The sequence below is a fragment of the Nuphar pumila genome, chromosome 13 (assembly GCF_984573655.1).
Source record: "Nuphar pumila chromosome 13, dmNupPumi1.hap1.1, whole genome shotgun sequence".
In the NCBI taxonomy this organism is placed as follows: Eukaryota; Viridiplantae; Streptophyta; class Magnoliopsida; order Nymphaeales; family Nymphaeaceae; genus Nuphar; species Nuphar pumila.
In genome coordinates this window covers 87,731,077-87,792,024 of record NC_143261.1, presented here as the reverse complement: position 1 = coordinate 87,792,024, position 60,948 = coordinate 87,731,077, and the positions used below count along the sequence as shown (strand labels likewise).

The 60,948-nt window shown below is 37.0% G+C and overlaps 1 protein-coding gene across 1 annotated transcript; it reads left to right on the top strand.

Annotated features, from left to right (window-relative positions):
* Window positions 1-4,694: 4,694 nt before the first annotated feature.
* On the top strand, window positions 4,695-42,802 carry LOC149819026 (serine carboxypeptidase-like). Its single transcript, XM_089984427.1, has 9 exons — window positions 4,695-5,119; window positions 5,475-5,643; window positions 6,350-6,469; window positions 30,211-30,354; window positions 30,430-30,580; window positions 41,650-41,738; window positions 41,841-42,099; window positions 42,228-42,361; window positions 42,465-42,802. Exons 1-9 carry the CDS (start codon window positions 4,755-4,757, stop codon window positions 42,588-42,590), a joined length of 1,557 nt encoding a protein of 518 aa, XP_089840553.1. The 5' UTR covers window positions 4,695-4,754; the 3' UTR covers window positions 42,591-42,802.
* Window positions 42,803-60,948: the final 18,146 nt, after the last annotated feature.

Sequence of the window (60,948 nt, the reverse complement as noted above, 5' to 3'; positions counted from 1 at the left end):
ATCCCAAATACATCGATTTGGGAGGTTTGGCCGCTACCTCTGCTTTACAAGCTATACATCTTGAAAATAGGTTTGCACCTAAGACGATGTCTTTGGAGAACCGAAGTGCACAAGTGTGTGTCGTGACCTGTAAGACAAGTGAAACGATATACACTATACACTCGAAGCTACACTCAAGGAGTGCAAGCTGACAAAGGACAAACCCGTGCACAAACCAATACAAAGGCAAGTCGAGGGGCAAAACTCAATGGGCGAAGCCGCACCACGAGGGTAGAACGCTAAAGCTCCACACGAGGTATGAGATCATACCTCGATCATCGTAACGCACAAGCAGGCAACTACGTAAGCAACTCGTGAGGTAAGAGATCCTATACTGACCACGCGAGTGTAAAGGATGACTCACGAGGCATGGGGTTGCACCTCGATAGATCAATAAGCGCAAGCAGGAAAAGGAGCATGCGACAGAGATAGGATACATGCACGAACAAGGCATATGCACGAAGCGCAGCAACAAGGAAAAGATGAATACATACAAAAGGTAAGTGCAAGAGCAAGCACGATAGCACAGGAAGGTAAAGTACGAAAAGTAAAGCAGAAGCAAGGTCATGGCGCAAAGCGCAGAGCAACAAGTAAATGCAAGAAAGTAAAGTGCAAGAACGTAAAGGAGGACCAGGATTACATCCTGGAGAACAAGGCAGACATAAGCAAGTAAACGCCAGGGCGCAAAGCGCGGGGCAGCAGGAAAGTAAAGTGCGAGAAAGTAAATAGGACAAGGATCGCGAAACCGCATCCTTGAGTAAAAAAATAAGAAATGTAAAGACAGGAATGAAAATCCTAGGCACATATAGCGCGGCGGCGACAGAAAGGAAAGTGCGAGAAAGTAAATAGGACAAGGATCGCGAAACCACGTCCTTAAAGGTAAAGACATACGTATATATAGTATACATATACATATATCATCCCCTTTTAGTTATCTTTTCTTATTTTAGCATTTATCAGTTCATTGTCCTTTCACGCAAGAATCCCCTACCTTAAGGGGTTGTGGGTCCTCGTACGCATGCAGCGTAGGCAAACAAGGGCTCGAGCCACAGAGGGCGAGCAAGATCCACCGTTCAACCTGGAGATCTTAGAACGTTAGTATATGCCATATAAGAAAAGAGAAGCAAACACAGCAAGGTCTCCTGCCTGCAGAAGGCAGAGGCAGGAGCTCTGCATCTTGCAGACAAGGGTGCCAGAGGCAGGGGCCTCAGCCCTGCTTGGCAACAGCAGCAGAGGCAGGGAGTAGGAGCTCCCTGTCTGCTAGCACAAGGAAAGGCAGGGGAGGGAGCAGAAGCTCCCTACCACACCTGCCACAACAAGGCAAGGGGGAACACCCCCTGTCAGAACACGAGACAGGGGCGCAGCCCCCTGCCGGCAGCAAGAACAAGGCAAGGGGGCAAAGCCCCTTGCCGAAGAACAACGAAATGCAGGGGGCAAGCCCCTGCTCGAAAACAGGAAAGCAGGGGGCTTCGCCCCCTGCCGGCAAAATGCAGGAGGCAGGGTGACAGAACCCCCTGCCGAGAAGGAACAAGAGAGCAGGGGGCTCCGCCCCCTGCTGGGTCACAAATGCAGGGGGAACTCCATCCCTTGCAGGCAGGCACAAGGACAGGGGGACAGAGCCCCCTGCCGAGGAGCAACAAGCGAGCAGGGGGGCTCCGCCCCCTGTCGAGAGAACAACATAAGGCAGGGGGCGAAGCCCCCTGCCGAAAAAACAGGGGGGCCTCGCCCCCTGCCGGCAGGCACAACAGAGGGCAGGGGGACGAAGGCCCCCTACCAAAACAACAAGAAGGGCATGGGGGGGGGGGTGAACCCCCTGCCGGCAAAGCAAAATGGTAGGGGAGGCGAGCCCTCTGCCGGCAAAGCAACGACGACAGGGGGCTCAATCCCCCTGTCGACCGATACAAAGAGGAAGGCAGGGGGTTTAACCCCCTGCCAACAGGGGCTCATCCCCCCCCCCCCCCATCAGGCTGCTCCTCACGAACAACAAGGAAGGGAGGGTCACAGGGCTCGATCGAGCCTTGCCGAAAAACCTGCTAGAGGCAGGGGAGCGGAGCCCCCTTGCCAGAAAGCTAAGCCGACACAGGGAGCGAGGTTCCCTGTCGGCGCTAGGAAAGTAGAAAAAAAAAAGAAGGGGAGAAGGGTTTATACCTCCGAAATCAGGGGAGTCGTCAGGCCGAAAGGTCGAGGGCTACCGTCGACTGAGCTGCCTCGACAAGGGTGGCGACGTCGCTGGCCGGCAGGGCTCGAAGGTCACCGGCGCACGAGGTTGGTTGTCGCCGGAGCCGGTCGTCGAAAAAGGGGGTGGCCAATAGCGAGATGCTGGCGGCTAGTCGCCGGCGCTCGACGACTGCAGGGAGGAAGAAAGGATGGCCGACTGCGAGCCGCCGACATCGGCAACACAGGAGACAGCGAAGGGGGGAAGAGGTCGGCAGCGAGGATCGTCGGTCATCGGGGAGGCTGCCGGACGGAACCGCTCGCCGGCGGCAGCGTGAGGGGGGAGATCGAAGCAGAGGAGAGAGAGAAGGGGCGAGGGTTTTGAACCTTCGCCCGAGACGCCTGCGTCTTTTTAAAAGACGCAGGTTCTCGAGAGTTCGAGAACCCGGGTTCAGGTTCGGGCTCGGGTCCAGCTCGGATCCGGGCCCGACACGGGGGGTCAGACGCTGACTCGTGTCCGACATGTGCCGGGCACGTGTCTGACACGATTTTTTTTCACGGGCTTTACAAGAGGCACGAAAATTTTACATATAAAAATGCATTTTTGAAAGAGAAGGAAAAAAATACTATGGCTCTCTTGGATGAATTCAGCAATTGAATCTCCGTGCCTAGAAATAAAACTAACAAGAATTGGAAGAAAATACAAGTGCACACTGCACACCTGTACTATGTAACACTGGGAAATTGATGAGAGCCTCAATCTTTTTTTTTTATAGGCAATCTGGGGTTAAGCAGACCCCCACCAGTTCTACAACTCGTATCATTAGGTTTTGAACTTGCAACATCCCAATACAATGTGACGTGCACTAACAGCTCCTACCAAACAAGCAGAGCCCCCGTCGGTGAGGTGATGCGAGCCTTCAATCTTGATTGTGCGTGTGGCTGACCCAAATTTGGCGCCCTAAGCTCATGCTGACATTTAGGATAGCTCCTACTAAATCAGATCTGTTAATACTTGTTATTGGCATGGAATCTAACCTGTTTATGCCACTACTATCAACTAGGGTTAGAAATTGGGACCAGCTACTCGTGACATGGCTCATAAATTGAAATCATGAAATAGGCTTGGCAGGCCAAACATGAACAATGAATGTTCAACTCAGCTCGGCCCTTACTGTTAGACAGTAATAGTTATATATTACGTATGCATAGATATCATGCAATGTAGATGGTTGAAGTCAGCACAAGTTTAGATTTCAAATGATATTGCTTACAACTTTGAAGCAATGTATAAATAAATCTAACTCAATAGTTCTAGAGTCCATTTTTTATACTTTATTTATATATTTATTATATCATAGAGTGTACGTGGTTTAAGCTTGCAAGCAACAAATTTAAATTTCAAACACTGCTGCTTACAATTTTGAAACAATGTATATATTTCGAATTTTATTACTGACAAAAACGTACATGGCACTAGTTTTTTGGCATAATACCGAGATTGACTGCTCATTAGAATATAACAAATCTAGCACATTGAATTTTAACTTTTAATCGTTTGAAAATTTAGGTGCTTAATTTCTAAGTTGTCTGCAAAAATCAAGCGCCATGATAAGGGCAGAACTGTAGAGAGAAAAAGTAAATTGGACATGCTTTACATATTGTCTAGAAAAATTAACTATGTTTGCTATATTTCTTAGTTTACTGCCATATTATTTGTACTTTTAGGAGTTATTATTATTATTTAATCAACAAACCAACTTAAACTCGAACGATAAATTCAAGGACTGATGAACTTGTCAAACGAATTGTTGTGCTCGTTTATCGGCTCTACCACCAACTAGGGGTGGCAAAATCTGACACTACCTGCTTCTTAGATGGGTTTGGCTTAAATGGGTTTGTGTCGTAAATGGGTCGACCCGTCTAACCCATTTATTAAATGGGTTGGGTTCATGTTAGGGGTATGCCAACCCGCTAACCTGGCCGACCCGTTTAATAAACGGGTTAGGCGGGTGGGTCAACCTGTTTACCCGAACCTGACCCGTCAACCCATCCGCTAACATGAACCCGACCCACCAACCCACCCGCTAACTCATTTACTCGATCAATCGTGTCATGTCGGGTTACCCGTTTAATAAATGAGTCGGGTTCATGTTTGCCACAATCGACTCATTTAATAAACAGGTCAGGTTCATGTTGAGGTATGCTGACCCGTCAACTCGTCGACACGACCCGCCAACCCGACTCGATTGCCACCCCTACCACCAATCACTCTTGCTCCCCTTTCCTTTTCTCATGTCATGGAAAGGGAACGTTAGGTGGTCTCTCTCTCTCTCTCTATATCTATCTATATATAATATCGCGTAATTTTGAAGCGTGTACACAGCACATGAGATGGAGGGCTGAGGTGGCTCGCTTGCACGCATCAGTTTCAGTCTGACAAAAAAAAAAGCAAAAGTTCCAAACCGCACTCCGCAACCGCTTTTTGACAAACCCAACCCTCCCCCTCTTTGGTGTTCTCTTTCTCTGTGAGGAGGAAGAAGAGAAAGGAGAACAAGAAAATGGCCGGTGCAGGCCTCTTCCCTTTCTTCTTGTGTTCGTGCTTGCTTCTTGTCTCTGTTTTTTCTTATTCTTCGTCGTCGCCGTTTTCTCGCGGTGATGTTGATGGTGGTGGTGACCGTCTTTCTCTGAGATCGGGATTTCCCTACGGGCAGGCGGAGAAGCTCATCCGCCAACTCAACCTTTTACCGGGTACCCATCTGGAACAGCAGCAGCAGCGGGAGCCGGAGGGCGAGGGCGGCCTCAAACATACCCTTCTCGTCGAGAGGAGGTTCAGGTTCCCCAACATTTCCGGCTCCGACCCCTCCGCGGAGGATTTGGGTCACCACGCTGGATACTACAGTTTGCCACATACTCATGGCGCCAGGTTAGCTCCCTCTGTTTCATTCCCTTCTCTCTGTTTCCCCTAAACGATCGTCTAATCAGAGATTAAGATGAGAGGTTCTCGTTTGGTTTGTCAAGTACACCGGATCGTATATCGTATTACGTTGCTCCACCATGGCCGGATGGTCGGAATAGAATCTGCATTATCTCCTTCGCAAAGAGAAGTTTTACCATTCATCGATATTCGCATTCTCTTCGTTCTTGACGCACATATCTAAATGTAGTTAGATCATGTTTGTGCAGAACCAGATACTATGTTCGAGAAAATTCTGATTATTTTTCATTCAATTATTTCGGGGAGTTGCTTTTGATTGCCTCGAATTGCTTTTCTCGTGTAGAATGTTCTATTTCTTCTTTGAATCTCGTGGAAGCAAGGACGATCCTGTTGTCATCTGGTTGACGGGAGGCCCTGGATGCAGCAGTGAATTGGCGCTTTTTTATGAGAATGGGCCGTTTACCATAGCCGATAACATGTCTCTGGTGTGGAATGAGTACGGCTGGGATAAGGTAAAGCTTTTGGTTCTACCTCTTAAGCCATTTGAATGCCCTTTCCCCACGCATGGTGGTTAGCCTTGATTGCTGCCATTTATTTGTACTATATGCGTGCATGTTTTAATTCAATAACTTGGGTGGAAGCTTTCAAACTCGAGTAGCAGCATCTTCTCCTGCTTAAAGAAAAGAATTCCCGTCAGGCTGTCGGTCTGCGAGATATCATCCTTTCCAGCTCTTTGGTTTATTTGTCAAAGTCCTAGTTTCTGCTAGTTCTTTCTTGCCGATCAAATGCAACAGCTGAACTAGGCATTGGGGAAAGCCCTCTAGCATTTGGAATTGGCCGCTAGTATTTGCCAATTTTGCTTTGTTCAAATACAATGGGGTAAATGTTTTACTACCTTCTCAACTCCACAAATCCCTCCTCAATGTTTTTGTCCGAAACTACCGTTGCTAATTGATTTTGACCCAACTCCAATGCCAACACAATGCATAGTGAGAATAAAGGATTCTTTCCCTAATTTTTGCTCAATTTCCTACTTGGGTTTCTACTAGTTTAGAATATATGAGTTTTCTTCCACTAAAATTCTTGTTCCTACTTGGTGTGCTTGCTTAACTGTTCAGGCTTTAATTTCAAGTGATAATGCTCATCATGCACAACGGGAACTCATAATCTTTTACTATGTTAAATATCTTATCATGGTTTATTAATGTGCTGTTGCAGGTATCCAACCTTATATATGTTGACCAGCCTACAGGAACCGGTTTTAGCTACACTACAGACAGAAGAGACATTCGTCACAATGAGAAAGGTGTCAGCGATGATCTGTACGACTTCTTGCAGGTGGAAATTCTGTTCTTTTTTTTTAATCTAAATATATTTATGCACTTGACGCGAATAGTATTAGATGATTCTATGAGACATTGTTGTCACGAAATAGCATGAAACCCAAGACATTCCAAAACGTAGTCCAAATGCCAATCGAAATGTATTTGAATACTCACAATATACAAACTTAATTCAAGTATGAATAAATGATTTCATTCATAATGAATAATAAAATACATAAAAGAAATAAATACATAAGGACCTCACTACAATACAACACTCCAGAAACACACAAAAAACTATAAGCTACCCATCACTGTCTCAACTCTCACTCACACACACTACAATTTATAGAAAGAAGAGAGGAAAAAAAAGAAAAAAAGGGAGGAGCCCTTCTAGCCGTTGGACTAGCCTCCAATAGCTAGCCTTAGTCAACCCAGGATGACTAAGATATATAAATAAATATATATATACATAGAAAAGTGTAAACCAGCGGATCTTCTAACACAATACAGCTATAAATCTGTATCTCACTCAAGACAAAGGAAATAAGTGCACTAAGGCACTGTGTATTATTATTAACAAAAAATAGAAAAGCTTCAAAGAAGCAATGATATACAAGAAGGCCAAGAGGCCTTTAAATAAGAACAACATGAGATAGCTGTTGAAGTCCCCGACAGTTAGAAAACTAGCCGTTGGGGAGTCCAACAGAGACACAGTCAACAAAGGAAATACAAAAAAAAATAAAAAATACAAAAAAAGAAATACAAAAATACAGGACAACAACAACACACACACACACACACATATATATATATATATATATATATATATATATATATATATATATATATATATATATATATATTAACACCCCCCCTCAAACTCACGGGCGAAGGACCAAAAGTTTGCTGGGAAGGAAATTAAAGCGAGGAGCCGCAAGGGGTTTGGTGAAGAAGTCAGCCAACTGATGCTCAGATGTAACAAATGGCAGCTCAATGGACTTCTTAAAAAATTCTTCCCGAGCATAATGACAATCCATCTCTATATGCTTGGTTCTTTCATGAAAAATGTGATTGCTGACAATGTAAGTAGCACTCTTGTTGTCGCAGCATAATTTTGATGAAGAATTCAGGCCTACACCCATATCTTTTAGGAGACTTTTTATCCAAATAAGTTTAGAAGTTGTAGTAGCCATCACTCGATATTCTGCTTCGCTTGACGATAAAGATATTTTTTGTTGTTTCTTGCACCTCCATGATATCAATGAGCTTCCCAAAAAGATACAGAAGCCAGTAGTAGAATGACGATTATTAGGATCTCCTCCCCAGTCTGCATCAGTATATGCAGTGAGTTCGAGCGATGATGAAGAAGACAAAAAAAGCCCCTTTGTTAGAGTATTCTTGATATATCTGACAATGCGAAGGACAACTCCCATATGAACTGTAGTTGGAACATGTTGAAACTGACTTGACCGTATGCACAACATGAGAGATATCTGGACGAATGATAGTAAGATATGAAAGTGCTCCGATGAGTTGTCTGTAAGGGGTGGGATTGGTGAAATGAAATGGGGATCTTCGAAACACGAGCTTAGATTCTCAAGGGCAAGTGTCAAGAATGACACTAAAGCATAACCCTTAAAAAGGGCATAACTGGAAACAAAATAAAAATAAAAATGTATTCTTTATTGATATGAAAAACCAATTGCTTAAGAAGCATTGGGATAAAATACAAGAGGGGCTGCACCCCTTTATATACACAGCTGAAAGACAACTCAATAGAGCTGTTGTCAGTCCAACAACTCTATTGCTAGTCAAGTCTGGACAGGACTTGACTAGCAACTGTCATTCTAGTTCAAACTGAACTAGATGACATAAAGACAAAAAATAAAAATAAAGGAAAAAAGGTTATAGAAAAGAAAGAAATGAAAAATATATTTTTATATATATATATATATATATATATATATATATATGTACAGTTTTACATTTTAACACTCCCCCTCAAACTTACGGTACAATGAGCGAAAGTTTGTCTAAGAGAAAGTGAAATCGAAGAGCATCGAGAGGCTTTGTAAAGAAGTATGCTAACTGATATTCTGAAGTGACATATGACAGATCAATTATCCTGTGTAGATATTCCTCTCTGACGTAGTGACAATCCATTTCGATGTGTTTGGTGCATTCATGGAATGTTCTGTTACTGGCAATATAGATCGCAGTTTTGTTGTCACAACACACTTGTGAAGCCTTTGTTGCTTCAGCTCCCATGTCAGCAAGCAGTCGTCAGAGCCAAACTACTTCCATGGTCGTGGTTGTCATGGCTTTGTATTCAGCTTCGGTGGATAAGAGAGATACCTTTTGCTACTTTTTACACCTCCACGAGATCAATGATTCCCCTAAAAAGACATAAAAGCCAGTGGTTGAGTGTCTGTTATTGGGATCACCTCCCCAATCAACATTAGTATATGCAATTAAATCAAGAGAAGAGGAGGAAGATAAGAAAAGTCCTCGTGAAAGAGAGGACTTGATGTATCTGATAATACGCATGACTGCTCCCATATGAACAGAAGTAGGAGCATGTTGAAATTGACTTGCTGTGTGAACATCATGTGCTATATCTGGTCTTGTAATGGATAGATAGAAAAGTGCCCCGACAAGCTGTCTGTAAGGAGTAGAGTCTGCAAGAAGTTCTCCATCATCAATCTTCATTTTAACATTAACAACTTCTGGAGTGTCAACTTTTTTATCATCAGTAATACTAGACCTGAAAACAATATCAAAAGCAAATTTAGTCTGAGATAATAAATATCCTCTAGGAGAATAAACAACTTCAATGCTTAAAAAATATCTCAACAAGCCCAAATCAGTCATTTCGAAATGAGATTTAAGAAGTGTTTTGATTGTTTCAACTCTCTGTTTATCGCTTCCGGTGATGATCATATCATCCACGTAGAGAAGAAGCACAATGATCCTTGCATCAGAATTCTTAATAAACAAAGCAGTGTCAGTTAAACAGAATTGAAAACCAATATCAATCATAACACGACTAAACCTATCATACCAAGCTTTTAGTGCTTGTTTAAGTCCATAAAGAGCTTTTTCTAAGCGAAGGACTTTACCCTTAGGAATACTTAGACCAGGAGGGGGTTCTATGTATACTTCTTCAACTAACTTTCCATTTAAAAAAGCATTTTTGACATTCATTTGAAAAATATGCCATTTTTTGATAGAAACTAAGGCAATTAAGGTTCAGACAATTGTCATACGAGCCATTGGAACCAAGGTTTCTTCATAATCAATCCCATATTCTTGGGCATAACCTTTGGCTACTAAACAGACTTTATATCTTTCAAGAGTACCATTACTCTTGGTTTTAATTTTATAAACCCATCGACATCCTATAGTTTTCTTCCCTGGAGGAAGATCTTGAATATTCCATGTAGAAGCCTTTTCAAGTGCATCTAATTCAGCTTTCATGGCTTCTATCCATTTGATATCATTTTTTGCTTGAAAATATGTGGATGGTTCTTCATATGAGTGAATTAATACAATAACTACCCTATATGTGGGTGAGAAAGACTCGTATGATACAAACTTTCCTGGAGGCCTCGAGACTCGGGATGCTTGTCTAGTTGGAATGTTAGAATATTTTTCAAGTGCACATGGAGGATTGGACTCTTGTCACCTGGAATATTGAATACTAGTATCTCTATAAACTTCTTCATTTTCAACATTAAGATCAATAATTCTTTGATCATCATCAAAGTTACAGTCAAAGTCATATTCATCAGATGTTGATGTTAGATCTAGCAAAAAGGAGTACTCAGTGACGTCTTTTAATTTTCTAAAATAAAAAAAACTCTCCTTTTCAAGAAAGGAAACATTTCTAGACACATATAGTCTATTATTTTTGAAGTCAAAACATTTATAACCTTTCTGTTTTTCATCATATCCTAAAAAGGCACCAGGAATCGCACGAGGAGAAAGTTTATCATTTTTGTCAGTAAATATGAAACATTTGCACCCAAATATTCTTAGTCTAGAGTAGTCTGGAGAAATGTTTATAAGTTTTTCAATGGGAGTGATATTTTGTAACGAAGAAAATGACATCCTATTTATGAGATAGGTGGCAGTTAAGGCAACTTCTGCCCAAAAGTCTTTCGGGACTTGATTTGCTATTAATAAAGTCCTAGTGGTTTCTATAATATGGCGATGTTTTCGTTCTGTCAGTCCATTTTGTTGAGGTGTATAAGGACAAGATCTTTGATGTGTGATGCCATGCAATTTAAGATAATTTTGAAAATCTGTGTATAAAAACTCTCCCCCTGAATCTGTGCAAAAAATAGTAATATCATTTTGAAACTTGTTTTTAACCATATTATGAAAAGTTTGAAAGTATGAAAATACTTCAGACTTATGTTTGAGAAAATAAATCCACGAATGTCGGGAGAAATCATCGACAAAAATAACATAGTAAACAAATCCTCCTTTAGAAATTATTGGTGCAGGACCCCAAACATCTGAGTGTATTAATTCAAGTGGTCTTGAAGAGAAAAAGATTCTGTTCTGAAATGGTAATCTTTTCATTTTGCCGAGAATACAATCTTTACAATCAAATGATTCAGAGTTACAAAATTTTCCTAGATTTAGAAAATGTTGGATTTTGGCTATATGTGGGTGACCAAGTCTCTTATGCCACAATTCCAACTCTATTTTTTGAACATTATAACAAAAAGCTTTCTTCGGCATTTCCAAAAAATCTATGTAATAGAGTACTCTTTCTCTATGGCCTTCCCCAATCAGCTTGCCTGACTGGCGATTCTGTACCCAACAACCATGAGAAGAAAATGAAATATTATACCCATAATTAGAAATTTGAGATACAGATAAAAGATTTAAATTTAATTTGGGAACATGTCTATTTTCTGGAATAGAAAATTTCTTTGTTTTATAAATTTTTTCAAAATTTCCTATTCCTTCTATTTCAAGAGAAGTCCCATCAGCAGTAAAGACCTTTGACACTTGTTTTATTTTTGACACATTTGGATAGACTTTGATTATTTGGGGTCATATGAAAAAATGCACCAGAGTCAAGGAGCCAAGAAATTTTACCTGGATCAGAAAAAGATGAGGTTGCTGCGCCGGTTGAAGCTTCAGATGAGGAAAAGACACCTTTGATGAGAGGCTGAAGAATCTTCATTAGTTGGGCCAGGGAAATTGGCGCATCCTGATCTTTAGGCTCCGATCCAACAATTGCAACTCTTTTTTCTTTCAGCTCCTTAAGTTTGGGACATTGTGGCTTGTAGTGTCCCGGTTCATGACAGTGATGACAAATAACTTTCTTCTTATCATAGTCACCATTTTGTCGGTTAAAGTGAGGATGCCTATATGATTGAACATGATTCCCTGGTCTAGACACGGCTAAAACAGAATCATCTTGAATTTTTGAAGAACCTTTCCGGAGACGATTTTCTTCCATTGTTAACTCTTTAATAGTTTCAACAATAGAAGGAATTTTTCTTCGGTGAAGTAGGGCCGATTTAGTGGTTTCAAATTTCAGCCTTAATCCAGTGATAAACTTGTAAAAATATTCAGCATCGAGTTGTTTCTGACGAAGCTCGATGTCTTTGGCACAATGCCACTTTGGTTCTAAAAGGAAAAGTTCTTCCCAAAGTTCGGACAACCCATTGTAATATTCACGAATAATTTTGTCTCCTTGTGTCATCATTCAAACTTTTTCTTGGAGGTTGCACACGTGTGCAATATCTTTAAGGGAATACATATTCTTAAGGTATTCCCATGCCTTATCGTCATGATCAAATTTGGCAAGACTTGAGCATTTTTAATGTCAACACTATTGATAAGTCATGACATTATCTTCGCATGAGATATTCTCCATTCTTTTCATTTCTTCTCGTATGAGGCAATAACCTTGATTTTCTCTTCTTCTGATAGAGGGACCTCTTTATCTTCCTCCTTTTTAGTAAGAGATAGCTTAGGTTCCGAATCGAAACCATACACAATCCCCCATAGGCCTTTTCCTCATATATGGTGCTTCATGATTGAAGCCCATGTTACATAGTTTGTATCGCTTAGTTTCATAGGCATGTCAGTGACTTTATCATTGTCATCCATCGATTACAAGGAGAGAAAAATAGGGATAGAAGAGAAACAAGAAGGAAAATGAAAAAGAAAGAAGAAAAAAAAACAATACAACAAGATGTGAAATCTTCCCCAATGAAGTGATAAAACACTTCTCTTCAAGTGACAAACACTTTTGTAAACGGGCACGGAAACTGAGACAACTTTTCCTCAAGATTTATTACTTCCGCAACTCTGATACCATGAAATGAAATGGGGATCTTCGAAACACGAGCTTAGATTCATAAGGGCAAGTGTCAAGAATGACACTAAAGCATAACCCTTAAAAAGGGTATAACTGGAAACAAAATAAAAATAAAAATGTATTCTTTATTGATATGAAAAACCAATTGCTTAAGAAGCATTGGGATAAAATACAAGAGGGGCTGCACCCCTTTATATACACAGCTGAAAGACAACTCAATAGAGCTGTTGTCAGTCCAACAACTCTATTGCTAGTCAAGTCTGGACAGGACTTGACTAGCAACAGTCATTCTAGTTCAAACTGAACTAGATGACATAAAGACAAAAAATAAAAATAAGGGAATAAATTACAGAAAAGAAAGAAATGAAAAATATTTATATATATAATAATATAATATTATTATTATATATATATACAATTTTACATTTTAACAATTGGATAGTGGTTCCCCATCATTAATCTTCATTTTTACACCCAAAGCTTCAGGGGTATCTACAACTTTATCATCAGTGATTCCTGAACGATCAATAATACTAGGCGCAAATTTAATTTGAGATATGAGGTAGCCTCTAGGTGAGTAGGTTACCTTAATACCAGGAAAATAAGTCAGGAAACCTAAATCTGACATCAAATTTTTGTTTAAGAATATTTTTTATTTCAGTAATCTCATGTTTGTCACTTTCAGTTATGATCATATCATCAACATACAATAGTAAAATCACAATTCCTTGAGAATTTTTAACAAAAAGAGCAGTATCAATGTAACAAGATTTGAATTGAAGTTGATCCATTGTCTTACTGAATTTGTCAAACCAAGCTTTAGGAGCTTGTTTCAAACTATACAGAGCTTTCTTAAGTTGAAGAATTTTTCCTTGAGGAAGATTCATACAAGGAGGAGGTTCCATATAAACAGTTTCATTAAGGTTTTGATTTAAAAAGGCATTTTTAACATCCATTTGATAAAGAGACCAACCTTTAATGGAAGCAATAGAAATAAGAGCTCTAACAGATGTCATATGGGCTACAGGAGCAAAGGTTTCCTCATAATCTATCCCATATTCCTGAGCATATCCCTTCGCTACAAGTCAAGCTTTATATCTCTCAAGACTTCCATCACTTTTAGTCTTAACTTTATACACCCATCGAGACCCTATAGTTTTTTTGTCCTTTGAAAGGTTAACAATCTCCCAAGTTTTACACTTTTCAAGAGTATTCAATTCACATTTCATAGCTTCCTCCCATTCGGGTTTGCCTTTGGCATCATTGTAATTAGTGGGTTCAACAAATGCATGTAAAGCTATAGGACAAGATCTATGTTTTGGAGAAAAAGAATCATATGAGACAAATTTTGTAGGTGGCCTAGTCATTCTATGAGATCTTGACTTGTCAACCTTGTCTCTTCCATTGTTAACTCGGCAAGTGCTTCTTGAATCATAGGTGGTCGTTCTCTATGAAGAAGGACTGTTTTTACTCCATCAAACTCCGGTCGAAGGCTATTAATGAATTTAAAAAGTTTGTCTTCTTCTAATTGTTGCCTTCGAAGAGCTAAATCAGTTGTCCATTTGGGTTCACATAATAAAAGTTGATCCCATAATTGCATTATTTCTCCTTAAAATTCCCTAATAGTTTTGTCTCCTTGTTGTGCAAGCATAATGCCTCTTTGGAGATTGGCCTTGTGAGCAGCATCCTTTAAAGTAAAGGTTTCCTTTATATAATCCCAAGCTTCATAAGCTAATTGAAAATTGGATATTTGAGCTTGTGTGGCTGAATCTACACCCGCTTGAAGCCAATGAATGGCCTTATTATGACCACACTTCCAAGCTCTCCATTTCTTATTGTATCCATTGAAAGCCTTTTCTTTTTCATTTTCATTTAAGTCCACTTCTTTCCCTTCAACTTTCTTTGTGAGAGATAGTTGAGGTTCCTCATCGGATCCATCTATATATCCCCAAAGATTTCTTCCCCAAAAAATATGTTCCATAGAAGAGGCCCATGTTCTATAATTGGTAGAAGAAAGCTTGGGAATGGTAGACAAGAAACCCAATTCTTTCTCTTCCATTTCAACAAAACATAATTTAAAATAAGAAGAATCACACCTTATAGATTTGAAGAAGAGTATGACTTTTGAACACAAGAAAGCCTTTGAAATGCAGCAGTCTTCAAAATTTCAGCAATACACCAATGATGACAACACACGATTCTTCCGCAGCAAAGTTGGTTGCTGCAGCACTTCAAACAGCAATCTGTCGCAACAGATTTGACAGCAGTAGATTATGCCAACAGCAGCAGCGTAAGAACAGAATCAGATCAGAAACTGATCTGCCTTTGATCAGAGGCAAAACACCAAACAGTTGGTGTTCAGAAACCAGCTAACCGAGGTGCTTCAAAACAAGAAATAGCTGTTTACAGGGAACCTGGCTCTGATACCATGTAAATCAGCGGATCTTCAACACAATACAGATATAAATCTGTATCTCACTCAAGACAAAGGAAATAAGTGCACTAAAGCATTGTGTATTATTAACAAAAAATAGAAAAGCTTCAAAGAAGCAATGATATACAAGAAGGCCAAGAGGTCTTTAAATAAGAACAACATGAGATAGCTGTTGGAGTCCCCAACGGTTAGAAAACTAGCCGTTGGGGAGTCCAACAGCTCCTATAGCTGACACAGTCAGCAAAGGAAATAAAAAAGAAAAAGAAAAAATACAAAAATACAAAAATACAAAAATACAAGACAATATATATATATTAACAAAAAAGTACATCTTGTAAGAAAATAGGCAGAAGTGTAACCCAAGAATGCGCAAGCATTCACAAAGTCCAATAATAGACAAGCACTACGGCAATCAAACAAGAAGTCCATAAGGGACATAAAAGCCTAAAAAGGCTACACAAGCATGAAAAAATATAATGAAATATTTATTAAAATGAGCCTTGAAAAAAACTTAAAAATACAAGAGGGATAACCAAATATTTATACAATAGAGAGGACCCAAGGAGGGAGGCATTGGAGCCTCTCCAACGTCTATATGGTGGGCCCCTCAATGCCTAAAAGCCAAAATCAATAAAAGGAAAAAGAAAATTAAAAGGTACAAAAAGAAATAAAAACATATTAAAAAATGAATATGCGAGAAATGGTGAAAAGACTATTTTACCCTTATTGAGTATTACAAATGAATTACATATTTATATATAGACATGTATATATATACATATGTATATATATATATATACATATATACATATATACATATATTTTTAACACTCCCCCTCAATCTTGACGAGAAAAGTTATCCTGAAAGTTTGGAAATACAAAAAAGAATCTTGAGAAGAAGTCAAAGTCTTCAAGGAAAATCTTCATTTTTATGGTATCTCAGAAAATTCTTGCAAATATAAGTCTTCAAAACGCCTTTATTGGTGATCATCCCCAAGCACCTTCATTGGTTATCTCCATGATGTATCGAAGGTATCACATCTTAAAGATTCTGCATAAAAAGAACAAATCAAAAGAAGACTCCAAGTACACAAGAAAAATATTTTAGCCCGAGTTGCAAATTTTTTAACAATAATATATTGTAAAGCAAGAATAAAATGGTTTAAATAAAATAGTAATAACTTTTCGAATAATTAGATATTAAGAAAGACAAGAGGAGCATCCCTCAAAGATCATAATCAACTTATTTTTCAAGAAACCATAACATTGATAATAAGAATATTTGATTATTTAAAGGACATATGATTCTTTAGGAAGCGATATACAATTATGCATAAAAATTATCTTAAATGAAATGGTGGTCTTCCATAAAGCACACGAATCTCTCAAAAGAACTTCAAACAAAACTCATAAAAGGGTATAAATGAAAGAACACAAATAAAATAAATAAATCTTTATTTATCACAAAAATGCTTAAGAAACATTGATCATGCACCATGTCTTCAAGACTAAAGCTATGTGCTAAAAGGCACTAGATTCTCAATAGACAAAAATGCACACAAAGGCAAGATGAACACTCTCAAAGTACACATGCACAAAGGCATGAAAAATAAAGAAAAAGTTTATTGAATGAGTAAGAGAACCCTTAGAAAGAGCTAATTAACTTCATGCTAATACACACATATATGCATATTTAGTTAAAGCATGTTTAATACACATGAAACAATAATGAAGAGGCAACTAATTTATCAATAAAAGATGAGTTAATTAAATTTATGCATACCACAATGTGGGCACGATAATCAATTAGAAACATAACTCAGATATCTTAGAATGATTTTAATTATAGAGGTCCAAATATACATATATATCATTAATTAAATACATAAACTTTTATCGATAAATATTTTTTCATACAAGAAAAAACCAAGTAGTAAAGATTTAAAAAATTCATTAAAGAATTAAAAAATCCCATATGATGAAGGGAATGATGTATGCAAATCAAAACCAATTTGCGGAAGAAGATAAATTTAAAAATTTTCATAAATATGAAATTTTGCAAATCTCAACAATAGTTCATCCACTACAAGCAATTACCTCGTTAGACCTCAAAAATTCACAAATCAAGTGTATAAGTGACTAGAACAAGAACATAGATACAATGCCATTAAAGGGACAAAGACACAAAAAAAATGTGTATAAACATCTCTTGTCTACATATAATGACACTTAAAACTAGTGTATCAACGACTAGAATAAGAACATAATGCCAACAAAGGGCTAAAAATCTCACACGAAGGTGTGAATAAAAACTCTTATCTGCATATAATGACACTAAGGATCAAGTGTATCAACTACTAGAACAAGAATATAAAGCCAGCAATGGGCTAAAAATCACACACGGTATAAATAAACATCTGTTGAAATAAGTGTATCAGCGACTAGAACAAGAGTACAAAGCTAACAATGGGCTAAAAACACAGACGAAGGTGTGAACAAACATCTCTTGTCTACATATGATGACACTTAGATAAGAGGCTTAAAAAGGAGAAGACACCCGAGGTTAGAAGACTTGTAACAGAGACACTAATGCAATTAAAAAAATACCAATTTTGACCATATTTCAAAACACCATAGTTTCAAAAATTAGATATCCATCATAGATACACATAATTAAAAGCATCCATAATAAAAACAATGGCAAAAAACAAATGAGTGATTCAATACACTCGCAATCAGAAATCACATAACTGTTGTTAAAATATATGTAATCATATATACATATATATGTATATAGATACATATATATGTATTTATCTCATCATACCCGATAAAGGGTATTTTTGCAATTCTGCCCATTAGGGGCATTTTAGTCTTTTTTACATCTTTTTACATGTATTTTATTTTACATTTTCTTTTTCTTTTTTATTTTTCATTTATTGTAAAATGCATTTAATGCATTGCATTGGGGGTCCCAACCAAAGGAGTCGTTGGACCCCCAACGGTCACAAATGTGACAGTTGGGGGCCCAACGAGTCCTCTTTTGGGCCTCCCAATGTTCTCTCTCTCACTCTTTTCTCACTCTTTCTCTCACTCCTTTGTGTATAAATAGAGGGGTATTCCCCCATGTAAGGTATGGCCTTTTAGGCCCTCATTCAATAAAACATATGCAACTTATACCTCTTCGTAGGCTTATTGTGGTGTCCCTTAGTGAACCATTTTGTTATTCCCCATTGTGGGGTTGTGTTTGTCCAATGTTGGACCTTATGAATGCATTATGCATTCTTGTAATTCATTTCCGCATACTTTTTAACAACTGTCAGTTAGAGTCAAACTACAAGTTGACAATCTAAAATGACATAAAACGAGGTGCACACAACTTACCCCATCAAACATCTCGGATTCAACAATAATAAGGCCAAGAAAATTGATGCATCATATAAAAGTCTATGATTGACAACACAAATACCATAAGAAGGCAATAAATACTCACGGGACCCATTTTCCAAATATGTGAGTTCATAAAATGAACCAATATGAAAAAACAATTTCAAATAAAAAAACCCAATAATGGTAGATGACCAATCTTAGAAAAAGTGCAATCATATGCATAACAATATATCTCATGACAACCTTTTGAATAAACAAGAATCATACTTAACATAATCAATTCTTAAAGATGAAGTCATAAATTCACCGATCAAGGAATAGATGCACTAGGGCACATTATATACAAAAGATCTAATAATTTTTAAGGAGAAGACAAGAACATATTGTTTTAAAAATAAGTCTTTTAAAACAAAAGTCTACTATGAGACAAACAAAACATGTAATATTAAGGAAATAATACATATAAAATTTTTAGAAAAACTTTTTACAATCCCAAAAGTAAGCATAGTTACTACCAATCATGAAAATAATCTAATAACTCATAGTTAAACAAAAGCTATGAAATTATACCAAACATTATTCATAATGCAATATATTTTGTGTGACTATGACACATTTTTAGAGAAAAACGAGTTAACATTATAAAATGTATTCAAAGCATCCAATGCAAGATTTATTTTCTATATAAAAGTCGAATAGAGATGAACACAAATATCTAAGATCATTCTCAAGCATAATCAATCGAGAATGTTTTTCAAAGAATTAGTTTTGCATAATAAGGAAAGCATCTTAAAGCTAACCAGTGTAATGAGATATGCAAAAATACAAATTACAAGGGATAACACAAGAGGGTTCAATAAAGAACCAAATATCACATGCACATAAAGTCCAAAATACACAAAAACCCACTAAGGGGTAAATGCCAAAAGGCAAAAGAAGAATATTATTAAGGGGAAAAAGTGAGAGAACCATTGAAATCACATAAAATATGAATATGTCAATATGCAAAAATATCCATGATATTACCAAAGAGTTAAGGAAAACATGATGACATAAGATGTACATCATACAAGTTTCTAAAATTTTCATAAAATTTATATAATATACCTAAAAATCATATTTTAACATATGCCTAGAACTATCAATTTCGAAAAAAAATCAAATGCATACAACAAAGGAATTAGCCATATGAAAACCACAATATTTAAATTTTTTAAAGGAAAATCATCTATTCTTATAAAATATAATTTTTATGGTGATATGCATAATTAAAACAAATATTTTATGAAAATATGTTTAAGTACGAGATTTAATGATTACTTTAAAAAAACCTATTCATTTTTAACATATTTAACAAGCGGCTACTATTTAAAATAGAGATACATATAGGCACAATACATGAGATACAAATAGACATACATGAATGAGATAAATAATACAAAAGACACTTTAAAAACTATGAGATACATACCAGATAAAAACTTTTCTTGAATCCAAGCCACACAACTTTGAATGGCACATTTTTCGAGATGACCATCGTGATGACGCAACACACGATCTATTCTCCTAGAGACCTTGCTCTGATACCATGTAAGAAAATAGACGAAAGTTTAACCTAAGAATGCGCAAGCATTCACAAAGTCCAATAATGGACAAGCACTGCGACAATCAAACAAGAAGTCCACAAAGGGACAATATAAAAGCCTAAAAAGGCTACACAAGCATGAAAAAATATAATGGAATATTTATTGAAATGAGCCTTGAAAAAGACTTAAAAATACAAGGGGGATAACCCCATATTTATACAATAGAGAGGACCCAAGGAGGGGCTCCCATATAGGCGTTGGCACCCCTCCAACGGTTATAATGGAATATTTATTGAAATGAGCCTTGAAAAAGACTTGGAAATACAAGGGGGATAACCCCATATTTATACAATAGAGAGGATCCAAGGAGGGGCTCCCATATAGGCGTTGGAGCCCCTCTAACAGTCATATTTATGACCGTTGGAGGGGCCCAACGTCTATATGGTGGGCCCCTCAATGCCTAAAGGCCAAAATCAATAAAATAAAAATAAAAATAAAAAGTACAAAAAGAAATAAAAAACATTAAAAATGAATATGCGAGAAATGGTGAAAAGACTATTTTACCCCTATCGGGTATTACAAATGAATTACATATTTTATATATATACCTATATATATATATTTTTAACACATCTATCTTAACAATCCCCTCAAACTTATGGTGACCCATTGTAAGTTTGCAATTACAAAAAGAAGGAACCCATTACATAAAATGTCTTCATTGACTTCATCAAGTTCTTCCATTTGGTGCTTCTTTAAAGGGTGCTCTTGTTCTTTAGTCATATGCTCCATTATACAAAGGATCTTCAATATCATCAATTCTTGAAAACCTGTAAATAGAGCTAACAAAACATCCCAACTTTATACATATATATCATAGGAAGATTTCAAAAGATAACTATATTAGTTATATATTATGGAGAGAGGATGAACAAGCACGCCAAAAATATAATTTATAGAAAAATATTTAATAAGCCAATTTAACATTTTTCAAAATTATGTAAGGTAGAAAAAATTATTAATTTTTCAAAACACAATAGTTATTGAGAGTCTCACTTCAATCGATAATTTTAAGAAATCAAAGTTCTTAATTCATAAGAGAACATAATTGCATATAAAAGGAAAGAAATGCATGCATGCACAAAATATTTCAAAGATAAGCTTCATAAATCATTAATTACTTTAAGAAAATATGCATCGTTCAAAATCAATACACACAACATATTTATCACGAAAAACATATTAATGCATAAAAGGCATGGAATATGGATTTTTCAAACAAACATCAATAAGTAACTCTCAAAGGAGTTAACTCATAAAATCCCATAAAGGAGAATAAATTTTCACATAGATTTTCTTTTAAGAACAAAACAATTTTACACAATGGAAGATATAATGATTCAAATCATTCAATAAAGTTCAAGGCAAGACAAGTATGACAAACATGAATTAATCAATTATTTCATTTCTAGAAGCAATGTTACCATACAACTAATGTATATATGAATGAGTCATAAAAGACAAATACGAGCCAACTAAGGAAGAAATCCAAATTCTTAGTAGAGAGAGATTTGGCAATAACCACCTCATTGTGAAGGAATCGATGATACAAATTTGGATGGAATTGGCTGATGTACATTCCTTTCCTGTTTTCACGATGCCACCAATTCTTTCATCTCAGATCAGATCTGGACAATGGGCCGTGTGGCTCATGGATTCGCCGTAACTTGATCTGTCTGAGCCGGGCCTAGGTTTAGTATTTGAACTCTGAACTAGGTCCAATCTAAAAAAAAGACAAATAGAAAAATATTACAGGTGACTTATACTCAATAGTTTCGTGCCTTCAATAACACCATATATATAAGCTAGGCCTGACTCGGTTTGATTTAGGCTCATGGGCCGGGCCATGGGCTTGGCCTTAGGCTATGGCCCAAACCAGGCTTAAACCTGGCCTGGCCAGTTGATAGGCCAAGCTTGACCAGGCCCGACCCAAACAAGCCCAGCCTGGGTCGTTATCCAGCCGTATCCCTGATGATGGAATATAATGCCTGAAAACCTTGTTCGTCATGACTAGTTTGATTCACTCTAGTTTTCCAATTTATACTTTCCAAAGAAACCCTTAAACACAGGGGAACCGAAAAAGATCTTCTATCAAATGGTGTCTAGAACCATGGTTTTAAAACTCGTTGACTTGTCACTTGGCTCGTCCTTGAATGACCCATGACTCGGCCAGGTTATGTTAACTTTATATTTTCTATAAAATATATAAATATATGTATATGCTATGCATATTTTATAATATTTTATCAGATTCAATATATTATATATAATATGTATTATATGATATATTTTTATAATATATTTAATGTATAATTTTATTAATATATGTATAACCATATCTTTATATATAATATACATAATATTTATATTATATTTCATATAATATATGTAATCATATATAAAATATTTTTTTTATATATATATATATATATATATATATATATATATATATATATATATATATATATATATATATATATATATATATATATATATATATATGAATGACTCGCCCATGACTCGGTGACTCGGCCGGGTTTTGTTCAAAATGAGTTTGTACTCGTTTTTGACCCAGTGACTGGGCTATTCAGGCCTAGTCAACCGAGTCACCGGGTTGACCCGGCGAGTTTTTAAACTATGTTTAGAATGACTCTCAGCCTCACAGACTGTTCCATACAAAGAGAAAGTCAAAACTGAACAAGAAGTTCAGGTTAAAATTTTTCCATGTCTGCTAAAAACATGAGTTTGCATGGGTCCCACCGTTTTGGAAGAAGTTTACCTTCCTTCTTGAAAACTTTATCCTACAATCGAAGGTGGCCAAAAAGGGAAACATTTCCCTGGCCAACACAGAGAATTGAGATTAGGTGCAATGTAATTGCACACTTTACGTGTGCTGCTGCACCTTATCAGCCACCATTTGCTGTTGGGCCCCACATTTGAAGGCCACATCCCAAAGAAGTGCAGCAGCATACTAAAAGTGTGCAATCACATTGTTATGCTTGATATTGGTTTTCAACCTTGTTTAACTGACACTGCTTTGTTTGTTAAGAAATCTGATGCAGGCATCATTATTCTTCTTCTCTATGTGGACGATATGATCATCACCGGAGGCGACAAACAGGGAGTTGCAAATATCAAATCTCTTCTTAAAACTCACTTTGAAATGACTGACTTAGGTTTATTAAGATATTTTTTAGGCATTGAAGTTGCTTATTCCCCTCGGGGGTATTTGATATCTCAATCTAAATTTGCTCTTGATATCGTTTCCAGGTCTGGAATTACAGATGATAAGAAAGTAGACACTCCAGAAGTTGTCAATATTAAAATGAAAATTGATGATCGAGAACTTCTTGATGATCCTACTCCTTATAAACAACTTGTTGGAGCTCTTTCTTATCTTTCCATTACTAGGCCAGATATAACTCATGCGGTTCATACAGTTAGTCAGTTTCAGCATGCTCCCACCTCCGTGCACATGGGAGCGATTTTGCGTATTATTAGATACTTAAAATCCTCTCTTTCACGAGGACTCTTCTTGTCTGCTTCATCTTCATTAAATTTAATTGCATATACTGATGCTGACTGGGGAGGTGATCCCAATAATAGACACTCAACTACTGGTTTTTGTGTGTTCTTAGGTGAAACCTTAATTTCGTGGAGGTGCAAGAAGCAGCAGAAAGTCTTTCTTTCCTCCACCGAAGCTGAATACAGAGCCATGGCAACCACCACTATGGAGGTTGTTTGGCTCAGACGATTGCTAGCAGATATGGGAGCTAAAGCAACGCAAGCTTCAAAAATGTGCTGTGACAACAAAAGTGCGATCTACATTGCAAGCAACCGGACATTCCATGAGCGCACTAAACACATTGAGATGGACTGTCACTATGTCAGAGAGGAATACTTACATGGAACCATTGATCTGCCATATGTTATATCAGAATATCAATTAGCAGACTTCTTCACCAAGCCTCTCGCTGCTCCCAGATTTCACTTCCTCTTAGACAAACTTTCGCTCATTGTACCGTAAGTTTGAAGGGGAGTGTTAAAATGTAAACTGCAATATATATATATATATTATTTAATATTATTATATTTTCTTTTATTATTTTCTTTTTCTATTTTTTTATTTTCTTTTTTAGCATCTAGTTCAATAGAAACTAGATATTTTGATCCAATCAAGTTCCTGTTGGAACTTGACTGTGCAAGTAGCTGTTGGACTGTAGTCCAACAGCTATAATAAATGCTGTTGGACTATAGTCCAACAGCTATAATAATAAATGTTGTTGGACTGTAGTCCAACAGCTATATTAAGAGACGTTGGAATCCAACGTCTCTTTTTGGAGAGCTCAAAATGAGCTCTCCTCTCTCTCCCATTGTTTTGTATATATAGGGGTGAACCCCTTCAATGTATACAACCATGCTTCTTAAGCATTTTGTTCATGAATAAAGTATTATTTATTTTTCAAGTGTTCTTCCCTTTATACCCTTTCAAGGGTCATGCTTGTAGTGTCTCCAATAGACACTTGTTTGTGAGTTATTTGTGCATTTGTTGAAGACCACCATTTCATTACACAAACCCCAGAAAGAAATACAGGCATTCATGAAAGCCAGACTGACCAAATAAACGTAAGATGGACATTGATTAAGTAGCCAATGTGCCAAAAATTTTTACAGGGAGATTACTTATATGCATGTTGGGGCTTGCGTAACCTGAACATTGTTTCAAATAATCATATTCAGGCTTTAAAATCCCCAATTTCATTTTAGGAGTAGAACAGAAAGGTTCCAACCACTGCAAGGTGGTCCATTATAAGAAGTATCTACTCCCTACACAGTAAAAAAACTGAAAAACAGGTGAGTTCACAAGTTTAGTATGTGCAGCAGTCATCGAGAAGGAGACTGGTGGGGGATGTAGCTGGTACGAAAAGGTTGGAGTTGTAGGTAATGGCAGCAGTCATTGGGGGCGTGATTGGGAGAGAAGATGCATGCTCACAATCATGAATGGTGAATCTGCATCTCGTGGGCGAGATGGAGAGAAGTGATGGAGGGAAAAGGGATACGCGTACCTTAATATCCTCATCGCCGGTCGGTGGAGGTCGTCGGACGTCGGAAAAGGTTGCCGAAAGTTCTGACGGTTGCCGGTCGGTGGCCAAAATCCTGAGAGAGAGAGGTAGGAAGAGAGACTCGGAAGAGGCGTGAAAAAAACCCTAAAGCCCTCTTTTGAGTTTTGTTTTCATGAGTTTTTTAAAATTCCCATTTTGCCCTTAATAAAAAACTCTTTCTTTTAAAAAAAAGGCAAAATAGTAAAATAGGTTACGTGTACTCCTTTAAAGGGGTACGTGCTTCCTGATATAAGTGTGCGCTTCCTCGTGCATTTCGAAAGCGCCGCGTTTCACGCTTTCGAAGCGTGTATCGGAGAAGCGCGCTTTCCTTAAGGATAGGCGCTTCCGGTAATTCTGAAATAATTATCTCTTGTTTACATATAATGACACTCAAAATAAGTGTATCAACGACTATAACAAGAGCATAATCACAATGCCACTAATGGGCTAAACAAACACACAAAAGTGCGAATAAACATCTCTTGTCTATATATAATGACACTCAAAACAAGTGTATTAACGGCTAGAACAAAAGCATAATTATAATGCCTCAAATGGGCTAAACAAACACACAAAAGTGTGAATAAACAACTCTTGTCTACATATAATAACACTTAGATAAGAGGCATAATAAGAGAAGAACATACGAGGTAATAGTGCTTGTAATGAAAACAAACTATTGTCACCAAGAAGAATAAGGATATCAATTTTAACAATCTTTCGAAACACCATGGTTTCAAAAATAGATAGCCATCACAGATAATCATAATAATAAGCATCCATAATAACAATTGCCTAATAAACAAATGAGTAATACACTACACTCACAGAACCAGAGATCAAACAATCGTTAGTTAGAGCCAAAGTACAAACTAACAATTTAATCTGACACAAACTGAGGTGCACATAACTCACCCCAACAAAAAGGCCAAGAAGAAATGATGCATCATATAAAATTCTGTGATGGACAACAAAATGCCATAAGAAGGCAACAAATACTCATGGAAATCAAATTTCAAATAAATGAGTTCATATATAAGAACCGATTTGGAAAAACAAAGTTTTCAAATCCAATCAAATAACGGTAGATGAAAGTTTTAGAATGAATATAGTGCAATCATGTGCACAACAAGATGACAATTGATAATTTTTCACAAAACAAGATTACATCAATAAAAGTGAAGGATGAGCATGGCCAATATAAGCAAGCTATATAGAGAGATAGCTCAATATAGATTATAAGTCTTCCTAGGAAATAGTAGTGATTTTTAAGATTAAATGGACCCAAACATATATTGAGATTTTTCAAAGAACCATAGAAAAAACCAAGAGCACGTATAAGTACACTAATCATGAATACTCTCAAAGAGATAAAAGATCATGTATATGCAATAATTTTAAAGCCATATATCCTATACAAAAGATTATGAATGATCACATAGGATATGCATAGGAACATGCACAAATAACCATAAAGATACTAACATACCTAAAATATATTTTTGAATTATCATGCTTACGCAAGCACCAATAAAACAATAACTTATTTTTAGGAGAAAATAATAATTTCAATTAATTTGAGAGTATGTCTAATTTTTCAACAAAATATCAAACAACAAATTTGATCTGACACATAATCATTAATGGCACATAAAAACATGCAGACATATGTGTATGAGACATGACATAGAGCAATCTCATGAGAGCATACATACAAGAATTTAAAAATTCTTAAGTAGCACATCTCAATGAAAGCACCACATAAAATTTAAAGAACGTGCTTTGAGATGTGCATAAAGTCACCAATTACTATAAAACACAATACATATAACAAAAAATAACATTTTTTTAAACAACATGAAAAACATATAAGCATAGTATTTAAGATTTTTAGGAAACCACGTATTCTTGCAAAATATAAATTTTCATTATGGTATTTTTCAAAAAATATATATTCATAATGAAAATATATATTTCAAGTAAACATGCTTACCTTACGCAAAAACACATGTCAAAAGACGTTAATTTTTATAAATTTTAATTAATTTGAAAACATATTCATTTTTAATAAATAGCCACAATATTTCAAATATATTTTTTAAATATATACCATAAAAATTTAAAGTAAAGAATCCAAAGAAAAATACATACCAGAATACGAGAGTCTTGAGTCCAAGCCATACATCAATTCAAATCCTTCTTTTGAAGCATAAATACAAACAAGATGCCAAGACCAAGATGCCTTGCTTTGATACCATGTCATGAAATAGCACAGAACCCAAGACATTCCAAAACATAGTCCGAATTTCAATTAAAATGTATTTGAATACTCACATTATACAAACTTGATACAAGTTGTATGAATAAATGATTCCATTCATAATGAATAATAAAATACATAAAAGAAATAAATACATAAGGACCTCACTACAATACACTCAAGAAACACACAAAACTATAAGCTACCCATCACTCTCTCAACTCTCATTCACACACCCACTACAATTTATAGAAAGAAGAGAGGAAAGAAGAGAGAGAATACTAAAGGTAATGTGTGGATTAGATCGAGAATACAAACCAGATGGATAGTGAAGAATAGATTGAAATTCTTTAAGCATAAAGGGACTAAGTAATTCCCTCGAGGGTAATACGAACAAAGTCAAGGGCTGTGTGGTTTGTGTCTGGGCATTTTTGGTTGGTGTATGAGAAGAGAAACCAAGGAGTTTCAGAGTGTTACGTTCCTAGGCCCACAGGTAGGTTTGAGTTCAAGTTTTGGGTTGGGTTAGTTGGAGACAGGGTTAACAGATTCAAGTTCAGTTTGGGTTTGGACAAGGTTTAGTAAAAATTCGATTCTACCAATTAACAACAGATGAAATTCTGAAAATTTAGGAGGGATTTCTAGATAGGTTAGGCTAGCTTGGGTAAAAATATCCGGATTTTGGGAATTATGGTTTGGGAGATAAAATTACTGAAAGTTCTGGGATTTTCTGGGGATAAGGTTTTGTTTGAATTCTGATAGGCTCTGAGAGATTAATTTATTCCTCTCAAAATACTGATCAGAAAAATATGAAAAATTAGGAGAAGGCTTGGGATAGGTTAGGGAAGGTTGGGTTAAAATTTGGGGGTCAGAAACTTTAAGGTCAGGGAGATAAAAATATGGGAACACAAAAAACAGGTTTGGATTTAGACTGATTTTGGACTGAGATTTGGTAAAAACAGGTTTCAATGTTGGATTTATTTTTCCTTACTGGGAATGAGTTGGGATCCGATTTTTGGTGGGTAGTTTAAGGACAAGTAGGTGAGTTTAGGGTTAAATTTGCAGTCGTAGGCTAGGACAAGTTTGTGAGAAACATTCAGATGATGTTGGGCCAAATTCAGCAAATTCACAACACAATGCTAGACTTGTGGCTGGGTTTAAGGAGTTTTGGAGTCTAGAACTGAGCTCAGAGTCAAGGCTTGGGGTTTTAGATGACTTACCAGAGGTGTGAAGGGTTGGTTAGAGGTTCTTCTTGGGGTCTAAGGCTGGGAGATGGACCAGAGAAGTCGGTTTGGCTGATGCAGGCTGAATCTACCGAATTTGCTTGTTGTGTTGCACCCACCAAGTTCGGTTGGGGTTGACCTACAAGAGGTCTAGGCTCAAAGAAGGGAGCCTACTTGAGAATAGATGAGGGCCCTGGGTCCAAGAGGAGAAGTGAGGAAAGCCTAGGGGCCGAGAGAGAGAGAGAGAGAGAGAGAGAGAGAGAGAGAGAGAGAGAGAGAGAGAGAGCATTCAACTATTTCATTTCATGTATGATATCAATTGTTGGGATAACAAACCTATATATAGCCAATGAAAGAGACATAAAGGCTTTACCAAATACAAGAAATGTAAATGCAAATATAAAAAATCCTAAGAGGCTCCTTGGAGTCTCAACTATAAAAATAGGTAAAACCTTTCTAGGGTTAGGATAACACCTAGGGCCTTCTTAAATCACATTTGCATGTCCATCTAGGCACCCCAAGAGGGGAGGTCGACCTCCTTAGCAGGCCTCACATAGTTGGCTGGTCCTTGATTGCTTTCTGGATCCGGGTTCGTCCAAACAAGTTCAGTTTCTTCTTGCTTCGTCCCGTCCAACATCGAACTGGATCTGGGTCCCAAATGTGGAATGGAGTGATTAACCAAATCAAATGCCATACTTGGTTGAGGATACTACAAATGCTTATGTAACACCTTAGGGTTGGGTCTTGCTGCAGGATGAAACTTGGATCTGGATATACAGGAAATAGGTCCTTATCAATAGCTTGGACCACAGAGGTTGAATTCAGATGTTCGACATTTGGCTCCACAGTAATGCTTGGATCTACCCAAATCACTAGGTATAACAGATTTGGATCTGAGTGCGCTATACTTAGATCCAATTGGGCTAATGAGCGCTGGTTGGGGTCTTTAACACTGAGATCCGTTTTGCTTGACTGGGGCAATGGATCTGGAGAAGGGTCTTCTAGAATTTGAACTGTATCATGGAAGTACAGGTGCTTGAATTCAAATTATGGGTTGTGGAAAGAATAGATCCTCTGCGGTGGAGTATATCTATCTATATGTTTTTATGGTTCTTGCTTCTCTTGCACTAGAGTTTTATTGTATAATTAAGACACACAAAAACTTAAGTCAAGGTCATGATCTGAACTTTTAAAAGTTTTTTCTTGAACAAAAACTTCTTTTCAGTATTCTTATTTCTGAATTTTCCATCTGTTGAAAGAGATTTTATTTTTTGCTTTTCTATGCCTTAACTGTAAAAATGAAATCTTCTAATGGAAGCATGAGGACTAACTACATTTGAAATTTACTCGCAGGAATTTTTTAAGGAGCACTCTGAGTTTGCGAAAAATGACTTCTATATTACTGGAGAATCATATGCTGGACATTATATTCCTGCATTTGCAAGTCGTGTTCATGAAGGAAACAATGCAAAAGAAGGCATTCATATAAATTTGAAGGTTTGTATGCTGCAAATGGTCTGGTGTGTTTCTTTTTTAAGTATCTTCTAACCTTAAATATGGACTCCTTGACAGGGCTTTGCAATTGGCAATGGACTTACAGATCCAGCAATTCAATACAGGGCATACACAGATTATGCACTGGAAATGGGAGTAATTCAGGAGTCTGATTACAAAAGAATCAACAGATATTTACCAGCCTGTGAATTGGCGATAAAGCTTTGTGGTAACCCTTCATTATTTTTCCTTAATCTTGCAATTTTTATCTATTTCTGAAACTATGGCTGTTGGTCACTTTCATTTGCTACATTTCCATTTCCTTTGCATGTGGTAAAGTGGTTTTTACTGATGAAGGAAGAAAGATTGACTAGTTTTTAGCTTATGATAAATTTTAGTATTCATTGCCAAACACCATTGAAGAATTTACTTCCAACCTCTATGCTTGGACATATTTGATAATTCTCACTAACAATAAAAACAATGTGTTGTTTCAAATTTCAATCCTTTTGAAAACCTTGATGAACTTGGACAAGAAACAGGAAGTGAGAGAGAAAATGGAGAGGACTTATCCTTGAACACTTCTCCTTGTAGGGTTCCACATATAAGATTGAATTAATAGTAAAACAATTAGGGTGATAATGCAACCAATTATTAAATCTCTGCAACGTTAACATAGGTTCTATTGCTAAAGTGATCTTTGCTTAAATCCAGTAATACTTTTAATGTGTACAATAGTGAATGCCACACTGACACTTCCTACATTGTACACAGTTCTTCAGTATGTAGAGCTTGTTCTTCAGTTTTGTCTGCTTCTTCTTTAACCTCCCCCTTGTAAACATGTTTGTTGTTTGATGTTCTATACTGATAAATCTAACATCTATTTTCTTTTGCTTTGTCTTTATTATTTGCGCAAAATGGTAAGATTTTTCCATAAGATTAAATTTCTTTTCAAGAAAACACAATAACTTGAAATTAACATCCAGAAATCTTGGTCTCTATCTGGGTGCACATCTAGAAAGCCAATAATCAATTCTACTTGCACTGTTCAAGTCTATTCCTATGGTACATGATAACATTGTCTAGCATTCCCTTCAAGAACCTCAAGATTTTCCGAAGTTTCTATTATGTGCAATCGTTGGGGCATGCACAAACTGACCTTTTTGGTTCTTGGCATAGTGGGAGTTAAGTACTGTATGACCCTGTTGGGCTTCTGTATTTCTTTGGTTTTATTTTCCTTCTTGCAAATGAAATATCCGCTATCTAGTGCTTATTATATTACATTTTTCCAATATATCATTGTTAAAAATATAAATATATATATATATATATATATAATATTTTATATTTATTTATTTATATTTATTTCCTTTTTCTTTTTTGTATTTTTTATTTTTGTCTAGTTTGATTTGAACTAGACTTTAAACTAGTTAAGATCCAACTATATCTTGACTAGTTGGTATAGCTATTAGAGCTAGTCCAATGGATACAATTAGAGCCATTGGACTAGCTCCAACGACTCTCTATGAGAGCTCTTCTCTCTCACTCTCTCCTTGTGTATAAATAGGGGTAATTCTCCTTTCCTTTGTAATAATGTTTTTTAAGCATTTCATGTGAATGAAATAAAGTTTATTATTTTATCTTTTGAGTTCTTTCATTTATGCCCTTCTATGGGTTAGGATTGTAGTGTCTTCAATAGACACTTATTACAAGCATTTGTGCTTTCGTGGAAGATCCTCATTTCCTTACATGGTATCAAAGCTTGGAAGCTTCTAGATCTTGGAAGAGTTGCCACCTCGTTTACTGTGCCTCTCTAGCAAAAAATGATTCATCTCCTTGTTTGCGGTTCAAGTGTTTTTTGTGTCATCATATTTGAAGAAAGAAGACATTTTGAGGATCGTTGGCTCGTGATTGTGCTCTTGTCCTCTCCTCTTTTTTCTTTTTTCTCTCTCATCACCTCTCTCTCTTCTTCACCCTTGTAAAAATGGATGACAATGATAAAGTCACTGTCATGCTCGTAAAATTAAATAATACCAATTATGTGATGTGGGCTTCAATCATGAAGCATCACATTTGGGGAAAAGTGTTGTGGGGAATAGTAGATGGTTCTGATTCAGAACAAAAACTAATTCTTACAAAAATTGAAAATGAGAAAGAGGTAGCTCTCATGGAAGGAGAAAAAAATAAGACATTAACCACTTATGAGAAAAAATGAAAAGAATAGAGGATGGGGCATGCCAAAAATATGTCTTGACTAATTAATAGCGTAGACATCAAGAAATGTGCTAGTATTGCCAAATTCGAGCATGCCAATAACGCTTGAGAGTACCTTAGAAATATGTATTCCCTTAAAGACATTGCACATGTGTACAATTTGCAAGATAAAGTTTGAACTTTGACTCAAAGAGACAAAAGTATTAGAGAATATTATAATGAGTTGTTCGAACTTTGGGAAAAGTTGGCTCTTCTTGAGCCAAAGTAGCATTGTCCCGAAGATATTGAGCTTCGCCAAAAACAACTCGATATGGAACATTTCTACCAATTTATAAATGGTTTGAGGCCGGAATTTGAAACAACCAAATCAGCTCTTTTACATAGAGGAAAAGTTTTCTATATTGTTGACACTATTGAGGAAGTAACTATGAAGGAAAATAGGTTAAAAAAGAATACTCCAAAGAATGAAGAATATTTTGTTCTAGCCATATCTAGACCGGAAAATTATATGTGCACTTATAAGCCGCCTCATTTTGGTAGACAAAATAATGATTATGACAAAAGAAAAGTCATTTGTCACCATTGTCATGAACCAGGGCACTATAATCCTGAATGTCTTAAATTGAAGAGAAGAAAAGAAAAGAAAAGAAAAGAAAGTTGCATCCATTGGTCCATCACAAGAATCAAAAGATCAAACCAATAAAGTTGCACTCGTGTCTATGACACAATTAATGAAAATCCTTCAACCACTTCTCAAAGGAGCATCTTCCTGAAGCCTCAACTGGAGTGTTGTCTCATCCTTCTCCGCTCCCGGTAACTTTCTTTGACTCCTTGACTCTGGTGCTTATTTTCATATGACCCCAAATATCAATAGTTTGTCTGAATGTCTTAACAATAACTCAAGTGTGTCAAATGTTTTCATAGTTGATGGTATATCTCTTGAAATCAAAGGAATAGAAAATTTTGAAAATTTTCAAAACTCCAAAAAAAAACTTTATTCTAAAAGTTAGATATATTCTCAAATTAAATCTAAACCTTTAATCTGTCTCTCAAATATCTGATTATGGGTGTAACATCTCCTTCTCTTCTCATGGTTGTTGGGTACATGATTGTCAGTCAGGGAAATTGATTGGGAAAGGTCATAGAGAATTTGAACTCTACTATATGGATTTTTGGGAATTACCCAAGAATGCCTTTTGTTATAATGTCCAGAAATTGGATTTGGATCTGTGACACAAAAGACTTGGCCATCCTTATATATATCCAAAATCCAACACTTTTCAAGTTTAGGAAAATTTTGTAATTCTGAAAATTTTGCTTGTAAAGATTGTATTCTTGGTAAAATGAAAAGATTACCATTTCATGATAGAACTTTTGTTTCATCTAGACCATTTGAGTTAGTACATTCGGATGTTTGGGGTCTCACACCGGTCATATCAAAAGGCGGATATGCATATTATGTAATTTTTGTTGATGACTTCTCTAGGCATACTTGGATCTACTTTCTTATACATAAATCAGAGGTCTTTTCACATTTTCAATCATTTCAAAAAATGGTTAAAAATAAATTTTAAAATAATATTTTTATTTTTTGCACTGATTCAGGAAGAGAATTTTTGTTAAAAGAATTTAAAGATTATCTCAAATTACATGGTATCAACATTAAAGATCTTGTCTACACACACTACAACAAAATGGTTTGGCCGAACGAAAACACCGACACATTATGGAAACCACTAGGACTTTATTGATAGCAAACCAAATTTCAAAAGAGTTTTGGGCAGAAGCAGCCCTAACTACTACTTATCTCATTATCTGAATGTCATCTTCTTTGAAAAATATAACTCCAATTGAAAAACTTGTCAAATTATCTCCTCATTACTCTAGATTGAGAGTTTTTGATGCAAATGTTTTGTCTTCACCAACAAAAACGATAAACTCTCCCCTTGTGTCATTCCTTGTGCCTTCTTAGGTTATGCATATAATAAAAAAGGCTATAGCTGTTTTGATTTTAAAAATGAAAATTTGTATGTATTAAGAAATGTATCCTTGGAAAAAAAGTTTTTTTTTATTTTGAAGACCAAGTAACCAAATATTCTTTTTTGATAGATTCGACTTTGAAATCTAATTGATGTGACAATACGACCTAGATGATGCTCAAGGTATTGTTGATTCTGAACATAATGTTATTAATGAAGAGCAAACTCATAGGGACGTCAGTTTACAATACTCAAGACAGAGAAAATCCAATCTTCCATGTGCATTGGAAAAATATTCCGAAGCACAAATCAAAAGGTCATCCAGAATCTCCAAACCTCCTGGTAAATTTGTGTCTTACGATTTTTTTTCACTCACATATAAGGCATTTATTGCATTAATGCACTCGTATGTAGAACATTCATCCTATAGTCAAGCTAAAAACCATGGGTAAAAGCCATGAAGGCAGAATTAAAAGCATTAGAAAAGGATAACACTTGGACCATTCAAGATATTCCACAAGGAAAGAAACCTATAGGTTGTAGGTGACTTTATAAAGTTAAAACCAAGAGTGACGGAACTCTTGAAAGATGTAAAGCCAGATTAGTGGCGAAGGGGTATTCCTAAGAGTATGACATCAATTACGAAGAAACTTTTATTCCAGTTGCCCGAATGACCATAGTCAAGACACTGATAGCCTTAACCTTTATTAAAAAATGACCCATATTTCAAATGGATGTCAAAAATGCTTTTCTCAATGGAAACCTAGTTGAAGAAGTGAATGGAAGCACCACCCGATATAAGTATTCTAAGGGTAAGGCTATTCGTTTAGAACAAAATCTTTATGGTCTTAAACAAGTACCAAAAGCCTATTATGACAAGTTTAGTCATGTTATGCTTGATATTGGATTCAAAACTTATCCGATTGACACTACTTTGTTTATTAAGATTTCTGATGCAGGGATTCTTCTTCTTCTTCTTTATGTGGATGACATGATTATCACCGGAAGAGACAAACAGGGAGTTGAAAACATTAAAAGCTCCATAAAAATCATTTTGAAATAACTGATTTAGGTTTATTGAGATATTTTTTAGGAATTGAAGTTGCTTATTCCTCTCGAAGTTATTTACTATCTCAAACTAAGTTTGCTTTTGATATTGTTTTCAGGTCTGGAATTACAGATGATAAGAGTTGATACTTTAGGAGTTGTCAACACCAAAATGAGAATCGATGATGGAGAACCTCTTGATGATCCCACTCCTTACAAACAGCTTATTGGAGTACTTTCCCATCTTTTCATTACTAGACCTGATATAGCACACGTTGTCCAGACAGCTAGTCTGTTTCAGCGTGCTCCCACTTCTGTTAACATTCTAGTAGTTTTGCGTATTGTTAGATACATTAACTCCTCATTTTCACGAGGTCTCATCTTGTCTGCTTCATCTTCATTAGATTTAATTGCTTATACTGATACTGACTAGAGAGGTGATACCAATAATAGACACTCAACCACTGGTTTTTGTATTTTCTTAGGTGAATCATTGATTTTGTAGTTGTGCAAAGAGCAGCAGAAGGTCTCTCTTTCGTCCATCGAAGCTGAATACCGCACTATGGCCACCATAATAATAAAGTTAGTTTGGCTCAGAAGACTACTAGCTTACATGGGAGTTAATGTGACAAAAACTTCACGCATATACTGTGACAAAAAGAGTGCGATCGATATTGTCAACAACCGAACATTTTATGAATACTCCAAACATATTGAGATGGATTGTTACTATGTTAGAGAGGATTATCTGCATGAAACTATTAATCAGTCGTGTGTTACATCAGAATATCAATTAGCGAATTTCTTCACCAAACCTCTCATTGCTCCTAGATATTATTTTCTCTTAAACAAACTTTCACTCATTGTACCGTAAGTTTGAGGAAGAGTATTAAAAATATAAATGTAACTATATATAATAATATAATATTTTAATATATAATATATAATATATAATATTTATTTATTTATATTTATTTTCTTTTTTTGTATTTTTTATTTTTGTCTAGTTTGATTTGAACTAGACTTTAAACTAGTCAAGATCTAGTTGGTATAGCCGTTGGAGCTAGTCCAACGGCTCTAATTAATTGGAGCCTTTGGACTAGCTCCAACGACTCTCTATGAGAGCTCTTTAGAGCTCTTCTCTCTCACTCTCTCTTTGTGTATAAATAGGGGAGCCATTGGAGTAGCTCAAACGACTCTATGAGAGCTCTTCTCTCTCACTCTCTCTTTGTGTATAAATAAGGGTGATTTCCCTCTCCTTTGTAATAATGTTTTTTAAGCATTTCATGTGAATGAAATAAAGTTTATTATTTTATCTTTTGAGTTCTTCCATTTATGCCCTTTTGTGGGTTATGATTATAGTGCCTTTAATAGACACCTATTACAAGCATTTGTGAAAAATCCTCATTTCCTCACAATCTATGTCACACAGACTCTTCTAATAGGGCACCACACCCGCGTCGCACCCGCATCCATGTGGGTGTGACACTTGGACACAGTTTCCTTTGTGTTAGGTGAAGTCAACCACACTGAGGTCCATTTCTATCCAAAAGTAGATTTAGTTAACCCCAATCAAGTCCATTTTTATCTATATTATATATATAAATCTAAGTAACACGGACTCGGCTAGGGAGGTGCTGCACCCGAGCCGACACGCCCCGACACGGGTGCGGCTTCAGACTCGGCCTGGACTTGGTCAACGCCGAGTCGGACTCGGTCAACGAGTCGATGCTGAGTCTGTCCACATTTTGGACTCTGTCATCTTTGACCGAGTCAAAAAATGTCCATTTGTCCCTAAAAAATGATTTTTTTTTATATTTTTTATTTTAAAAAATAAAATAAAAAGAGTCACAGTGTTGTGCACAGTGGGCTGTGCTGCAGTCACAGACTGTGTTGTGTCTGTGCACTTTTTTTATAAAAAGAGTCACAGTGCACAATGCTACAGTCACAGACACAGTCACCGACTGTGTTGTGTCTGTGCACTTTTTAAAAAAATAATAATATATATATAGCCGAGTCCCCGTGTCCAAAAATTTTAAAATTGCGCCGCACCCGTGTTGCACCCGCACCCACACCCATGTGACATAGATATAAATACATAAATGCACACAAATACACAGTGTTAACTTAAAACTGTTAAAAATTTTATATATATATATATATATATATATATATATATATATATATATATATATATATATATATCTTTCCCACATCCCCGCACCCAAGTTTTTTTAAAGTGCCGCATCCGCACCCGCATCCACACCCATGTGACATAGCTTACAATCATTGCATTATGCGAGCTTTATATACTTGTTGCATCTGCCACAGTTCTCAAGATGCATCTTGTCCATTGCAAGTATTTCATTTGAAAATTATGTGAAAGCTTCACATGAAATAGGATAATAATACTCATATTATCCTTTCTTATGAAAAGAGGGTGATCTTCTTTGATTTGAAAAACTTCATTTTCTCCATTCATTGTTTAAACCTTCAAGCCAAGTCCTTGAACCTTGCCTTAACCATATTTCTTCAAATCACACACGTTTTCATGGATTAGCTTGGTGAAATTCGAAGGCTGTTTGATATCCATTTTTCCATCCTGTAGAAACAATGTAACATTTGGTTGATGCAGACACTAGCCATATAATAGTAGCTACGGCAGTAAAATTTAGACTGTACCAATCAAGTTTCTTTGCAATTGAGTTTATAAGTTCTTCTGTTTTCTTATGATGCTAGACGTTCCTTTGACCTTACCTGTTTGAGTCATACTACATTTTTATTTCCAAGTCTTTCAATAATGTTCCATGCCTGTATATCCATAGCCTTTATTTCTTCCCCCTTCAATCTACTTTCTTTTTTGATGTCTTTAAGATATGTTATGGGATATCCTATCTTAAATATTTTATAAAATCGTGTCTTCAATGTTTGAAAAGGGAAATCTGATACTCATATGCCTATGTCACATAGGTGCAGGTGCGGATGCTAATGCGGCACTTTAAAAAAACTTGGGTGCGGGAAAGATATATATATATATATATATATAATTTTAAACAGTTTTAAGTTAACACTACGTGTATTTGTGTGCATTTATGTATTTATATATATATATAATATAGATAAAAATGGACTTGATTAGGGTTAACTGAATCTACTTTTGGATAAAAATGGACCTCAGTGTGGTTGACTTCACCAACACAAAGGAAACTGTGTCCAAGTGTCACACCCACCTGGGTGCGGGTGCCACACGGGTGCGGTGCCCTATTAGAAGAGTCTGTGTGACATAGTCATATGCCCACAAATTACACTCATCTTCCAATAGATCCAAGTTGTACTTTTAACTTGTATTTCAGCATTTCCACTTGAATTTTTATCAATATTATTGGCTTTTGGCACTGCAAGGACTGCATAGTATTGATGTCGTGGGACTGTGAGATGCCAAATTTAGCGCTGAACTTGTAATACCCATTTTTATCTTCTGATAATTTATGGCCTTGCTACTCGTTGATTGCTAATAGCTGTATCTTTTGCTGTGACAAACTGATCCTTGTTGATTAGTTACTATTCTACTCCATCATAGACTGAATAAATTTCTCTCTTGGTTTGGCTGGTACCTCTTCCACATTGTCATTACTATTATTATTTGTCTTAGGAATAGGTTTTGTACGTCCAATAAAGAGTGGTTCTTGTCCTTTGAATTCCTCAAAATTCTATCTAAACTTGGTTAGAACATCTGGGAGGACTACGGAGTCATGATTTGGCAATAGCAGTGTTGTGAAAAGTGTTGAGGTGTAGTGAGGCTCTCCACCAAAATCTAAGGCAAGGCATAAAGTGTAAGCTTCAAATATTTTTTTTTGAAAACTTAAAAAAAACTATAAAAAATATCTAAAATTATAAGTAAATAAAAAGTGCTTTATTGATGAAGCAACAACCAACAAGAAATAAAAAATCTCAAATAAATACTGAAAAAATATGAGATTAACATGTAAAAGTAACATCAATGCAACAACTTGATCTACATAAGTATCTAAGAAACCAAAATTCTCTCACAGCATGAGATCTTCTTATTTATGTTGTTTTTCAAATATTAGAAACCAAAATTCTCTTCAATTAAATTGATCTCTTGCCGCATTTGCAGGAAAAAAAACTGAGCTAAAAAACATCCAGAGAATAGCCATCTGTAGTAGAGAAAGCATCTGTGTTCAATCCAATTTTAGCAAGCAATGAAGTTAACTGACGCAAAACCGAAGCATAAGTGTTATCAAAATCCAGATAAAGGAACATTTACAGTTCTATAGAATCATTCTCATGGAGCTGAATCATTCAACAACAAAGGAAAAAGACCCAAATACTCAAATATGTATCAACAACTTAGAACACTCTACCAAATATGCAGCAATCATAATTGCATCAATTATTTAGATGAAAATAACATGTATACATCTATGAAGCATCTAAAGCCTGTGGTTTTGATATATTTATATGTATTATCTAATAAGTGAAAATCAATATTAAAAGTATATCATGTCATTAGTATTGTGTCTGCTGAATTTGCTAAAGAATCTAACTTATGTCTACAGACTCAACACAATACACATGCTCTATTTCTCTAACTTCTGTCATCATAATATATCAGCTGCAGAACACCTTGGGGTTAGCAAACTCGGCGAGTTTAGTCCCTAACTAAGATACTGTTTTTTAACTCAGTTAGGGACCGATCTGATCCAACTCGGGCAAGTCACGAGCTGACTCACCGAGTTTGCTAACCATGCTGTAAAGAGCTTGAATCAACCTTTATCTATTGAAATCTCGTTGAAATCTATAAACTGTAACTTTTTTCTATTGAAATCTCGTTGAATCCATAAACTGTCACATAGGTATGCATGCAATAACAGAGGAGAGAAGACAGAGGAGAGAGGTTCACAGACGAGGCTGACAGAGGAGCAGTCTTCATCTTCTTTTTCTTCTTCTTTTTAGGTTGATAGATGAGCGAGAGGTGGGAGAGAGCAGAGAGTGAGAGAAGGGGGAGACGAGAGGTGGGAGACAAGCAGGGAGGTGGGCGAGAGCAGCGAGGTGGGAGAGAGACTGAGAGACGAGATAATGAGGGCCCCCGACCGAGTAACCCTATTTTTTGGTTTGACCTCCATTTGACCAAAACAAGGTGAGGCGCGCCTCGCCCTGAGGCGTATGAGGCGTACGCCTCAAGGCGTATGAGGCGTACGCCTCAAGGCGTATGAGGCGTACGCCTCAAGGCGTATGAGGCGTACGCCTCAAGGCGTACGCCTCAAGGCTTTTGCGCCTTATACCTGCGCCTCAAGGCACAAAGCCCCTCGCCTTGAGGCGAGGCACGCTTTCAATAACACTGGTCAATAGTTATATTCCTAGAAATCATAACCCTCTTATTGTTTGGTCTGTAACATTTAAATCTTGTGTATTTCTTATAATTCTCAGCAAAAAATGTACAATTTTGCCTTCAAATCAAGCTTGTCTCTTTTACTTGCATTAGCATGAGTGTAAAATATATGTACCAAAGACTCCTTGACAATGCATAATCAAATGATTTGCCTATAGGCATCTTGTAAGGCAAGAGGCCAGCTGTGAAACTTGCAAATAACTTATTAATGAAATATTGTTGTATTAAACACCTCACTCTGTAAAGTGTCTCATGACACCATTATTGCATATAAGAGGGCCCAATTTCATGTGTGTGTCTTCTTTTGCAATACCATTCTGTTGTAGAACGAGAATGGTGGTTCAATTCTATTGTTCTTCCAAGTATCACCTGAATTTTTGGATGTGTGCTATTCCTTCTCCATCATAACAAATGGTATGAAGGTTTCTTACTAAACTGGTTTTCGACAAAAGATTAAACTCATGAAACCTTTCCAACGCTTCCTACTTAAGAAAATAAACCTAGGTGTACCTTGAATAATCATCAAAGAATGTTACATGGTAAATAATGTTATGCCATAATCACTAAAGAATGTTGCACATTTTAGATGGCTCAGCCATCACAGATCAGATGCTCAATGCATTCACATTTGTTTTAACGGTTCAGGTACAAAGGGAACTGCTGCTTGCTTGGCTTCGTACTTGGTGTGCAATTCTATCTTCAGTTCAATAATGGGAATCGCTGGAAAAATTAATGTATGTATCCAAGTTGTCTGGTCCTGTTTGCTCGCTCTGAAGCTCAGGCAGTTTTAGCTCCGAAAATTCTTACTCTTGCCATCGTCCTTTACAATGGTGCAGTATTATGATATCCGCAAGCAGTGTGAGGGGAACCTATGCTATGACTTCTCAAATATGGAGAAATTCTTAAACCAAAAGACGGTCCGAGATCAATTGGGTGTGAGCGATATAGAATTTGTCTCTTGTAGCCCTACAGTATACGAAGCAATGCTGATAGATTGGATGAGAAACTTGGAAGTTGGCATTCCCAGTCTTATTGAGGATGGGATCAAGCTACTAGTATATGCTGGGGAGTATGACCTCATTTGCAATTGGCTTGGTAAGAAATGCATTCCTTGTCATGCAGTATCAATCCTTGATTAACGTTGTTTCTGATTTTTTCCTCTACAAACTCCAAGATCACATTGAATCTGCAGCTTATTTTGTATTCTTTTCTGGGGTTGACAGGTAACTCAAGATGGGTTGAATCCATGGAGTGGTCTGGTCAGCAATCTTATGTTGCGTCACCTACTGTTCCATTTACGGTTGATGGTTTGGAAACAGGGTTGTTGAAAACTTATGGAAATTTGAGTTTCCTCAAGGTTCTCTCTCTCTCTCTCTCTCTCTCTCTCTGTGTGTGTGTGTGTGTGTGTATCTCACTTTCTCTCTCTCAATGTTGATGATTTTATATTGTGCTTGCGACAGGTTCACGATGCTGGTCACATGGTTCCCATGGATCAACCCAGAGCCTCACTCGAGATGTTGAAGAGATGGATGGAAGGAAAACTCGGAGATGGTGTTAATTCAGAGGGTCTGGTTTCTACTTTCTAACATCTGTACCATGGCAGCTATTATCAAATACAAATACTGATCTTGTTCCAAAGATGGAAGCGACAAGACTTAAAGTCTAGAATTCTTTGTGTCAAGCTCAAGTCGACTTGTTTACGTAAAAAATACATTGTTTCAAAGCTGGTGCAAGCCAAACACTTCGACTATCACTATATCGTTTGACACAAAATATATCTGAAATAGTTTTCTTGCTACTTAGTGAGTCTGTACAAGCTGAGCTGAATTGGACAGCAACACCTGTTATTCATATTCGGCTTGCCGAGTCTATGTTGTGAGTTCGATTAAGATTTGTACGAACTGCACACCAGCTAAACCAGAGGTGGCACATCTCATTTCAGCCTTGTGAATGAATGAAAAAGAAAAAGAAAACAATTTGTTAAGAAGCCAGATTTTCTGCTATAAGGCCTGTTTGGGAGCGATGTGAGTGGATTTTTGCAACATCCTTGGCAAGGATGTGGGTTGAATCCGCGGAGATGGGAATCCTCCGATCTCTCCTTCCATTTCAAATCCGGGACACCAAACAGTGGAAACCTGATGAATCCTCATCACGGCTCTCAACATTGGGTCCTAAATAGAGCCCAAGTCGAGCAGTGGTGGATGGATGGCCGAACATGGTACTCTCTAACGTGGGGAAGGGCGAGGAGAACTTGCCAAAGAGTTGGTCTCCCTTTTTCTCGTCTTCTGATTGGCATGTTTGAAGGTGGGCCAATGGTGAGATTGATCCAGGGACAGTCAGCCCACATGTCACCAAAGCAAGTTTTTTGTTTTTAATTATTATATGTATAACCAGCAACCAGAATCAAAGACTTGGCCTCACTGATCTTAACCTGCCATACTTACAGTTGCTGTCCTGGCAGTGTAAAGCTCTCCGTTGATTCTCAGAGAGTCTTCTACTTCCCGTTGTAGAAACGTCTACAGGCAACTTGGAACTCGATACAAACCGGACCCGTTGCAGGCCCTACGTATAGTACCCTAACCAGTAATGACGTATCAATTTAGGTGGCTCTTCCTACCGTGCTGCCATTGCATTATTCGCTTCAGACCATGTGCGAGTAGTCATTTAAAAAAAAAGAAGGAAAGAAAAGCCAAAATATAACTCTCTTTAAGGGGAGAGGAATTCAGGGAGAGCTCAAGTGCCCCAGCTACGTGACACAGCCAATCACGTAGCATCATTCCACGTGGGGGCTTGCAATCTGTTGCTGTGGGCCCCATAAAATGTTGTCATGTGATTGGATAGTGTCACCACATAGACGCTCCCTGGATCCCAACTTCTTTAAAGGAGGATCAGGTGGGAATGTAATCATTGTTTGGACCTGCAGCTGATAGGCTGTATCCCAAAAGACGGAGGGTAATCATGTGCAGCAGTACACTAAGTGTGTAATCACATTGCATCTGATCCTCACTCCCCTTTCTTTGGACTTTACTGGCACACCAGTCTGCATACATTTGCATGTACGCACTCGAGAGGACACTGATTTTGTGGACACGCATTTGGAATTTAACCTTGAGTATTGTCTACTAAGAACAAAAGTAATATTGCCAACAAGATCTTATCATTCAAGGAGATTCGTTTTATGCAACTCGAGCGTCCCTATCTTAATCAGTTAGTATGCCAAATATCAATATTGACTTTTTGTACTATGGTAGCCTTAATTATTGTTTTTCCAAATTGTCAGTATATGTTGCCTAACTTTTTTCTTAAGTTTTAAAATTTTAATCATCACATTAAAAGTACACCCCTTAAAATCTAATGCTTGAATTCTTCTTTAATTTGGGCACATATCTAACCTCATGAATATATATATATATATATATATATATATATATATATATATATATATATAGAGAGAGAGAGAGAGAGAGAGAGAGAGAGAGAGAGAAATGTATATCTTTCAATCCATTTATCTCTTAGACCGCCCAGATATCTTTAAAAAATATATTTGCACAAATTTTTGCTTAATCCAAACCTGTAAATGTGTTTATCATTGATTATTTACTAAAAACTATATTTTGAATTAAATCGATTTAAAAAAAATCTTGATTTTTAGTTAATCAAGTTTTTTTGAAAGGCAGGCTGGGGTTAGGCGAACCCCCTACCAGTTATACAACTATACCATTGGGTTTTGAACCTGCAATGTCCCAACACAAGGTGACGAGCACTAGCTGCTCCTACCAGACAAGTGGAGCCCGCATTGGCAGTTAATCAAATTTTTGGTGCAATCTATACTGTTGATTTTTTTCATTGAGCTAAAAATACATTTAAGCATAAAAAATATTTAAACTAATATATGTTTTCTACTAAATAAAGCATCAAATCTATGATTTAGATTAAACAAAAGAACACATGCAAGTATATTTTGTAAAGAGGTGGATGGACTAAGAGATAAATGGTCAGGAAGATACACTCCACTATACAAATGGTTTTCAACTCAATAGTTTCATATAATCTTGTGCCTTCAAAGACATCAAATATTAACCCATATATATTTATATATATAAGGGTAGCTGCTTACTTTGATCGATGCCTACCACCAGGCCATTTTTATGTTTTTCTCATATATGATTGTACAGATGTGTTATATGCTTGATTTAATAGGAATAAACTCCTGGATCATTTGATTCTAATACATGGATAATTTTTTATAAGGTTTAAAAATTGATGGTTAATATTTTTATAAAGATTAATTCAAACTTAAAAATTAACGTTTCTTCATCGAAAAACATGATCTAATGTCGTTTTCTATCAAATAGAGAATGCTTGAAAAACAATTTAAAAACCACCATTCTCTTGCAGTAGACACCTAACTTTTGGTAGGCAAATATATATTTAATGATACGTGACATGAACTAAAATCTGAGGTCCATCAATCAAGAAAAGAAATACTTAGACAAGTCAAATAAGAGCTTGTTAATATTCCTTCCATGGTAGGTTACCACACTTGCTTGATCATTTTTTCTTTTCTTGGCGTATTCTTGAAGCCTTTTGCACTTTTTCTTCTTGTGGCGTCATCTCTTCAACGAAGGATTACAGCAAAATTGTAATTCAGCATTTACCAACTGGACTATGATCCGATGCTTTCATTATTAAGACAAATCTTCTTGGTCAAATTACCAGGTACCTCGTTAAATCTGATACAGAGGGCTTTAAGATGGTAGTGTAGAAAAAGAAAGTCTTATGTGTTTCTTCATTATGAAGCCATGATACTTTTCCTTTTTCCCTTGAAGAGCTTCATCAAAGGCAACTTCTTCATATGCATTTAACTTATTCTACTTGATAAAAAGCATAATCATCATCATGGCTAAGAAGATGCTTTTACCAGTACAATCAGGGAGATGATTTACCAAATAAACTTTACTAGTTTTTTCTATTAAATATAAAGATGGAAGGCGCATAGACTCAACCACATTTCATCAATGCACAGTACACATTTCTTTTTTTCACATGTCTAAATAATTGATAATCTGTAAAACAAAACTTCCATATAGAGACAATTTTAAATTCCATTTTTAATAAAGACCTGAAGTTTTTTTTCTTATGACAAAGTTCCCCACCAAAGCAGGTAATCTCCGGGTGGTATCACCGACACCCAACCCCTTATGGAGCACATCATGATTTGAAAATGTGTATTTAGCTTCTGTTAGTATGCAATGGTGATAATTCAATAAATTTGCATTGAGTTTCTGTGTATATATGGAGGCAGAATAAGATGAACTTCATTTCTTTTGGTGGTGTTTCTTCTTCCAGAGGTTGGCGAGGTGGTATCTCATATTAGAGATCTAATTCTGCCTTATTGGAGGGGGAAGAAATGGTGCATTCTTTGGCATTGGTGGTTGTATCAAACATGGTGGTACGGAAGGAGCACAATTATAGAATCTTTGAAGAGCAAGCAACAAAACCTCACGTGTTCCAAAGCAAGTTGCAAGTGTCTTAGGCTTAACCAATGAGGATCATTGAACTTGCATAGGGTGGAGGGCAGATCAGGTGCAATCACATTTGCTCACTTTGAGTGTCCCACTGCACCTGACCACCCTCCATCTTGGGGCACAGCCTCTCAGCTGTGGGGCCCAACAGAAGATGGAGGGTGGATCAGGTGCAGGGGTACACTCGGTTTCACTCATCCCCATCATCATACCCCCATCTGATCTCTTTCTTATTGATGCAAGTTGTTTTAAACAAAATCTGACCTCATAGATAGATTCAGCACAGTCAATTTGACAAAAAGCAATCATTGGATCGTGATTTTTTAAATCAACAAATTTTAACATCTTTATAGCCATTGATTTTTATTGCCAGAAAATCCTACATAAAGTTCGATTCCATAGATTAAATGCGACAATCACTAAATGGACTGTGTAGATCACATGTAGGAGGTCAGATATGATTAAAACAACTTGAATCAAAGAGATTCTAGGATGGGGCCATGTAGGAGGTCAGATATGATTAAAACAACTTGCATCAAAGAGATTCTAAGATGGGGCTGTATGCCGATAGGGGATGAGTGGAACCAAATTGTTATGTATTTTACTGTCTTTGCTTTACGAGATCTAATAAAAGTTGCATCATTTAAAAAAAAAGAAAAGAAAATGCAAGTAATTCATGGTAGACATGAGTTAATCATGTTAAAGTCCCCGTTTCGCAACTTTCAGAAAATATGAATTCAATCAGAAGATGGACCTTCATGTGGAAATTTCCCACCTCCGAATTAAATATAGATGAACCTTATGTGAGCCTCAACTCTGGCCTAAGATTCTCTTACGCCTACGACTCCCTAACTCTCTCTCCCTCTCTCTTTTCTTCACAAGAGTAGCTGAGGTCTCGACATCCCATTATGAGCCAAGAGGTGTTACATTGACCGTTGACTGTCGATATGAGTTGGAGTTGTGTAAAACCCATGAGCCCCGGTGGGGTCTGCCTAAACCCAACTTGCCTATGAAAAAAAAATGAGTACTCGCTTGCCCACCGGGGACAGTTTATATTTGCCTTAGGCCTTGCAGCAAAGGATGTGCATCTCAGGTGTCAAACTCCCAACCTCCTTCAACTTGAAAGCCTTAAGCTGATCCACCTAGCCAGGTGTGTGAAGTCCTTTGGATCATCCATAAGAGTGTTTATCTCAGGCAAAATACCAAAACCAGCCTTCAAGAAAAGTAGCAGGCTAAAGCAAGTAGAATCCACCAACTTATGTGTAAAAGGAAATCATTGGTTTTTACTTGCAACTTCAAAAATGCCAGACCAGCCTTTAGAGAAGTAGGTAAACGACTAAAATCTAACATGTAGTTGCATGGCCGTCTCCTCACTGCTAGGATGAGGGTTAATAAGAGCGACTCCTTAATGATGACAAAACATCTTGCCGTTATTGATCAAGCAATAACGGTGAGATTTTTATCCCCGCTAATTGATAGGTAATAGTAGGGACATAAATATATTGCCATTATTATTCCACTACAGCCATAAATGGCGCCACTATAACTTCATCAATAACGGTGATATTTATATCCCCACGAATGTGTTACCCCTTCACACATCTCGGTATTAAAGACCTATATATAACAATGAGATTTTCTAGTTGTTAGATATTGCGTTAAAACACATTAACAAATATATTTAACGACCAAAAGATCTCATTGTTATTAATCAATAACAGTAAAATCTGACTATCGCCGTTATAGGGTTACTATATAATGGTGACAATTATGTTACCATTATAGAGTGAAAACAAAGCCCTCATTTGACCAACATTTGGAGAAATTTTTTAAGAAGGAGCCCCGACGGGGTCTCCCTCTCTTTCTCTTTCTCTCGTCTCTCTCTACTCGCTCATCTCTCCTTGCCCTCTCCTCGTCAGAGCCACCATCCTCTGTAGCAGTCATCTATCTCATCGGAGCCATCATCGCAGTCATTCTCTCCATCTCATGTGCCTTCTCCCCCTTGCAACAACGTCTACCTCACTGGAGCCACCATCACGGTCATCCTCTGCAACACCGTCTACCTCATCCCCTCTGCAATGTTATCCCTTGCTGCGCCAGAGCCACCATCACGATCATCCCATGCAGGTGTTGGTTTACACTGTTTCTGCAATTTTTTTATGTGTGTATTCAAATATGCTATTATGTGTTTGAAACTTTAAAATTAGATTTACGGGTTTTACACAATCTTCATCATTTCATGCTTCCAGATTTGCACTTAGCATACAAGGTGGATGTGTTCTTTGATAAATTGTTATATTTAAGGGCCTGGCTGTTTCATTTAAGGGATTGGCTTGCACCAAAGCCTACAAAACCTGAAATGATTGTCAAGATGTGTTGCTTCAGATTTTGCCAAATTTAGGGAAATCTATGTTTATTTGCATATGATGTGTATATGTGTTATTATTGCTGCTTTTATAGTTTGATTTTCTGAAGCCACAGGTAGTATTGTGTGAACCATTGTACTGTCATCTGGTTTTCCTTTTCTCTTGAAATGTTATTCTAGCCCTTGCTCCTGAGTATTCAAATTATTTCATGAATTTTGGACTTTATGCTTAAATATGTGTGCTACATTCTTATGCTCTTTATCATCAAGTATCATGGGTGTTGAAATCCTGCTTCTCATTGAATATATCATTTTTAGACCTCAGAAGTAATTGCATATGGTTTATGTGTAACATTTTCACTTAATCTAATACAATTTTTTTTTTCAGAAAATGGCTTCTCCTAATGCAGAAAATGGCTTCAGTTATTTTAGGATTTTTTTTAATTAGCATATATATTATATATGTGAATGGTTTTAGAATGAATATTTGATTAGGTTTTAGAGTTCTTTTCAATTCGCATATATATATTATACATGTGTTTGTGCAATTAGGTTCTGAAATATATTTTTTGAAATGAATGCTTATGAGCTTATGTGATTAGGTTTTTAAATAGATTTTTTGAAATAAATGCTTATGTGCCTATGTGCTTATATTTTGTACGGGGATTAAACTTAGTTTAAAATTTTTGTGATTTGTTACTCTTAGATGAACTTAGTTGATCTTTTGATACATAGGCCTTAGTAGGTCAACGTGTGTTGTTTTGAGATTTATGCCTCTATCACAAGCGGAGAAGAAAGACCATATGTTGTCAAAAAGTCCTAATTGATTGAAGAACTCGTGGCTAGACTCAAAAATTGATATAAGTGCAATTGAACATCTACCTATTTAAGAGTTGACAAAGCATCTAGGGTTACAAAGGAAGTGTAATACAAGTGCATGTGTTATTGCTTTATTTTCTATCTTCGTGTTCTTTTTCTCTCTTGAAAACGAGTTCAAAAATGTATATGACCCTTGTATATATTTTATAATTGTGTTCTATATTAACTCTATGATCTTGTTGTTGTCGTTCAGTTATATGTAATTTGTGAATCGATTCTTTGTAATATATATCAAATTTAATGTTGTTCTTGTATGATTCAATTATATACAATATAATATTATTTGCTACAGATGTCGGCATATTCACGATGAGGATATGGGTATTTTTCCTCAGGATCGGTTCACCACCTCCCAGCCAAGGTGAACACCTAGTTGAGATCGCCTTTAGATCGTAGACGAGTAATACTTCAAGGGAGAAAGAAGTAACTTCCCACACACCATATGTAATGACCCCAAAGTGACCCTCAATTTTTTTGCAAAGAAATCTTTTTTTAACAAATAAATAATTTAAAAACATTGCAGAAAGATATCACAGGGAAGCAGGGCACATTATAAATTTAATGTACACAATCCAACATACATCTCACACATATAATAAATCAAACTATGAATTTAAATTGAATTGAATTTAATTAAATAGTCCTAATTTAGTGTTCAACAATTTTCCCAAAACAATAACTCCCAAAAAACTATTAGAATCTAATCCACCAAAAACATAACCCTCAATTCCTAGACATGTTATTATTCCGTTTTAAGTGAGTGGATGGAAGTTAATTATAACCCTTCTCGGTTTTTAACAGGTTTGAAATATCAAATGAGCATAAAAAGTTATAAAACTTTCCAGATATAAACTAGACACATAGAGGAAAAAAACCCTTTTTACGGATTTGGAAAATAATCTTCCATTGGGGAGATATGACTCTTACAAAATGAAATAAAAACCTATCTCACTCAAATAAGGAAGACTGATAGGGGTCTGGTTTTAGATCCAAATGGGATATCAAATGACCATAGAAATCACTGAAAATTTACAGGAATAAATTAGACTTTATAACGAAGACACCACTTTTTACGGATTTGAAATCCGATCTCTGGTTAGGGAGATATGGCCCTGACAATTTGGTTCTGATTCGGATAGCGATTTGTATCTCAAATCGCTGTAGTGTTTAGCGAGAAACACTACAAATCGCTATAGCGAGGTCCAGCAACACTATAAATCGCTGTGGGTCTCGTTAGAGACCCAAAAACACTATAAATCATAGTTAAAAGACCAAAAAATACTACAAATCGCTGTGGGGCTCGTTGGAGACTCCAAAGCACTATAAATCATAATTAAAAGATCGAACAACACTATAAATCATTGTGAGGCTCGTTGGAGACCCAAAAATACTGTAAATCATAGTAGAGACTCATTAGAGACCCAAAAAAATCATAAAAACAATTTGCTGAATAATATTGCCAATCAAATAACGATTTGTTGAAGAAGTGCTACAACAGTCATGATATGGGGGCCAAAATCAGAACATTTATAAAATCTGGATACAAGGTTCTGGTATTTAATCAAAATAAAATAGTAATTGACCATGAAAAATTCTGAAAATTTACAGGGATGAACTAGACACATAAACGAAGAGAACCCATTTTACAGAATTGAAAAATGATCTCCCATTAGGGAAATAAAATTCAAACAAAATGGATCAAAATCTGAGCCGTTAAAATGACACAGGGTGACAGGGTTATGAGTTTTGACCCAAAACTGGTATGCAAACACCATAGAAATCGCTGAAATTTGGTATGAACAAACTAGATTTAATTTAAAAAACAACCCTTTTTACGGATCGGAAAGATCATCTCTGGTTAGGGAGAAATCACTCCCGCAAGTTGGTCCTGATTCTGTTAAAATCCTGACGGTGTAAAATAACAGGTTTTGAATCTTGATTTTTAAAGTAGGTCAAACAAACTTAGAATAATCTAATTTTTGGTAGAGAGCATGAAGACATATGCATAAAGTTGTAGTAAAAAATTCAGATTAAAATAAGCTCTGGTTACATACAAATCGATAGATCTAAAATGCACCATAATTCAAAGTATAATCTAGAAAGCAACTGAACATGATGAAAGCAAACTGCACATGCGTGGATGTTCAAACATGAGATCTAAATGCCTTAAAATATGAATGGGTAAAAACTTTGAATCAGACTCCATAACTCTTCAAGTTGAATGATGCTACCCACGCTGAGAGGAGCCCCCAAACCCCCCTTCTGTAAGGGCAAAAACTCTAAATCAGGCTTCACAACTCATCAAGTTGAACGATGCTACAGTTAGTGTGTAGGTCAGTCGGTGTTTGATGGAGAAATGTTGGATCGTTTGTTGGATGTACACAGAAGTAGAGAGAGAAGGGAGAGAGAGTGAGATGGTTGATGTTCATGGCCTTCTCCATGGGGAACTCTTTGCCTCCCTTGATTTCTTCTCTAGAGAGAGAGGGTTTTACAGTGTTTTACGGAGAAGGAAGAAGAAGAAGATGACGATGAAAAGTTCAAACAGACATTTTTTATGGCTCAGGTTTGTTTCGTCGGATAACCATCGGGAGGAGCTTCCAAACCTTTCTCCTGTAAGGGCAAAAACTCTGAATCAGGCTCCACAACAAATCAAGTTGAACGATGCTATCCACATTGGGAGGAGCCCCCAAACCCTCATCCTTTAAGGGTAAAAACTGTGAATCAGACTCCACAACTCATCAAGTTGAATGATGCTACCCACGCTGGGTGGAGCCCTCAGACCCCCCTTTTCTGTAAGGGTAAAAACTTTGAATCAGACTCCACAACTCTTCAAGTTGAATGATGTTACCCACGTTGGGAGGAGCCCCCAGACCCCTCTCCTATAAGGGTAAAAACTCTGAATCAGGATCTACAACTCATTTAGTTGAATGATGCTACCCACGCTGGGATGAACCCCCAAACCCTCCTCCTGTAAGGGTAAAAACTCTGAATCAGGCTCCACAACAGTCAATGTGCAGGTCAGCCGGTGCTTGATGGAGCAATGTAAGATCTTCTGTTGGATGTGCATAGAAGCAGAAATATAAGGGAGAGAGAGTGTGAGAGGGTTGATGTTCATGGCCTCCTCCAGGGGAGATTTCTTTCTCAGATAATCCTGCAGTGCAGAGACTGGGTCTTAAATAATCATCTTCGGGGCAGTTAAGTCTTTACAACCACTCCTTTTCAAGAATCGTCATTTTTTTTGGCACCAATGGAGGAGAGGGTACTTAAGTCTTTGCAATCGCATCAAACTCCAACGCTAATTAATGCTGACAAACATGGGGATACGAGACACACATGCTTACATACGTGGTGCTCTTTGGGACCCCCGAGCATGAGATGTAGCTAACTGCCCTGTTCGGGGGGGGGGGGGGGGGGGGAAACATATAACCTGCTTTGGATTTACATAGATCTTTATCGTGTGGTGTTTCTTTATAGTTTTTCTGTTCTTTATGATTTCAGAGGGAATCACCACAAAAACAAGATAGCTCAATCATTGAGCAGTAAGTTAGCATGCATGATAATGTAAATCAACTTTTTGACATAAGTTAAATCGGCTAAACTCTTCTTAAGTGAAAAGTCGAAACTTGGCCATGTCATCGGAAGCAAGTCAAGACCACTTGCAGGAGATCCAAAGTTAAAAGAATGAGAGTCAAATGACCATACAGTAATGTCATGGCTTTTGAACTCGATGGACAAAAAGACTGCTCAAAGATTTCTTTTTCTTGAGACAGCCAAAAGCGTTTGAGAGGCTTATCATGAACTCTACGGCTAGTAGTTCAATGTTGCTCGAAGATATCAACTGGTTCAAAAAATCAATGGCTTAAAGAAAGGAGACAAGACCTTCAGGGAATACCTTGGCCAACTTAGAGCTCTATGAAACGAGTGGGAGTCATATACCCCCTCAGTCGCCGATGTTGCTACGCTTCAGAAATGGAGAGAACACGATAAGATCTTTCAAATGTTGGCTGGTCTGGGACCCGAATATGAACAACTCTGGAGCCAGGTACTTATGACACCCTATCTCCCTAAACTTAATGTCATTTGCTCCATTGTTATGTGTGAAGAATGTAGGACACAAGTTATGAACACCTCAAGTAAACCGAAGGAATTACTTGAGTCTCAAGCAGTTATGTTGACCAAGCAAAAAGACTATAGTTCCATGTCTGACAATAAGTTGAAGGAAAAGAAAAAATTATATTGCACATATTGTAAGAAGGAAAACCATGCTCGTGCGAGGTGCTTAAAATTAAATAAAAAATCCAATGAGGGTAAACACAAAGCTGCTCAAGCCTTTCACAAAGAGAAATGTGAGACTCCAGTAACGATGGAAAAGCTTACTCAACTATTACAGAATTTTACTAGGCAAAATTCAACAACATTGGCTATAACTCGTGAGAATACCAACGAGACATGTAACTTTGGTTTCTTCTCTCAATTTTCCTTAAAATAATAGTTGGGTTATTGATTCAGGGGCATCAAATAATATGGTCGGTTCTAGAGAGGCTATAGTTAACGTAAAAAATGACTCGAATATCAAACCTGTTACTATAGCTAATGGTGGCAAGATTAGTGTTACAGGGAAAGGAGATGTTCAATTTTTTGCAAGGAAAAATTTCATTAATGCTATGTTTATGCCAGAATTAGCTTCGAATCTTTTGTCAGTAAGCAAGATAACCAAGGCTTATAACTGTGATATAATTTTTTCGCCCTCAAAGGTTGTGTTTCGGGATCGGATCACAGAGGGAGGCGATTGGTGAAGGTTCAGTGTTTCGCGGACTTTACTACATATCAAATAAGGCATTGGCAGCCAATTCAAATAAAACAGATGATGAAGTATGGCATTGCAGGCTAGGACACCCATCCAACTTTGTGCTAAAAATTTGAAGCCAAATTTGAACTTTGAATGCAGCTCCTGTGAAATATGTCACTATGCCAAACTTACTAGGCCTCCTTTTTATTCCTCCTAGAGCATGTCTAAAAGTATGTTCGACTTAGTTCATTCTGACGTCTGGGGTCCAACCCCTATTGAATCGTATAACGGCTTCAAATATTATTTGTCGTTTATTGATGACTATTCTAAAGTTGGTTGGATATATTTCTTAAAAACAAAGGATGGAGTCTTTTCCAAATTTGAAATTTTTTACAACAAGATTGTCACTCAGTTTGGAGTCAAGATTAAAACTCTTCGCATTGACAATGGAACCGAGTATATAAATCAACAATTCACAAATTTTGTGAATCAAAATGGGATTGACCATCAAACCTCTTGCAGTGAGACTCCTCAACAAAATGAGGTCTCCGAGAGAAGAAATCGTCATCTTCTAGAGGTTGCTCGTGCTTTGATTTTTCAAAGTCAAGTTTCTGAGCGTTTTTGGAATGAAGCTATTTCTACTGCCAACTACATTATAAATAATTTTCCTAGACATGCCCATAAAAATAAGGCTCCTATCGAAATCCTAAAGGGAAGAAAGCACTCCATCGAGCATTTTAGAAAAATTGATTGTGTGGTCTATGTTTGGAGGTCATCAAAACATAGAAATAAACTACAAACTCGGGCCATCAAGTGTGCTTTTTTGGGTTATTCCCCAACAAAAAAGGGCTATCGTTGCTATGATAAAATTTTAAAAAGAATGTTTACTTCTCGTGATGTAAGATTTGATGAATCTTAAATCTACTTCAACATTGTTGTTGGTCAGGGGGAGTACGAAGCTACCAACAATTATCAATTACCTCTCCCAAATATAACTCCTCAAGCTGAGTGTATACTTATTCAAAAAGAAACTCAAACTCAAAATACTGAGTCTACTATTGAAGAAGACAATATTGGGCCGAATGAAAACAACAATATGGTCCCTCTTTGAGGGTTAGAAAGGATACGAGAACCTTCCACTAGACTGAGAGACTATGTGATGTATAGTTTTGTCAAATATCCCATTGAATCTCACGTTAAGTATGACAATTTTTCTCATGAACATACGGCTTTTTTTACACACTTGTCAAATATGATTGAGCCTGAAACCTTTGAGCAAGCTTATCAAGACCCAGAGTGGAGAAAAGCTATTGAAGATGAGTTAGATGCTTTAATTAAAAATGAAACATGGGATATTGTTTCCCTTCCACCAGAAAAAAAAATGGTCAGTTGTAAGTGGGTGTTTAAATTGAAATTCAGATGTGATGGCTCGTTGGACAAACACAAGGCTCATCTTGTTGCTCGGGGCTTTTCTCAAATCGAGGAAATCGATTATATAGAGACGTTTACCCCTATTGCCAAGATGACCACACTTATAACTCTACTCTCAATTGCTTGCAATCTGAAGTGGGAATTGTTTCAGTTGGACGTGAAAATGCTTTCCTTCAAGGAGATCTCCAAGAAGAGGTTTATATGATGATACCACAAGGGCTTGGATATAATAAACAAGGTGAGCTTGTTTGCAAGCTAAAAAAGTCTATCTATGGACTTAAACCGTCTCCTCGAGCTTGGTACTCAAAACTAAGCTCAACTCTATTAGAGTTTGGATATGAAAGGAGTGTGTCAGATAATTCTCTCTTTACATATAGATCCACTAACCAAATTTCTCTAGTACTCATGTATGTTGACGATATTGTTATTACAGAAAGTGATGCCTCCATGATTGAAAAAATGAAGAAATATCTACATCAAAAGTTTGACATCAAAGACTTGGGATGGTTAAAATACTTTCTTGGAATAAAAATAAGTCATTCAAAAAGAGGGTTATATCTTTCTCAAAGAAAATACACTCTAGATTTTTTGAAAAATACAGAAAAACTTGGAGTCAAACCAGTTGTGACGCCTATTGAAGTCAATCACAAGCTAGATATGGTGGACCAAGGAGAAGTTGAAGACATAAAGAGATATCAACAAATCGTGGGAAAGGTCATCTACTTGACTGTTACTAGACCAGACATCACATATGTCGTTAGTGAGGTAAGTAAATACACACATGCTCCTCGGTCAGCTCATCATCAGGTTGTAAATTGAATACTTAGGTATTTAAAAGAGGCTTTGGGACATGGTTTGTGGATGAAAAGAAATGACAACACTACTATTGAAGGGTATGCAGATGCCGATTGGGCAGGGAGTGCGTCTGACAGGAAATCCACTATTGGCTTTTGTATAATGATTGGGGGAAATCTAGTTTCATAGAAAAGCAAAAAAATAAAAGGTTGTCTCAAGATCCAGTGACGAGGCTGAGTACACGGCCATGGCCAATGCAACGTGTGAACTCACATGGCTAAATGCTCTCCTCAAGAAAATGGGGTTGAAACAAGATAACCCCATGAAACTCTTTTGTGATAATCAGGCAGTGATGCATATAGCAGTCAATTCAGTTTTTCACGAAAGGACCAAGCATATCGAAATTGATTGCTATTTTGTCCGTGATAAAGTTCAAAACAAAGAAATTGTAATGTCGTTTGTCAAAAGTGAAGATCAATATGCAGATATTCTCACTAAACCAGTGACAAAGGAAAGACTGCTTAGTATAATGTTCAAGTTGAGAATTGTGAATCTTCGTGCCTCACAACTTGATGGAGAGTTTTAATCATATCCAGGGGTGTAGCTAGGATTCATCTGAGGGGGGGGGCAAACATGGGTGTAGCAAAAAAAATGTATTTGTGTGATAGTCGGGGGTTCGGGGGCAGCGCCCCCGAAAAAATTTTTTTGAGATAAAATAAAAATGGCTACAATTATTAATAAAAATCTATTTCATATGGACAAATCAAACTATTTGCTGCAGTCAGGGCTGGGCTAAAAAATGGATAAAAATCTATTTCATATGGAATCAGGGCAGGGCTAGGACTGGGCTTTTTAAAAAAAAAAAAATTAACTGTTTGGGAAGGCAGGACTGGGCTACAGCCCAGTCCTGCCCCCCCCTAGCTACGCCCCTGATCATATCTATCTTTGGATATGCACCTGTAGTTGCCTTGTTGAGGAGGCCTACCATCACGGAAGGTTGTTTTTGGATCTTTCCTTATCTAGTGGCATTCAGTTACCCGATAAGGTTGGGTTGCCTCCTTTATCACATTTTAGAGAAAGAAACCTGTTTTTGAACTCTTGTATACATATGCTACGGGTGTCTTGTTGCAGGTGTGTGAGTACCTCTTAAGTCCAACTTGGATATTTAGTTGTTGGGTTGCATGTATTTTTTGTTAGGTAGACTAAGGTTTGAGTCCTCCTTCTAGCCCATGCCATGTTCGATGCAGTGATTCAATCCATACCGAATTTCAGAACTAGGGGGTTTCAACATTGGCATCAGAGCCCAGTCACGGGTGTCTGCGCACGAAAACTCTGCACGTGTGAAAACTCAGTCACCACCGGAAAAACACACACAAAAAAAAAATCAATCCCCCTGAGCCTCATTGGTTGATTCCAATTGACCGAGTTGAAGATGAAGGCCAACAACCTCTCTAGATTGCTCTATCCTGAGTTTGACTCGCTCTAGAGACTTAAGATCCTCGATTTGAGCGACAATCGGATCTCCAACGAGATCCCGATGTCGCTCGCCAGCTGCAAGTCGCTCAAGATCGTCGACCTTGGCCAGAACGCGCGCGCTCACTGGTGAATTTGCAGACGCCTTCCTCAAGTGAATAGGCCCCCGAATGTTATCGCTTGTCGGAAACAGTTTCTGTGGCAAGCTTCTTAGCTGGACTTTCAAAAGGCGCAGGAACCCCCCTCTCTGTTATAGCCACTGTCGAAATTCTAACTGGCTGAGAATCGGTGGAGCCGTTGGAGCTCAAAAGGCACACACACACACAGAGAGAGAGAGAGAGAGAGAGAGAGAGAGAGAGAGAGAGAGAGAGAGAGAGAGAGAGAGAGAGAGAGAGAGAGAGTTTCCTTATAGAGGGGTTTGCATAAGTAAAATATTGAATTTACCTCCATCGTAGAGCTACCCTCGTCTTCCTCTCCTTTTTCAGCCACAGTCGCCAGAATCGTCTTTAGTATCACCCCTTCCTTTCCTTTGAATTGATTCCACTGTGTGTGTGTTGGGAGAGGGGAATGGATGGTCCTTTGAGTAGCGTTGAAGACGACTTCAAAGATTACAGGAGCTAAAGGGATCGAATCATTAAGGTTCTCACTATAGATGCGGTGGTGGGCTTCCTCTTGAACTCCGAATCATCGGTAGCCGTGTTGTCCTCGTCGATGTGGTGGGGTTGCTGATTCTGCCACTGATGGTAGTGGTTTTTAGGGGAACCAATGGTGGCAAACCACTCGGAGGAGAAGCGGTGGCACAACGAGTTGGCGAATGCCATCCTGCCAGACGACCCTTGCGACCCACCTGAACTGGTGGTTGCCGGAGTTCAGCTGCTAAGGAATGAGAGGAAGGAGAGAAAAAAACCTCAGAAGAAGAGAGCTTAACGCCCCCGAGATTTCTAACTTGAAAAATTTAGGAAAATTTTGCAGTTTTATTTGGTGACGTAAAACTGAATTACGGTCCAACAAAAAAATTATGTTGGTTGGTCTAAGTTAGCGGATCTTGAGCAGTTTACAGTAAAAAGGTGAATTGGGTTGACCTGGATTCAAATTCCTCCCATAAGGTTTGAATCCTCGCCTAACAATGAAGATTATATTCAGAATCCAATCTCTCGATTTTTCAAACAAATCAATGTAATTTAAATAGGTGGAAATAAAGTAAATTAATTTTTGGCAAAAACATGTATTTCATTCCAACTTCAATAAAATGAGGTTTATAATCCAGGTGTTTAGGAATAATATGTTTATCAAAATATCTACAAAATAGAGCCAAAATTATCAAAATAAATTGAGCCTAAAAATCCTGGTTTGTCGTCCCCACATCGCATTCTAGCCCAGGTTGTGCAACTATCACTACTCGTACCCCACAAAAAAGGGATAAGATTGGGGAAAGCCTGGTAGATATATACACCAAATTTATACAAAATGAGATGAATAGCACATCAGTTCAGGTATCCAATACTAAAATAGTTATGAAAACAACTTACTTAAAGCTCATAGTCTTACATACAACTTACTTAAAGCTCGTACATGCTAAGCAACATTAATGAGTTTAGACTAATTAAACATGTTTTCAATACAAAGTTGTATAGTCAACAAGGTCTTTATTTCTCTTATTTACCGTTCTTCAGGTACACGAAGACACATATTATAGTAAGAGAGAATACTTCAAGTGCTTATTATTCTACCCAGTTCAGATTTTCTAAAGGTCTACCTGCCTCTGACTTCTAAAGCAGGCAGACAATGACAAAGAGATAGCTTCGACAGAGAAACAACAAGAATTAGAATGCACCCTCAACTAACTGCAGTAGTTGGACACTATCACCTAGAAAATATTGATAGCCCCGACCTCCTAACCCTCGAGTGCATGGAGACCAGTTGGGATGCCATTCTCCCATAAATCATCAAGAAGATAGATGAACCTATCAGAGGCCACTCGAGCTTTGCACCACCTATCCTCTTCAAGATAGCGCATGTAGACGTCATGGTTACGAGGGTTGTCTATCTCATAACTATTTGTTTATTACTTTGGTGGCTTGAACCATTCGAGCGACTTGCCGATGAAGATGACATTATTTGTTTATTTAGGTGTACATGTTTAACATGTGTGTCTTTGCACTCAAAAGGGTGATTCATAACCCCCAAGTTCGTTGCAGAGCCATAAGTAGAAAATGCATGCCTTACAGTACCTAGATACATACCATATCCTACAATTGTCAGGACCTCAGGTTCCTTGAACTACTTACTCCACATGAGCCATATCACATATACATCCTTTACTTGAGGTCATATATTCATATACCTCCATCCAAAGTCAAGATGGTTGTTTTTTATCATAGGAGTCGACCCATTGAATTCTAGAGTTGACTCATATAGTTATGGAGTTGTCTCTTCCTTCATAAGAGATGTTTTGTAGGTATTTAAGTCTTAAACTAAGTAAGAGTTGACTCTTAGAAAGTTGAGGGTCGACCTTGTATCAAGGGTCAATAGTAAGATCAGTAGGGGTCAGGTTTTTACAAGTCAATAGTACTTAGCAGGAGTCCAAGTTTTTAGAAAAATCAATAGAACTTAGCATGGGTCCAATTTCTTTACAGAAGTTCTTAAACTGAATCATTGTCTATTTTATGAATAATTTATGCATATAA

What these genes read in the sequence shown, in the direction of transcription:
- LOC149819026 (XM_089984427.1), top strand. Translation starts at nt 4,755, where the DNA reads ATGGCCGGTGCAGGCCTCTTCCCTTTCTTCTTGTGTTCGTGCTTGCTT. An exon ending in GCATTCATATAAATTTGAAG is followed by an intron (nt 30,355 to 30,429) that starts GTTTGTATGCTG and finishes ACTCCTTGACAG; the next exon opens with GGCTTTGCAATTGGCAATGG. An exon ending in ATTGGCGATAAAGCTTTGTG is followed by an intron (nt 30,581 to 41,649) that starts GTAACCCTTCAT and finishes TTAACGGTTCAG; the next exon opens with GTACAAAGGGAACTGCTGCT.